The following is a 72,089-nucleotide window of genomic DNA, read 5'->3' as shown; positions in this document are numbered from 1 at the left end:
CCATTGATGACAATGAGAATCAAGATGCCCAAACACATCTTGCTAGGTACGAATAGTTTTGCCGATGTCAAGTCACCTAGAAGATCTGATGAACAAGGGACATTAATGTATTCCCATTGTTTGTTAACATGAGGACTTGCCATTAAGGCATGCAAGCCTCAAGGTGTTTTTACAAAGAACTTAGACTCAAAGGACTATGGACTCAATAATTTGCATTAAAGTAGGGCTTATTTGCGAAATGAAAATGACAGGAAATGAAAGATGAAAATGGAAGATGGCAATGGAGAGAAAAAATGGAAATGGGCAATAAGCATGTGAATGAGCCTCTTGCTTTTATTTGTGGTTTATGAATGGAGAAAAAGTAATGGAAAGTGGATGTGAATGTAAATGGAAAATATGGAGGAAAATGAGGTGAATGGTTTATTATGAGGTATGGACGTGATGGAGACAATAGTATCTGAAAGTTTTTAAATGTTTGGATCTAATTTTGCATCAACATATTTCCTCTTTATTTTTTATCATCCTCTTATGGAACAAATTGGTCTCTTAGAGAGACACCATTCACTTGCAGTCATTTGTCCTTCCTCCTGGAACCTGCAAAAAAAATAATACTTCTTTTGCAATGGAATGTGAGATTATCAAAGAAGAGAGATGGCAAATCTCTCTACTTATGATATTTACACACAAAACTAAGAATTTGTATTAATGAAACAAGTTCTAAAAGGAAAAATCAAAAGAATTTATACTTGTTTTGGAATTAGCGCCTCAAGTTGATGTTGCTTCTTTTTAGCAATTTATTTCATTATTTATTGTTTCAAACTCTAATGATGGATTTCTCATTGTGTAGATCTTGTCAAGATCTTTCCAATGACACTTGAATCATCAAAATCTGATTTTGTATGAGAAAGTTAGGCTGATTTGAACAATAAGGTTTTTCAGCTGCAAATTGATGTTTAGCTACAGAATTGGACTTTAGCTGTGGAATGTGCACAGTTTCTATAACTAAAAATATTGAATAAAATGTTAGCCATTCATCTTTCATCATCAGTCCAAAATTAATCAATACCTTCAGAAAAGTGAGCAAATAACTTATTCATTTCATTGATTCAAAATTGTTCTTTTTCTTCTTGACATGCAGCGACTTAGTGTGGTGACTTAGTGATAACACACACCTTGAAATCCCTTTGATCGGGGCCTTTTTCATTGATTTGGATCAAATGGATAGGACACCATCCATGTACTGACATTTTCCCAGCTACCCATGTGGTTCGTTTCGTCTCTTGACACCTATAACCTATAAAAGCATGAAAGTGGTTGAGGAATTGCAAGTTAGCTGTGGAATCAGGTTACATTCCATAGCTAAAAGACAACCAACCATCAGTTTTTGATTTAAGTTATTGGAAAAGAGATTTTATGTAGCTAAGTACCAGGGAGAGAGAGCCTAAGATCATAGTTGGTGCACAAGACCAATTATTCATGGTCTACTATATTTTTTTAATTTTCTTCACTATCTACCTAAAAAATAAAAAATTTGTAAATGGTATATGAAGAAAAATAGTTTTAGTGATGAAAATATATCAGAGTAATGGAAACGTATGATCTTTTCAACAGCTTTGATGACTCCTACAGCAACTTTCTGATGTATATCCCTAACTGCAAAAAGACCCAATGGAGGATACTCAACAAAGGATTTGAAAATCAACAAACTTGAGAGCAATGTGGAAAGTGTGGAAATGTTTTTGAACCACCTTTCTCCATGCTTTGGTAGTTCTGTTATTGCTGCAATAGACGTCTCAATCACTGAAAACTTTACATCCCATTGTTTACTTCACTCAACCCACAAACCACATGAAATAGAATTCAAAGAAGTGCATATGGGTGGATCTGGAGATTATTTCTAACCTAACAAAAAAATGTTTGAGATCAGCATTAACAATTACCCAGGAAGCTGCTCGTCTACACAACTCTGCACAAAACTCATTTCTGGAACTAATTGAGAGTGATCTAGGCATGTCTATGATGTTCTCTTCCTTCAACTAATTGATACACAGGTACCCTTTATCAGTCCAAATAACTAGTCCATGTAGGTGAAAGTCGATGAGAAATTCCCAAGTTTCAATCAATGATGATAATCATGGAAATCAGCTCCTCCATACTATGGGAATAGTTTTGAAATTCTCTAAGGAAATCAGCTCCTCCACAGTTTCCAATACTCGCAAACTCATCCATATACAGAGATTACAGTCATAATATATAGAGCTGCAAGAGATTCAACCAAATAGACCACGACATCCACGAAGTATGAGTTAAAAATGGAAGGCATTAAGTCGGGAGCAATAACAACACAGCCGGACCTGATCCAACCTCTGCAATGTGTAAATAATTCAAGAGTCATGTGATTTTTGGATATGTAATGTAATCAACCGTAAACTGAAATACCGTCACGGAGGTTGTTGCATGAGATTGTTAGTAATTAAAGATGTGTAAAATAACATTGAATTCCAACACATACTAGGTTCCAAAATTGGAATTCCCTACCCCAGATAGCGGAATTAAATCAAACTATCAGTTCATTAATTGAAATTCCATTTTTTCCTCTCGCAGCCTGCAAAAATTGGCTTCAAATAACTGACGAGATATCGCAAACCACTTTGAATTCCTTAAAGTGATTTATGTGTTATCTAACTAACCCTATTATAAAAAAAACCCATGTTTTATTTTTCCCAAATTCGTCTCCATTTGGCTGGTTTGTGCAGTTGAAGTTTGATGTTTTTTTTGTTTTGCGTTTTCCTGAATTATTGTTTTTACTGTTTTGCATTTTATGAATTGCTGCATTCATTTTTTTTTGTTTGATTTGCAATTTGAACACAGCGAAATAACAAATGAATAGTGTTGAAATTTTCAATGACACCCGAATAAGTATTTTGCATATGTTCTCGCTTTCTGGCTCCAGTATTTTTTTTCAGGTTTGCAATATTTACAATAACCAATGGCAACAATTTTCTTCAAGTTTGAAATATCTACAGTAACCAATGGTAGCAAGTAAACATCAATGGATGAACCCCATGGGACACAATCCCCTCTGCTCAACACAATAAACTACTTCGACCTGGTTATCGACCTAGTTATCTGTTACCTATTCCAGCTGTTTGCTAGCGGTCAGACTCTTATTATATCATGCGAATTAGGTGTTTCTTTCACCTATTCTCTTATAGGTCGCATAGAGAAGTAAACTAGTCTATCATGGTTTGTCATTACAGTAGTTCAAGTGCTAGACACAATGAGATCTTCATTTTGAAGCTCAGCAGGAGAAGGGGTTAGCTGAACCTTGATTCATCTACAGTTGTTGGCTTCAGTTGCTGATTTTTGTGCATGTTTGACAAAAGTTGTGAAAGTGATGATCTACTTTTTGATTTCTTTTGCTCTTCACAACTCAGAATAATCCCACAACTTTCAAATTTGAGGTTAAAGCCATAGAACAGAGGATATTTCAAGCTACAATAAAAATGGGAGAATTGTTTACATTGCAGGTTTATTTTTATAATTTTTTTTTATGATTTTGCAGGTTTGTTTTAAGGCCAAAGCTTGAACAATAATGTAGATTTTCTACTGAGGCCACAGTGAAATCTAGGATTGAAGATAGCCATAGGTTGTTTTCTTTCTTTTTCTTCTCTGAAATTCTGAAATTTTATAAGAATGATTAATGATTTTCAATTTCAGGTAGCAAAGACTTCAAGGTAAATATGCTATAAACAAGACTTTGACTGAGGTCTTAAGCCAATTTTTTTATGAATCTGGGCTGGGTGACTAGGATAGGATCCATGTCGGGATGATTCTTGAGATTCCCATGTGGTCAGTTTCTTCATTGGATGCCTGTAACTTACTAAACCTTGGAATTAGCTATGAAATTCATAGTTAGCTGCGGAATCAGGCTACATGCCACAACTAATTTGCATAATCTTATTAAAAGAGGACATAGTGTTTTGAGGACCACTACAAACCATAACTAGTCAATCTTGGATAGTTGAACCTATCAAAGAAGTTGGGTTTCATTTTCTTTCTATTTATTTATTTTTGTTTTTTTTGTTTTTTATTGAATCAAATGAAATTATGAAGTTTATTTTGTCCCCTTTTTCTCTCTTTCTTTTTATTTTTATTTTTTAACATAACAATTCTTTTTCTGATTCTCTAGATCACACAAAGTGCAGGAGGAGAGCATACTCAAGAAATTATTATTATTTTTTTTAGATGTAAGAAATAAGGTCTCCTAATTACACTTTCCCGACAATGGTGCCAAAATGTCTAGTCAATTTAACGTCTTAAATTGCTCTACATAAACTATCAATCTGAGTATCATAAACTGATGAAGTGTGGTGCACCATATGTGCTTAGTTAACCTTTTTTCTTACTTCGTTTTTTTATAGTTTATGTTGTTTTGGGGTTTTTTTTCTTGTTGGTATCCTAAAGTGTTTAATGCAAATGAAAATACTATTCTAAGGTTTTAAGAATACTTTTAAAAATCAAGTATGGATATAGAATTGAAGACAAGGTTTATGCCTCTTATGGCAACTTCCAAAACTTAGCACTTCAAAAGATCTCAAAACATGCTATTGATAAAATCAGTACTTGAACAAAAGTGTAAATATGTAGCTACTTAAATTAAGCAAAAGATGAAGTGCTAATCATAAAGTTATTCTCTGCTATCCAGCTAATTACAGAAATAAAATCTAAACTACTGCACTCAAAACCAAAAATTGTAGACTAATGAAAAAAAAATCAAACTACTTCACTTATAATCCAATAGCTCGCCAATTAAATTTTCGAGTTAAGCCATGGCACCAGAGATAACATCAAATAACATGAATAATTGATGTCTAAATTACCTACTTGTAGATTAACGAAAGCAAAATCAAATTACTTCACTTATAATCCGATAGCTTGCCAATTAACTTCTCGGGTTAAGCCATGGCATCAGAGATAACATCAAATAACATGAAGAATTGATATCTAAATTACCTACTTGCAGATTAGTGAAAGAAAAATCAAATTACTTCACTTATAATCTGATAACTCGCTAATTAACTTTTCGGCTTAAGCCATGGCACCGGAGATAACGTCAAATAAGATGAAGAACTTGATATCTAAACTAGCAAATAGTAGAAAACAAATCTCACTAGAATCAAAGCATAACAACTGAAATTTAAAAGCTAAAAAGTTCAGCAGAGAAGCAAATCTCAGATCACTACTTGATGCAAAAACTACATTAAAAAGCTTGAGTAAAAACTAATAAGAGAATAAAAGAACAGGTAAAGAAAAACTAATCTACAATCAACTGGTTGAACACACTTGCATGAATGGAAAATCTAAACTATCAAACTTGAAAGCAATAAAATGACATACTTGTATGAAATCAAAGCAAAACTACAAAGAAAAATCTACTCTACCTTACATTGTAATATGCTCCATGACATCTACTTCACATCTCCTTCCATGTTGATAACATCAAAGCTTTATTCAAATTCTTCAAAATTACAAAGTACAACAAGGCTCTCCAAAGCTTTCCAAAGCCATCAAGGAAGAACTACAAACTCCAAGCTAAAGAACTAAAAATCCAAGCTAACAAATGAAGAAGAGAGATCTCCTATTTATACAAAAAGATGAGAAGTCATCTCATTAATGAGAGTCCATGAATCTCCTCTACCTCTGGAGTCTTAATCAAAATAGGAATTGATAAGACACATGTCTTCTTAGAGTTTCAATACAATTAGGAAATGTGACACATATCCCCATGATCCCATGATTCTCTCCACTCAAATTCGAATTTTGCCTTAGGGTGCCACATAAAGGTCTTCTAGAAGCCTCCTTTTAACCTACACATGTCAACAATCTCAACCCACTTGTTAGGCATAAGCATGTGCACATTATTTTCTAATTTTAACCACAAATTTACTTAAAAAGGATAAGAAATAATAAAGTTTGGAAAAACATAAATGTGGCCCAATGATAATGAAAGTGGGATGAATGTAGTGATATAGTAGTGAAATGGAGGTGAAATGGAGGTGATATAATGGACATAATAGTGAAAGTTTAATGGAAATGAATGACATTTTCAAGACCCAACAAAACAAAGGGTGTACGAAGTAGAAAGAAGGTAGAGGGAAGAATGAGAGGGTAAGAGATTGGAGGAAGAAAGGTAGAAGCAGGAATAAGAAGAAAGAAAAAAATTAATAACAAAAGAAACAACGCGAAGACACGCTGCAAAAGAAGAAAAAAATCAGAAGCTAGAGGAGGAGAGGAAACAAATGCAGGAAAAGGATTTCTTTTGAGAGATAGAGGAGTTGATTGAAATCCAAGAAATGGATGAGGGACCGGAGCCACATAATGAAGATGTTGATCTGATGCGAAGTACATAAAAGGTCACCATTGAATCTCCCCATCCTACGACAGAGTAATCTCTAAGCGAGGAAAAGGAAATCATTCCTTTTGATGATTTTACTGTTATGGAAACATATAATCAAACTTATGACAAGATTTATAAAAATATTGTACAATCAAAGAAGAAACATTTTCTGGACAACCATGCATCTCCTGCATTCATCAAAGAACGGGTGATCATGATAGACACCAGAAGAAATCTAGGTGCCATTGCTAAAACCAAATTGGCCTTCATATGTGATTCATAATCAAATATGGGTTGTTTCACAATTGGACTAGCTCACAATTGGAAAATAACTTGCAGTCTCCTAGGTGAGAGGTTGAACAACTCTAAGGTGAGTGAAAAAATGCAACTCTATTAATTAAGGTTGTCATTGATCTCAATATGGCATTATTTGGATGGAAAATATTCTTGTGATGCATAATATGATGATGTCCTTTCTCATGATGACAAGTCTCTCTTGTTTGATAAGGATTTCATTAATGAATATCTCAAGATGTTAATGTTTCCATTATTATGTTAAGCCACTAAGAAGATGTCTTATCCTAGATGCTTGAACTAACCATGAAGACACCATAACCTCATGTATCCTTGATCTTAATGAATAAGACCTTGCCCTAGTGTCCATGAAAAGCCTTAGAGAATTGATGACGAAGCCTTAAATGAATATGCCCATGATACCTTTAAATAACCCTTAATTCTAATCAGCTTGATGACCTAATTCTATAAAGAAGGAGCCCTAAACATTGGATGCTGAAAACTAAAATCCTAATGGCGGCCATAAATAAAATAATAATGAAAATCTCACAAAATTAGTTTTATTGGTGATAAAATGACCCTATCTAAGGATTGTATTGGCGTAGGAGTGTACAGGATTTTCCCTCTTTCTAAAGAGCTATTACACACCCCCCAAATTTGTTACTATTGAAGAGAAATCAATTTTTGAAATCAGCATATGTTAAAAATTGTCAAACTGTCCAAGGCGACTTGAGTAGGCTCATAACCCTTGGAAAAGAGATGTGTCCCTTCAGAATATGGAAAAACCACTATAAATATAAACCTAAATTCATCCATTCAAGCTCGGATTTCTTGGTTGAGACAAGGAAAGAGGTAGGGAAGGAGTCACAACCTAGAAAATAAAGGAAGACAAGTTTGTGGAATTAATCTTGGGTTAAATAATCTCCCTTCGAGCTAGGAGCAGAGAAGTTGTCATAGTTGTCATGGTCAAAGTTTCCACAGTTTCTATCATCGAAGCTTTCGTACTTTCTGTGGTCAAAATTGACGTAGTTTTCATGGTCGAAGCTGTCATACTTGCCATGCTTGTAGCTATCGTAGTTGTCGTGGTTGAAGCTACCCTAGTTGAAGTTGCCACACTTTCAATGTTAGAAGTTGTCGAAACTTCCATAGTTGAAGTTGCCATATTTTTCATGGTTGAAGTTGTCACAGCTGCAGTAGTAGAAGTTGTCGTAGTTGTCATGGTCGAAGTTTTCGCATCTGTCATAGTTACCATGGTTGAAGTTACCGTGGTCGAATTTGTTGTAGTTTCTATGGTTGGAGTTGTTGTGGTCAATGTTTTCATAGTTGTTGTGTTCAGAGTGTTGATTTATTGGGATCGAACAAATATAGGTTGTTGAAGCATTCTCTTGAGAACATAATAGGGAAGAGTAGGAGAATTTTTTTGAAGAAGCATATTGAAGATTTGTGGAGATCATTGAATACCATGATGCATTGAAGCCATCATGAGGTAACCTTGGAATTTTGTCTGGGTTACATGAAGAGTAGTGGTGGTACCTTATAAGAAGACAAGGTTGTCATTGATGACATGACATGGAGACTAAGGGAAGCCATAGCTGAAGATTGACAAGGCTTGTTGAACAAGACATTAGGAGTCATTAAGTACAACCAAATAATTCTTGACGAAGTAAAGTAAGGGTTAGAGCCCAAGAGGTTGGAGCCTCGAAAAGACAAGGTTGGTTCCTTGGAGGATAGGGTTGGAGCCCAGGAGGTTGGAGCCTCAAAAAGACAAGGTTGGTTCCTTGGAGGATAGGGTTGGAGCCATAGTGGATCGAAGTCCTCAAGAAACTAGGTTGGAGCCTGAACCAGATATAAGGTTGGTGCCTCAAAATTGACAATGTTGGAGCCTTGGAAATCCAAGTCGATGCTTGGAAAATAGAGTTTGGAGCCTAGGATATTGAAGATTGGTGTCTTCATATAGGGTTGGAGACCTACATATATTATACTTAATTTATTGTAAATAAGAAATTAATAAAAACATTGGCTATTATTGGTCATTTTGTGTTCTAAATATAAGTGATCTAACTGGTAAAAGTAACAATTAAAAATAAATATTGATTCAACCCCCCCTTAGTATTTCCAACACTCCAGAGGTTTATCTGGAAGAATTGAAGGTAGTGATACTCAGTGAAGTATTGACACTGGGAGAGAGCATGTAGAGTATTTATGAGGATCTTGTTACCATGCATAAGGTAGTTATCCACTTGCATGGGTTGTAGCAGAAGCGTAAATATTATGTCAAAACTTTCAAGGTTTTGCAATCAACTATTGTTGTTGTGGCCTGAATGGTCAATTCCATACAAAGGGGCATCGCTTGAATTGGTAAAGAAGAGAAGGAAAGAGCAAATTTGGAGAAGGAAAAGGTGTAGATGCTCATTTAGAATAAAAAACAACTTGCCTCATTCATTGCCAACACTCAGGCATCATATGCATTTTTGTACGACCTCGACTTCTTAGCAAAATCACACAGGATCCCATAAGTCGGATCACTCATTGAGATCAAGGGCAGGAATCAGGTCAAGTAGGAGATTGAAGAATACTTGCAACATTTGTAACAGGTAGCCGTCAAGGAAGATAGTGAAGTAATTAGACAAAATATGCACAAGTACATCAGTTGCCTTGTTCAAATCAACATGATGTTGCTCATACTCATGAAGAAAACACAAACTAGTTCCAAGTTAGTGTACTCGGATTCCATGGAGGCTAGAGTCTCTTCTAGCCTAACACCATCACACAGTTTAGTGATGTCATCATGCAGTACAAATATTGGCACCAATATGTAATCGAGAAACATCAAGTGGAGCTTACTGAGATGGAGTTTCCCCAAACTCAAACTTAATTGTTTTATCTTATTAAGTTGTCTAGCTAGTTCTACCCAATTTTGTCTTATATGGGTACGAGTGTATTATAATATTCTATTGTAATTAATTTGTAAGTGGAATTCCAAATATCAATATTGGAATGTCAAGAGTCATGATGTAGTGAATTTAATGAGTCATTTTGTAAATAAGTTGAAGAGTCATGAGATATGTCCAATAATCACAAGGGGAAGTGAATAGTCACCATTTTTTTTATAAATAGACCCTCATAACTCATGTAAAGGACCTTTAGGAGCCAAGCTTTTAGCTAGGCTTAGGCTAAGAATTAGGAGTTTGGGATTTTGTGAGAGCCTTGGATGCTCCGTAGCATAGAGGGAGTATATTTCTTTGGAGGAACAAGTGTTGACTTCATGTTTGACTATTGGGGCTAGTTCTCTATCAATGGTAAATGTATGATTGGAACTTTCACTTAATAAAATCTCAGTGCAGATACTTTTTCATGCATATGTTGTGAATCTAGTAGGACTATTCTTGTTATGTTTGCAATGTATGTTATTTAAATTACACTTATGCTTATGAAATATTTCATTTGCAATGGTACAAATCTTGTTGAACGCATGTTATTGTATTCTTCTATCACTATTAACTTGTGAACTATTTCACAGATTAGGTTGTGATGTCTTTATGCTCATGTGTTCGTTTCAAGTTGCGTACTATTATAGGCTTCTAAGGGACTCATTCATTTCCCCTTCATGTGTTAAAACCTTCATGCATTTCACTTCAATTTACAAAGAGTCACACACTTATTCCCACCAAATTCACCATACACCACTCTATGTGTTATTGCAGCCAAGGCACATCATTCAAACCCAATACATCTGCAACCGGGATGTATTCTAGATGGGACTCCTACACCAAACATTGTGAAGTATAATTGGGACTTTATATTTGGGAGATCCCATAAATGTTGGTGGGTCCAACACCATCAACATTTCTAGAACTAGAAGGATGGCCAGATGAGAAAATGAGACCATGAGTCTATTTGAACTTTCTGCATCTCTAATGTCTTATTCTGAAATCTTAACCCGAACATATTTTTCTAGAACCGAAAAATTTGAATGTGCTTTCAGGGATAATCAATGACTTGTCACATCTAAACTTTATTGTGTTGGTGAAACAATCATTCTCGAGTGTACCACTCACTTTATTGAATTCTACACTAAACACAATATTCAATGTGAGGATGATGCTAGCAGGTTGTTGATTGGCACATTCTAAGCACGCGTCAAATAATGGTGTTACAGATTTCCAACCACTTCCATTCACTCTTTCGAACATCTTGTGAAGGATATTTACTTGCCTTTGGCATGTATGACTATAAATCTATTTTCAAGAGAATCGGATGATTTCAAAAAGCACCTAATTAATCTCTTGATGATTTTCACAATAAATTCTTTTTTTGTTTTGAAATTTCTAAAGATCATATTGATTGGAATTTGATGAAAGAGAAATTATTTAAATTTCTTGTTCATATTTTGATGAATCCAAAAGAATATGAGTCTTTCAAAAGCCTCCTCACATACCTTAGTTGTAGACATTCTAAATCTGTGACAAATGAAGTTGTTTTTCCAAGTGACTCTTCGTCTTCCCGTCATATAACAACTCCATTTCTATTAGTTGAGGTATGAGAACTTGAGATTTCATCTGTTGATTTATGTCCATCTTCTTTGACCCCACATACTCAAAATTTTAGTGTATGTTTTGATTGTGAATCTGATCTTTGTGATGATGTGTTATCTACTCATCCTCCATTTGTTGATTCATTTGGTCCTCCTGATTGGGAGTTGTTTGGTTGATCTATTTCAACTATTTTTTTTGGTGTTCATGAGGATCAATTTAAGGATGGAATTAGTGTTGAGTAGCAAATGTGATATATCATTTATGATGAATATGTTTGGGTGTCTATCTATAGACAAGACTCTGCGATAAAGGTTTGTTTTCTCCTTCCACACCTCTCCCTTATTATCCTGACATATTCCATGATTCTGTCATTCCTATCAAATCTTTCAAAGAATCAGTTTCTGATCATTTTTTTTTATCACACTCATAACTCATGGGATCTCAGTTTTACATCCGAATGTGAAGAGGAAAAACCTTCTATTCTTGACCTCTCCAATCCGTCATCTGATCATTGTGAAAAATTAGAGGGTGAAGTTTCTTGTTTTCAATCTTCCCCACTTAATGATTAATCAGATCACGATGATGTCTTTGTTTTTTATCTTGAACTTTCTAATCAAGGATGTCATGATATCTTCATTCATTCATCTCATCATGACTCTGATATTTCAATGGTTGATCTTTCTAAGCCACCAATTTTTAATGATCTATCTTCTGATGTTTTGGAACTTCTGCAAGTTGTCGAGGCACTTTAGCCTGAGCTGATGGTTGTGTGAGGTTCTCGCAATATTGAGGCCAATTCCAATTGTGATTGTAACAATGATTTATCTTTCAAGGCTCCTCATTACTCCCCAAAAATTGAGAATCAGTCTGTATCTCAAAATTTTCATCCTCCAGTTGTTTTTCATGATCCCATCACTCAATCATTGGAGGAGTCATACCTAGCAAACTATATTTTGAAATGAAAGTTTTCTACCTTCTTTGTGTTCACCCGAGATTTAGAAGTTCGAAAAATTATGTTAGTGTGTCATATTTTCGTGGTGTGTTCAAACACCATAATTCTTCGTCAGAGTGTCTTCCTTGCGCTTTTGTTTTGTATTTCTCTATGTGTATTTTCAAATTTCAAATGTTTCGATATGCATCACTTTATCTTTCTTGTTTGTTATTTTTGAATATATTTCTTGATCTACATTCCCTCACCCATATAATTCACTTGATGTGTTAGTGGTCATACTAGAATTGTCATTTTATGTAGGTATTGCCTATTCTTGGTTAGTGTAGGAGTAGGGGTAGTTTATTATTTTCTTTTGTTCTTTTTTTTGTTTTTTTGTTTTTCTTGTTCTTTTTTTTTTTTATTTACTTTCTACCTTGCTATTTTTCTTCTTTTCAATTGTAGGATAGCTTCCACATGAGACCATGTTTGGTTTCCGAGGCAAGCATGGTGAAGTATAAGAGGAATTTCTACTACTATCAATGCTTGGTTATCAGGTTATTCCCTCTCTTTGATTGAATCTTGCATTATTTTAGTCAATGATATCCTAAAGGAAAATATGTTCTTTCTTGGAGAAAACTATAATGGAATCATGATGCTTTAAATCTATACATAGTAGCACCTACTCTAATCGGTCTTTTATAATTTTTGTTTCCTTGTTCTCTGAGTCGAGTAGAGTAAGAATGAGAGGAAAATTTAACAAGTATGTTAGAGGTATATAAATATCCTTGTCTGAAGGGACAACCTCTTCTACTCTCAATAAGTCAAGATTGCTCTTTCACCTCATGAAATTAATAAGTTCCTATGAACATTTCATTGAAAAAATGAAAAAATGAAGAAAATTAAATAAAATGTGAAAGAAAATGAATGATTCCTGCACAGAGAAATGAAGAAAGAAACTCCATTAGGGTACTATTCAGACTCACTGGCAGCAGAGAAATGTTCGTGTACTTGAAGTGACTCTGTCGAGGTACTGTCTAGGCCTGCTGGTAGCAGAGAAATATCAAAATGAAAACTAAGACTCTGACAACTATTTTCACTTGTGTATATTTAGATTCCTCATCCCAATTAAAAAAACCAAGTTTGAATTAGCTTGATTAAGTGCGCTACTGATGAAGAGAATGGTAGGGACTATATCTTGAACGTAAGCTAAGTGAAGAAGCTACAACGATAAACAAACTGAAGAATACTTCCTCAAGAGTTAGACCTATTTTTCAAGAGCTAAGATCCATATAGAGAGTTGAGGTTCTAGTAGCGTGTCACCAGGTGTTATAGCTTCTATAAACAACCTCCAAAATTTTTCTCATATTTTGATTTTGGAGACTTCCTTCTATCCATGGGAGTTTATCATTTACTTTTGTCAAGTATTCATGTTATGATAAAGACTTATGTTATCATGCTTTTCTTGTGATGTATTGATCTCAGTTTCATATCTATCAAGCACAAGCTAACTCTTGACTTGACCTTGTAGCATTGCTGGGCTTGCCTCTAGAAACTGCACAATCTTGGAAGGAATACCACCTTTGCTCTAGAAACTATGAAATTCTTCTTTGTAGACCAGCCTTGAGCATAAAAACTGCCATGGTGATGGAAATTGCACAAAGCATCCCTTGAGCTCCGAAAATACGTAATTCACTGAGTCAAGAAGTTGCCTAATCCTCGGGAATTGTGCAGTACTTCTTGGCAGTTTGCAAGAAACTTTCCTGAAAAAAGTAAAAAGAAAATGGAAAAAAAGAAAAAATCATCCCTAGAAAATAATGATTCACTAATTAGTTTCCCGAAGGTGGCACACTTACTATTTTGGATTTGTCTCCCAAGCGTCGCCTTTTCCTTGATTTTAGGCATGTGTGTCAAAAACAATAATTGATCTAGATAATTATAATGTATTCCCCTAGAGATCATTTGTATATTGAATCTTGAAGCTTTATCATTCCCAAGGAGATCAAGGAGCCTTCGGTGGAGTTTGCAGTGCTTTTTCTATCGTTTTTTGTCATTTGGATTCTATGAGTTCTATTTTTTTTATTTCCTTTCATGGTTGGTGGTGTTTTAATGTATATTAGCTTGTACAAGTGTTGGTTTCATTTTTCGTTCACCTTTCACAGGTGTCACAATAGTTTTCCTGATTTTTCCCATTAGTGGTCGTTGTTGCGACTGCTCTCCATGCATGTTTGTTTTTCCTTTTGCATGTTGATCTTCCTCACTTTTTTTGCACCGATATATCCATACTTAGTTAGATATTCACTTTAACATGCACTATCACTCAAATATGCTTGTTTCCCACACTCAATTTGTGTAGATCTACCCTTCCATTGGCCATGCATCAACTTGTCTAGCTGGGCATTGCGCAAGTATGAGGCTAAAACACTTAGCTTGGACTTTTAGACTACATAATGCACAGCACTAGGCTGACCCAAATATGTATTGTGCATTTCCAAGGCTCAATCCATCACCCTTGGCCACTGAGATTGTGCAATGCATCATGTATACCTCAGTCTGCCGAGGAAGAACTATGCATTACGTAGTATCTAGCCTCAGGCAACGTCTTTGGCTATTGAGACTACATAATTTGTAGTTCCCTTATGCAGTCTCTCTCCCTCACCTCAGAAGTTGTACAATTTTTACCAGTCAGTCCATGTGGTTATTTCTTAATCTTTCTTTGTAAGTTGATTTACTAAAGCTAATTTATTACAGCTATGAGTGCATGTTCCTACCACAAGTATTAAATGTGTTGACCACTTCTCTTCATCAGTCATTGTTATCATGGCACCTAAAAGAACTGCTTCAGAGGATACCACAATGAGTAGCACCAGGGAGCTAATTGAGAGTACACCATTTACTATCCATTCTACACAAATACTCAACTGTTTCTAAAAAATGAATCAGATATCACATGGTAGAAGGTGAACAAAATTTTCTCAGCAAGAACACTCAAACCAGACTTGGAAGACTGATAGGTGTATGACAATGTCCAAGAGTTTAGGTTACACAAGATTACATGCAGATATTCGGCTTTTCCATGCACAAACATTGTCAACTGGATACTATTCCATATAGATCCAAAGACTATGACACTCAATAGAGCTAGGGGATAGAGGCTTGCTCCATTTTTGGCAACTGACTACCATCTCATGTACCATTTTCCTGAGCTTGAATCACTCGTGGATTCATACTTCTATGTGAAAACTAACTACTTGAGCACCAATGAGATTGTTAAAGGCTAGGTGAAAGAGCCAACAATGTTTTTTCAGACATCCACCAACACATATAATGTTGGGTTGTGTTATATTCTTTGGGGGCCTCGGGAAAAAACTATTTTGGACCCTATATTAGGTTGGGTGGACCTACCTATGGTTTTGTGCATGGTTTTCGCACATGGTTTTGGACACAATGGTTTTTGGTCCATGCTTTTGGACGTGATGGTTTTCGGTCCATGGTTTTGGATGCCTCGACATGTATAAATATGTATTGTAACATTGAAAGGAACATAATGAAAAATCAAGCTAGTAGTCCTGGTTTTGGATCTAGTGGAAAATCTCTGTGTATATGTGTTACGCTCTCGCATTGTTTTTTTTCTTTGTTTTAGAATTTGTATGCAGGTAACTTTTGTATAGGATTAAAACCTACGTTTAGTATAAGAGCTATTTTGGCTTCAAGGGGACGCCTTTGTCATTGAGGGGTTTCACTCGAGCCTGTGGTAGACCCTGTTCAGTGGGAGATCTCCAGGATCGATTCTGGCGGTGAAAAAAGATAGCAAGCAGTGGAAAGATAGAGATCGATAATTTTAATGGTCAGAGTTTTGAGTTGTGGAAACTCAATATGGTGGATATGTTGGTGGATAAAGATCAGTGGATCACGATAGATTCGGGTACTAAACCAACAACAGTGTCTGATGAAGAATGGAAGAAGTTGGATCGAAAGGAAAAGAGCACAATATGATTATGTGTCTCAAATTCAGTATTGTTGAATGTATGAGGGGAAGCTACGACTAAGGCTTTGTGGGACAAGTTAGGGACTTTGTACCAATCTAAGTCTCTGGTAAATAAATTGTTCCTACGAAAAAAGTTGTATAACCGGAGGATGAAAGATGGAGACTTGGTGACAGAGCATCTAAACACATTTAATACTATGATAAGTCAATTATTATTTATTGATATTAAAATTTCAGGTGAAGATAAGTGCATCATTTTGTTATGTTCGGTACCAAATTCGTAGCATAGTTTGGTTATTGCAATAGGTAGTAATGCAACTTCCTTGCAGTTTGATGAAATAGTCACATCCTTGCTGATGGAGGAGATGAGACAGAAAAATATGGAGAGCCAGAATGGTGATGCCTTGTCTGTATGAGGATGGTCCCAGGGCAGAAACAAAAATAATCCATCGAGTGGGAGATCTAATTCTAGAGGGAGATCTAAATCTCTAGGAAAACCTGTAAAGGTGGTTTGCTGGAAATGTGGAAAGGAAGGGCACTACAAAAGGGACTGTAAATCTAAAGCTCTTAACAAAGGAAAGGGATCTGATGATGCTCCTTCTCTAGAGGAGAAAACCACCTCTGATGAAGGTGGGGATGTGTACTTGGCTTTTTCAAGTACACATGTAGATCACGAGGCATGGTTGATTGACTTAGGTGCATCCTTTCACTTCACTCCCCATAGAGAGTGGTTTTGTGAGTATGATAAATACGATGGTGGTGATTTCTTCTTAGGGGATAATAGGAAGGCTAGAATCGTTGGTCATGGAAAAGTAAAGTTAAAGTTGCAAGGTGGAAGGGTTATAACACTTCCAGGTGTTCTGCATATTCCTATATCGGCCAGAAATATAATTTCTGTAAGCAAGCTAGATGATGCATGTGTATAAACAATGTTTGAGAAGGATACCTGCAAGATGGTTTAGGGAGCACTGGTATTGATGCAGGGAGTTCGTATTGTAACTCTGTACAAGCTGCAAGGTAGCATTATTGTTGATGGGTGCAATAATTTTGTGGTTCCTGAAAGTGGAGCAAAAAATCTAGTGGTCTCCAGAGAGAAGACCATGTTTTGGCATCAAAGGCTTGGACATATTGGAGGGAAGGGCCTTTGAATACTTCATGGTAAAGGTATGGTAGAAGTTTTGAGTAATAGCTCTCTGGATTTTGATTTTTGTGAAAATTTTGTATATGGGAAGTAGAATCAGGTATATTAGAACTTATGCCTAGTGATGTGTTTGGACCTGTGAAGGTTCCATCAATGGGTAAGTTTGTGTACTATGTATCATTTATAAATGAATTCTCAAGGAATACATGGATATATTTCCTTAAGAATAAATCAAAATTCTTTGATAGGTTTAAAGAATTTAAGGCTCTCGTGGAAAACCAGACAGAGAAGAAGATAAATGTGGAGAGTTTTGCGTCAATCAATTTGAAGAATTTTGTAAGAAGTGTGGTACAACACAGCAGAAGACTTCTCCATACACACCTAAGAAAAATGGAGCTACAAAAGGAATGAAAAAGACATTGATGGAAAGGGAAAGAAGCATGCTCATTGGTGCCTAGTTAGGATAGGAATTCTAGGCAGAGGCGGTGGAGATAACATTTTACCTGGTCAACAGATCACCTTCATCAGCATTAGAGGATAAGAATCCACAAGAGGTATGGACTGGTAAGAAGCCCTCTCTTTCACATTTGAGGGTATTTGGATGTGATACATATGTACATGTTCCAAAGGAGAAAAGAACCAAGTTGGATAGTAAATCTGAAAAGGGCATCTTTATTGGATATAAGGATGGTTTAAAGGGTTATAAGCTTTGGAACCCAGTAACAAGGAACATTATGTATATCCAACATGTGGTTTTCAGAGAGGTGAAAGATGTTATTAAACATGAAGTCCAACCAAAGGAACCTGAGAAGATAGAGTTTGATCTTAAGAAGGAAGAATTAGACCCTACAACAGAGGAGGAATCAAAAGATGAAGAGCTACAAACTCCGAGTGTGAGAATATCAGTTCAAGAAGGAAGGCAGCCAAAAAGGTATAGTCCATCTACTTTCTGTTCAAAATTTTCTTTATCTATTACTGATGATGATCCTAGAACTGTGAAGGAAGCAATAGATTCAGAGGATGGAAAAGTCTGGAAAGAGGCCATGGTTTATGAAATGGCATCTATGCACAAAAATGAAGCTTGGGATCTAGTGGAGTTGCCAGCTGGAAGGAAACCCATTGGCAGCAAATGGGTGTTCAAGAAGAAGATAAATTTAGAAGGAAAGGCAGAGAAATACAAAGATCGGTTGGTACCAAAAGGTTATTCCCAGGTGTCAAGAATTGATTTTGGTGATATTTTTTCTCCCTTTTCCAAGGTAGCTTCTATTAGATTTCTTTTATCTGTTGTTGTTGATTTTGATTTTGAGGTAGAACAGATGGATGTGAAGACAACATTTCTTCACGGGGATCTAAAAGAGGAGATCTACATGAAGAAACATGAAGGCTTTGTGGTGAAGGGTAAGAAATAACTGGCATGCAAGTTAAAGAAGTCTATATATGGGTTAAAACAGTCACCAAGGATGTGGTATCAGAAATTTTATACATTTATATGGGGACTTGGCTTCACCAGAAGCAAAGCAGATCATTGTGTGTATTTTAAATTAATCGGTGACCATGTTATTTATCTGGTCTTGTATGTGGATGATATGTTGCTTGTTCGAAATGACAAAGACATTTTCAAGGATTTGAAGACCCAATTGTCCTCCAAATTCGACATGAAATATCTTGGTGCTGCAAACTATATTTTTGGCATGGAAATTAAAAAAGATCGAGCAAATAGGAAGCTCTAGTTAAACCAGAGGAAGTATGTCAAGACAATATTGCCTAGGTTTAATATGCAGGATAGTAAATCGGTGAAGGTTCCTATTCCTGTAGGTGTAAAGTTATCTGCTGAACAGTGTCCCAAGACACAAGAAGAGGAAGAGGACGTGTCCCGTGTTGTATATGCAATTGTAGTCGGTAGCCTGATGTATGCAATGGTCTGTACTAGATGAGACATTGCACATGCAATGGGAGTATTGAGCAGGTTTATGTCAAAACCAGCAATAGAGCACTAGACAACAGTGAAGCGGGTTTTCAAGTATTTTTGTGGCACTAGTGATTATGGCTTGTGCTACCAAGGAAGACCAAGACTGGACAGAGTGTTAGATATTCATGGCTTTGTTGATGCAGACTAGGCTGGAGATCTGGATGAGAGAAGATCTACAAGTGGGTATGTGTTTAACCTATTTGGAGGTGCATTCAATTGAAAGAGTAAGAAACAATCTGTAGTGGATCAACTATAGAGGCAGAATACATGGTAGCCACTCATGCAAGCAAGGAAGCAGTTTGGTTTTAGAGATTGTGTTCAAGTATGGGGTTAGTACAGGGAGCTATAAGGATAGACTATGACAGCCAAAGTGCAATTTTCTTGGCAAAGAACCCTGCTTATCATTCAAAGACAAAGCACATTGATGTTCAGTATCACTTTGTGAGGGATATGATAGAAGGCAAAAAGGTGTTGCTGGTAAAGGTGGACATTTTGAAGAATATTGCAGATGCATTGACAAAATTTGTGAGCTCTAAGAAGTTCTCTTGGTGTAGAGAAACAATGGCCATTGTAGGTCTAGATGAATGGCTAAGCTCTCCTATGGCCCCTTGTGGAAGGAAAACAACAAGTGGGAGAATGTTGGGTTGTGTTATATTCATTGGGATCCCTACGAAAAAAAACATTGTACCTTATATTAGGTTGGGTGGACCTAGATATGGTTTTGTGCATGGTTTTCGCACATGGTTTTGGATGTGATGGTTTTCGATCCATTGTTTTGGATGAGATGGTTTTCAGTCCATGGTACTGGATGCTTTAACATGTACAAATATGTATTGTAACACTGAAAGGAACATAATGAAAAATCTAGATGGTAGTCCTCGTTTTCGGATCCATGGGAAAATCTTTATGTATATGTGTTTTATGTGTTATGCTCTCGCATTTTTTATTTTTTGTGTTTTAGAATTCATATGCAGGTAATTTCCATACGGAGTTAAAACATACATACAAGAAAAAATCTCTCAAGAGTTCCTATCAGTTCTTGATAGTTTTATCTTGCAAAATCTACAACTAGCTGAGCACCAAGATCTTTCTTAAAGGGTGGGATTTCTTACTGGGCCAGGATGTGAATGAATGTAAACTATTAGATTGGTAAGATTTGTTGGCTCAACAACTGTAGATCCATTTATCAAATGCCCTTACTCCCCCCAAGTGTGGGAATCCAAATTTTATATGTCTTCCTATCTACTGGATGCAATCCACACACACAAAGTATTATGTCGCATGAATTGGAATTGGACACCATGCTAGCCTACCGTGTATGTTTACTACAAGATGCTTTCGGAGTGCCTCCACAGAGTAATGGAGAAGCTAATTAACAACTTCCTCATTCTGTTGTACAAGTTGATCTTTGAGTTAGAGCCACCTTACATGTCACATGGGGAAATGGAAGCGGTGTCGAAGATATAAGATTGGTTTGCCTCACTAGATGGCACTTTCCTTAGGGTTTTTTGCAGACAAAAGTCTATACATATTTTGTCATTGTATGCCACTGATAATTTAGTCATGCAATAATTTTCATATCATCTCTCCAAAGAATTATCAACAACTTTTCACAGGAAGAAGAAAGCACCTTGGCCAACTCTTCCTATGCAAATTAGAATGTATGAGATTAAGAATCTGAAGGTTGTAGATACTAAAGGAAAGGTGATAGAAAAGCTTGCATTTAGTACATGGGAATTCAATATGTATGATCCCTAGAATGTTTTCCATGCCACTATGGGAGGATCCATTCCAATCGCTAAGCGTGAACTTTCACTGGCCGAAGGAGGAACCATGAAAGAATTGTTACAATGCGTCCAAGTCCCGCGAGTTGGTAATTTTTGCATGAACTTCATAGGTTTCTCCACAGCAGGAAGTCACTCTTGAGGTAACACCAACAAATGAGTGTAACCCATTGCGCGAGAAGGGAAAGAGGAAGGTTGTGATTAGTCTAGGGGAGAGCGAAGCTAGAAGATGGAAGCAGATCCAATCATTATGAGACTGGTAATAGAAGTGAAGAATAAGAGGAAAAAAATGGTGCAGGAAGTTGAATGGAAGTAGAGGGAAGAATGAGAGAATAAGATATTGGAGGAAGAAAGGCAGAAGTAGGAAGAAGAAGAAAGGAAAAAATTAATAGTAGAAGAAACAATGCAAAGACAAGATGAAGAAGAAGAACATCATCAAAAACTAGCGGAGGAGAGAAAATAGATGTAGTACAAGGAGCTCTCGAGAGAGATAAGAATTTTATTGAAATCCAAGAAAGGGAGGAGGGACTAGAGCCACAAAATCAAGATGTTAAATTGATGCTAAGTACACAGTAGGCCACCATTCAATCTCCATCCACCGGTAGAGTGAGATCTAAGCGAGGAAGAGGAAATTATTCCTCTTGATGAGAGTTTGGTTATGGACACGTACAATCTAACTTATGACGAGCATAAGAAAAATTTTGTACAAGAAAGGAAGAAAAATCTTCCTGGCAACCTCATGTCTCCTGCATTAATCAGAGAAAGGGCGATCATGACAGACACCAAAAAAATTTAGTTTCCATTATTGTAGCCAACTTAGCCTTCGCAGGTGCTTCAAGGTCAAATAGAGACTATTTGATTTCTAAGAATAAGTAATTGGAAAATAAATTGAACATTTCTAGGCAAGAGGTTAAACAACTTCACTAAGAGTTATAGAACGTAACTCCCATAGAGGTCTATCTGGAAGAACTAATGGCAATGATACCCGGTGAAGTATCGACACTGGGAGAGACTATGCAGAGTCTTTATGAGGAGCTTGTTGTCATGCATAAGGTATTTTTCCACTTTCATGGGTCATAGCAGAAGTCTAAATATTATCTTAAAACTCTCAAGGATGTGCAATCAATTATTTCTTTAGTGCGTAAATGGTCAATGCAATACAGAGGGGCACCACTTGAATTAAGAGAAGACAAGGAAAGATGCAGAGTTGCAGAAGGAAAAAGTGTGGATGCTCATCCAGAATAACAAATAGCTCACCTCGTTCATTGGAAACACTCAAGCCTCATATACACATTTGTACAACAACCTGGAAGTATTGTTGAAATCACACGAGATCCCATCAATCGACTCATTCACAAAGATCAAGCACAAGGATCAGGTTAGATAGGAGATTGAAGAATACTTGGAAAAATTAAGATAGGTAGCCATCAAGGAAGATCTTGAAGTAAACAAATAGAATATGCACTAGTACATTGATGGCCCTATCCAAATAAATACGAAGTTTCTCCTGCTCAAGAAGGAAACATAAACAGCTTCCAAGTCAGTGTACCTAGATGCCATGGAGGCTAGAGTTCCCTTCTAGCTTGACCCCATTACAAAATTTGGAGACGTCATCGTGTAGTACAAAGCATGGCACTACTACATAACTAAGAAACATCAAGTGGAAGTTGTTAAGCTAGAGATTCTGCAAACTCAAGCTTAACTATTTTATCTTATTAGGTTGTCTAGATGGCTCTATCTAACTTCATATTATATGGGTACAAATGTATTATGATATTATTTTGTAATTAATTTGTAAGTGAAATTCCAAGTGTCAATATTAGAATGTGACTATTCATGATGCAATGAATGTAATGAGTCAATTTGTAAAGAAGTTGAAGAGTGATGAGGGAATTCCAAGAGTCATAAGGGGAAGTTAATAGTTACCCTCTTTGTTATAAATACACCCTCATAACTCATGTAAATGGCTTTTTGGAGCCAAGATTTTGGCTATGCTTAGGCTTAGAATCAGGGGTTTGGGAGTTTATGAGACCATTGGCTTCATTTTAGCATAGAGGGAGTATCTTTCTTTGGAGGAGCAGGTGATGACTTCATGTTCCACTATTGTGGCTAGTGTTCCATCAGTGGTCTATGTATGATTGGAACTTTCACTTAATAAAATCTCAAAGTCGACATATTTTCATGCATACATTATGAATATATAAGGACTATTCATGTTATGTTTTTAATGTATGTTATTTTACTTATGCTTATGCTTATGAACTATTTTGTTTGCATTGGTACAAATATTCTTGAATGCGTGCTTTTGTATTCCTCCATCATTTTTAACTTGTAAACTATTTCACAGATTAGCTTGTGATGTCTTTATGCTCATGTGTTCCTTTCAAGCTGTGTAATATCACAAACTTCTAAGGGACTCACTCATTTACCCTTCATGTGTTAGAAACTTCATGCATTACGCTCGACATTCTACAGAGTCACACACTTGTTCCCACCATGGTCACCATACACCACTCTATGCGTTATTGTAGCCAAGGCACATCATTCAAACCCATTGCATCGACAACTGAGTTGTGTTCCTGATGGGACTCCTACAAGAAACGATGTCAGATCTAATTGGGAATTTATATCAGGGAGATCCCCTGAATGTTCACAGGTCTAGCACCATCAACAGGTACATATTTATTTAACAAGGAAATATGAAATACATTGTGCACCTTAATGTGAGAAGGTAATGATTATTGATATGTTACTAGGCCAACTCTAGCGAAGATCTCAAATGGCCTACAATATTGAAGAGATAAATTTGAAAAAATCCCTAATTTTAAAGAGCTTCACTTAGGTTGAACCTTTACACACATCTGTTCCCCTACCTAGAATTCTTTGGGGATTCTTTTCTTATTAGTATAATGATTTTGTGAGTCTACAGCCAGTTTTAAATTCTATCTTAATTTTTTTACAATTTGTTCCTTTTCTTGAAGTACATCAGGCCCCAACACTAGTCTATATTCAATTAAACTCCAAATCAAAGGTATTTGACACCTTCTTCCATACAATGCTTCAAAAGGGCTCATTTTTAATGATGTCAGGTAGCTATTATTATACGCAAATTCCATTAAGTGGATGAAATTTTCCCACTTCTTGGGATGATTCATACAATACATGTACGTAACATTTCTTCTATAATTTGATTCTATTTCTATTCTCCCATCTTCCTAGTGTGATAGAATGTAATGAATTTTAACAGAGTTCCTAAACTAGTGAAAAATGACCTACAAAAGTTGGAGCTAAACTTTGGGTCTCTATTTGAGATAACCACTTTAGGTACCCCATGTAGCTTAAAATTTCCCCCCATAAATACATTTGCTACATGTGGATCCTCGAAAGTGGACTATATTGGTCTGAAATATGTAAATTTAATCAATTTGTTGACTACCACCTTTATGGTGTCATGCTACTTCCAAGTTCGTGCCAATCTGATGATAAATTCCAAAGTAATCACCTCCAATTTCCATTCAAGTATGGGTAAGAGGTTTAGAAACCCCACAGGATGATTATGTTAAACCTTAACCAATTATAATTCGTGACACTTGGTCAAATACTTTTCCACCTCATTGTTCATTATTGGCCAGAAGAATTCCTTCCTCAAGGATGTGATCATTTTTTGGTAACCAGGGTGAACTACATAAGGTTTCTGATGATGCTCATCCATAATCGTTCTAATTTCCTCTTGATTGGGTATATAAAATATCCCTTTAAAATTTAACAATTGTTTATCATTAATAGCATATCTTTCCCACTTTTCCAGATCAATCCCTTCTTCCAGATTTTCATATATCATCCTATATTTCAGATCTCCCACAGTGGTGTCTTTAGCTAAATTTTAGAGATCCGTTTCCCTTCGACTTACTGTCATTTCATTATCTTTCTTTAAACTTCAACTTAAGGTATTTAGTACCTTATTTTCCTTACCCTTACTATGCTTAATCTCAAAATTCTATTCACTAAGGAAAGTGATCCATCTTGCTTGTCTGGCATTTAAATATGATTGGGTAACGAAGTACTTGAGATTCAAATGGTCTGTAACTAGGGTAAATTTCCTTCAAATCAAATCATACCGCCACATTTTGAGGGCATGAACCATTATTGCTACATCCAAGTCATAAACTAAATAATTCCTTTTGTGCTCTTTTAACTTTCATGACTTATATTCCACAACATGACCCTCTTGCATTAATACCCCACCTAAACCTTCTAAGCATGAATTTGTACGAATTGAAAAATCCTTTTCTAAATATGATATTCTTAGTACCATTGCCATAGTAAGAAAATGTTTCATCTTTTCAAAGATTTCTTAGCATTGTGGGGTCCATTCAAATCTTACGTCCTTTTTCTGTAGGGAATTTGTAGGGTAAGCCAACCTATAATCCTTCTATATTCCAGTAATAATAAACAAATATTCTCATAAAATACCTAATATCAACTACTTACTTTGGAACTGGTCATTCAAGTATGGAATTTACCTTCTCCAAGTCCACTGCAATCCCTTCCTGAGAAATTATGTGACCCAAATATTGCATTTTATTCTAATAAAATTCACATTTGGAAAATTTCACATAAAACTGATTTTCCATTATATTTTTTAGAAATATATCCAAATTTTGTTTATGCTCCTCATGTTTCTTAGAATATATCAGTATGTCATCAATGAAAATTAATATAAAGTTTTCTAGGAATTTGCTGAATATGCCACTCATTAAACACATAAACATAGCTAGTGCATTGATTAGACCAAAAGGAGTTATTGTGAAGCCATGATGAGCATAATGAGTTATAAACACTATCTTTGGTGTATCTCCTTATCCAATTCTTAATTGATGGCACCTTGATCTGAGATTGATCTTGGAAAACACAATACCACCTTTAATTGATCAAAGAGGTCATCAAGTATGGGAAAAGGGTACTTTTTTTTACTCCCAATTTATTTAACTATCTATAGTCAATGCATAACCTAAAAGTTCCATGTTTATTTTAGACAAAAATAATTGGTGCACCCCATGGGGACACACTAGGTCTAATATTACCTTTCAGCCAACAACTCCTGCAACTAAATTTTTAATTCCATTAATTCAGTTACTATCATTCTATATGGAGCCTTGGAAACTGGGGCAACTCTGGTCACCAATTCTATACATAAATCTATATCCTTTTAGGTGGTAATCCTCTAATTTCCTTCGAAATCACATTAGGAAAATTCTTAACCACCACTATTTCTTCCAACCTTTCTACCTAATTTTTTGTTTGTTCCTCTATATTAATAGAAAAAATCTAAAAACCCATTGTCACTGCCTTCTTTAGCTGTGTTGTAGTGGCTATAACACCCTCCAAAATTTTGGCCTACATTCAATTTCAAAGCCTTCCTTGGGTTTCTCCTTGAGGTTTCCAAGCACTCGGCCTCATCCCATGATCTCGTTTTGAGTCTTTGCACCCTCATCGCTTGACCGTTCAATGGAAAACTTTTTGCATGTTCGTCAAAATGTCACGATTGAAACCATGTTCTCACCATGCAAAAGGTCCCACTTCATGTGTACAAGTTGTATTTGCTATGTAAACATGCATCGCACTCACACACGAAGTTGTATTCAATGTTATGCAAGCATCGTCGCGGTCATTCAATGATCTATCATAAGTGTTGAGCTTGTCACTCACACCATCACTCAGTCACACCGATCATATGTTTTGTTGATTTTGAGGCATCTTGTTGTCATGTCATGTTGAGTGTGTTTTCGCAAGGTCGTGTATCCACAATTTCACTCACTCACACACTTAGCTATTTTTCAGAAGTTCTAATGATCGGATTAGCGTCCAACAGTCAGACCCTTGATGAGACGAATTGCGCAGATTTAGCCCTCAATGAACATGTATTGCTGACAAGAATTGCACAGAGCTTGAGAATTGACTATTACCTAGAACAACACAGAAGTTTCTCAGTAAGTAATCTCAATCTGCGCTGCCACAAGCAAATCAACTAGCCCTCCAGTTGGTCAATTGTTGAGTTTGACTGGGAAGTGACCTCGAGATTCACTCCCCCAAAAAGCTATGCAAAAGCTGCAAAACGTTCCTGCTCCATTGACTGAAGAAATTGTGCAGAAATGTCGAACAGACACATAGTGTCTATCATTCTCCCTCAACAAATTGCGCAGTTTTTCTAGCTAGTCACCTAGTCAGCTGGCATGCTGCTCACCCAAAAAACTACGCAAATTTCATGATCAGTCCTCAAGCTGCCCAACATCCCACTCAGCTCAAAAACTATGCATGGATGTTCAACAAGCCGACCTCCTAGTAACTGTGAAGTTTTTTCCAATAGCACTCCAACAACCCGCTGCCATCTCCCTAAAAAAATGTGCATTTTTTCCCAGCAAGCCTCCTGCAGTTTGCTGCCAGCTCTGGAGGAATTATGTAGTTTTTACTACCAAGCTCATCTACTTCCTGCACTACTTTTCTCAAAAAATTGCACAGATATACTTGCTATCCAAGCCAAATCTTGTGGATAGTCACTGTTGCTCTAGATTGTCCATCTCAATCTCCCAATGATTTCTATGCAATTTTCACTGGCAATGCTTGAAGCTCGCATCCCAATTTGAAATCTTCCAGGTGTGGTTTCATAACCTTGTCCTCTCTCCAAGTTACCTACATCTGAAAGTGAACGATAATGTATCATAGTAATCTAGGAAATTCATGGATTTGATGTAATCCCCTCATGATTGATTACAGATACTGGTACATGGATGAGACATGACGTGATGACGAATGTGAAGAACAAGGAAAGCACATGTGAGGAGTTTTTTTCATGAACAAATGAATGAAGAATGCATGTGAGGATATTTTTTTGTGAATGGACAATGCATGCAAGAATATTTTTTCATGAATAGACAATGCATGTGAGGATATTTTTTTGCAAAAGGACAATGCATGCGAGGATATTTTTTCACAAATGACCAATGTATGTGAGGATAGTTTCTCACAAATGAACAATGAATTTTAGGATAATTTTTCGTGAACGGATGAACACGTGAAGCATGCCAAAGTACAAGCAAAGGAGCAATGTGCACATGAAACTTAAATAAAACACCAAGACCATTGAAGACTCCTCACACCTTGCCATGTAGGGGTGAAGCTATGATACACCAAGAGCACAGGGGTGAAGCTATGATACACCAAGAGCGCAGGGGTGAAGCTATGATACACCAAAAGAACATACATCACTTAGCAACACTGTAGCTCAACATGAACAACACTAGCAACATGAACATGCTAGCACTGTCGTATCGAGTCGTATCATGAGTCATGTCGGCCACATCACTATTGTGGGCCATACTTTTGTAAATCAATGTAATGTAACGCGGAAGTCCAGGAGACCCACATGTGATATGAAGAGCCATGTAAAGTTGAAAAGTCATGAAATTCAAACAGTCATGAGGGAATTCAAAGGTCACAAGGGACAATTTTACCCTTGGCTATAAATACACCTCATTTGTACATGTAAAGGGATTTTTCACCTTGGCTCATCCTACATAGTCTTAAGAGTTTGTAATCTTTTCTTTGAGGAGTGAGCAGTGGCTCCAATGCTCCGCTTACTGGGTTAGTGATGTATGGTGTACTAATGTGTCTTAGAAATTTTTCTTAATTTAGAAGCCTAATAATAGGCTAGCACATTTTCAAACATGTATTGTAATTTTCCGTGAGACTAATATTGGAGCACTTGTAATGCATGTTGCTTTAGCTTGTGTTAAAACAATTGAACTATTTCAGTTTCTCTAATACATATGTTTATGAAAATGTGATGTATAAGTTGTTAACATTGTCTTTCCTGCATGGGCTACCTCACAGGATATCATACAAAACCTTTCCCACAAAATTTCTATAACGATCATCGCACTCACGTAGACTACTCCATTGAGTGTTGTATGTGCTATCCCTTCTTTTGTGTGGTGATTGCCACATTTGTGTGGACAACTCCTCTAGAAGTTGCGCATGTCCTATCATTTTGTGTGTCTCTGACAGAGTTTGGACTCTTCCCTTTTGACTAGAGACTCACTTCCACCCTCTTCATTTGCGGTGAAATAACCTTGACCCAAGTAACACTAGCACTCACCAGGCACGTGAACCTCATTGTTTGAAGACAAAGCAAACCACTCTCACGTGTTGATAAGCAAGATCTAAGGAATATATTTAAGATAATGGCAACTAGGCCATCATACCAGATGGGACACCTACATAAAATGGTGTGAGGTCTAGTTGGGACTTCAGGCCGGGGAGATCCCCTGAATGTTGGTGGGTCCAACACCATCAACATTCTGGCACTATAAGGAGGACTAGATGACAAGTTGATCCTGTTACATCTTGTTTGAATCTCTTACCAAATGGATCATACACAATTCATGCTCTTGAAATGTTTCGCTCATTTCTCCCTTGATTAACTATCAATCCTAGATGAGCTTCTCGATCACTTGTCCTTGTTAATGTTCGACGGTGAGGACAGAACGTCCGTAACTAAGCACATTTATGATTTTCTTTATTTATGCAAATCTCATGAAATCGATAGTGATGATATTTTTTAAGTACTTTTCTTCCTCACCCTTGAAGGTCATGCTAATTGGTGGTGTCATACCTTGCAACCTACTTCTCTCTATTCCCTTCTCACTCTCCTCAAGGAGTTCCATTAAGCCTTCGATAAGTGTAACCACCAAGATGAATAAGAAGGAATATCTCATTTAAGAATGAAGCCTAGAGAATCAGTTGAGGAATTTTCTACCTTCTTTCTTCCCCTCTGTCATGAAATTCTTGAACGTTTGTGGACCTTGACTTCATGAGCCAAGAGCTGAAATGCTTGGTTCATGTCTTCCGAATCTGTGAATCTCCTAATTTCCCTTCTTCCTCGAATTTTTTTGATCACGAGACCCATCATGTCTCGAATAGGGTGCCCCCTCACAGTGAACAAAAAACTAAGAAATATGTGCAATGGGTACCCACTCACAGTGATTGCAAAGCAGAGAAATTTGTACAACATTTTCCCAACCCATCTTTTCAATTGTCTCTCGCTCCAAGGGAGGAAATTCCAAAATCACTTAGAAAGCCTATCGTGAAGACTCATTCATCCATTCTACAAGAGGACATCACAATTTGTAACCCAAGTCTCAATTCTAATCTACATCTCTTCCATCCTCCATTATTTACAATCCATGACTCCTTGTACCATGAGTTGCTTGAACCATCTGCTTCACAAGCTAGCTACGTGCACCCTCTTGATTCTCAAGCTGCTGGCTCAAATTGTGGTCATGTGGAAGGTAGTCTCATTATACAGGCGGAGGATCAGGAAGGTGAATAAACAATCAATTACTCTTCTATGTTTAAAAATGGTTTGCATCAAAACATTGAGCTTCCATTCTTGATCGATTCTCAGTCTGCGAATCTTAGTCAAACAGCATGCACAATTAATTCTTTCGATCAACCTCCAATATTGGGTTGTCATCACTCCCATGCTTTTGTATGTTGTGATGGACACCCAAGCACATCATGTGATCTGTTGTTCTCTCATGTACACTCTAACTCAGATATGGAATATGCACCAGTCAAAGGAGGCATCCATATCGAAACTTACTTTGCACCTCACTTGCCCTTGTGTCCTACCATTCATAGCGCATTTGCATGCAACAAAGATTGCCCCTATTCTCTTGCTTCTTGATCTTATGAGTTATCACCTCGATCGACACAAGTCAGTGAGGTTATCCATGATGAAAATAGTCTCAACACATAGGACTTTTCCCACTCGTCATCATCTTGTATGTTGTATCAAGACAACTCATGAAGTCATCTTGCTAAAAAATTTGATGAAGCTTATGATAGAGATGGATTTTATCCTAAGAACAATTTTGAAATAAAAAAAACACCCATCCTAAAGCCATGCATGATCCGGTTCACATCTCAAAATGCAATTTTTCAATCTCAGAAAGTTTCGGGACATGCTAGGGAGTCGAGCCACTTTAATGCCCGTTGATGGTTATGTGAGGACCTCACGACTCTAGTAAGATCCTCAAACCAAATCAGATATTTTTTCTCATGAAAACCCATCTATCTTCATGGTTTCACTCGACATGAAGACATGTGTAAAAAATATTTACCATTCCGGGTATCATATTTCGAAATTTCAAATTTTCACTAATGATCGAATCCATGAGTCTGTTATAATATGCCCTTCTTCATGAACGTCTCTTACATCTAACTTGAGTTGGAAGAGTTCGTCCCTCATGTAATCATGTAACAATGAAGTTGATCATATCCAAGACTATATTTGTCCAGAATTATACTTATTAGGTGTTCTCTCTCATAATCAACTCCTTGGTCTTCTTGCTTGTTAATCACATAAAATGTGCTAGCTCATCACACCAGAAATCTCCATGTGTAATCGCATGTGCACAACCTATGACACGAATTAAGTTACTCTCATTTCACCATACCCCAACTGGTTCCACACATTTAGATTGCTATCATCCTTTCTACATTTTTGTGATGACCATGATGCATGCACAATTTTTCACCAGTTACATGTGAGTGTTTTGTCATATATAGAACACAACGAACTTGGTTCCCTCATTTAGAGCATTCGCAAGGTTGTTCAATATTCTTTTGTTCATGTCAAACTGGGAATTTGGCATTTTGATGAACTAGTCTGATTTTTGTTCTATCTTGGGTGGTTTTCATGCAGTTTATCATTTTCCCAATAGTACATCTAATGATAGTCCCTTTTCAGACTATGATCATCACTGTGTAACATCTTTCTCCTCATAATTCTGTCAAGTAGGTGAGGCACTTCATCCTGCACTAATGGCTATGGAAGGCCCTCAATGTGTTGACCTGATCGACGAGAATGATCGGATCTATTTATCTGTAACAGATTCCCATCATGATCCCCTCTCTCAAATAAGGAATCTAGCTTCTCAAATATCATGATCCTTTTGAAACAACCATGATTAATTTTATGATCCAATTACTGAATGGTTGGAACAATCTTACTTGGTGAGTCATGTTGCAGGTAACAAGGTTCAGTCCTTCCTCGCACTCACTAAGAAACTTGGTGCAAAAGGACACACACTCACTAGAGGCCTTTGAGGTTTGTTGAAAAATTGTAGTCACTGAAGAGGTAAGCATTTGTGTTGGGTGTTTGTGACACATCTTTCTTCCTAGAGATGAGACCTTCTCTCTCATGTGCAAGTTTGTCAAGCTTTTGTATTTTCTGTTGCACATTGTTTTTTATCTGTTTTAATCACTTGTATCTTTGTGGTTGTAGGTCGGATATGTGTATGGTGGCTTCATTCAAAGTTTCATTTCATGTAACCCCGACTGATTAGCATAGAAGTAGGAGTAGTGTTTCTTTCTTGTTTGTCTTTACTTTCTGGTTTGCATGTTTGTTTGCTTGCTAACTTGGTTTGGTTTTTTTTCTTGCTCACTTTTCTTCCTTGTTGTCTTCTCATTTTGCTTTTATGTTTCTATTTTGTTTGTTTTGTTTAATTAGAATCTTGATATGTTTTGTATTCTAAATAAGTGCTACCCTCTACCAAGTTATGGATTTTGAATGAGTATGTGGCTGAGATCTAAAGAGTCTTGTGACACTGCAACACTTGGCCAGTCCTATGTTCATCTTGTCTATGCTTGGTTATAACCTTTAGCCAATGAAGTCTTGATGGAAAATACGAGCCATCTGTAAGGGAAGCTTGTGTCCAACTATGAACCTGTGTCCACACTGGGAAACCGCATGTCTGTACTCAAACTTCTACTCTGTGTGTTTAAGCTCATCCAACTAGTAGAAATGGAGAAGGGGAAAATCTAAATGAGAAAACCTATGTCAGAAGTCTTACATGCTTCTCTGAAAGAACAACCTCTTCTTCTATCAATAAGTCAGGATCCCTCTTCCACCCCAAAAATAAATAGGTGCCTATGCATAGTCCTCTTTTAATAAAAAATACAAAGGTGAAAGAATAGAAAGGCTTCCTGCGCAGAGAGGTGATGCATGCAACTCCATTGGGGTACTAACTAGGCTCGCTGGCAGTGGATAAATGCATGTGTTCCTGCGTGACTCCACTAGGGTACTGCCTAGGCCTATTGGCAACATAGCAACAACAGAGATGAAAACTTATACTCTGAAATTTTTTAACTTGCAAGCCAAAATACCCTTCCCAATTTTGAAACACTGTGATCAAGCTGAAACTTCTTGTTTTGTTTGATTGAGTTGGAGAAAGGTGAACCATGTCTATCCATTATGTAAGTGGGGAAGTTGAAGTAACCTACATAGTGATTCAATACTCCCTTTATGACCAAGGCCCTATGCCGTGAATGAACCAAAACAGAGGAATTGGAATTCAACCAGTGTGTTGCCAAGTGTTCTAGCAGCTGCAACACCCTCCAAAATTTTGGCCTGCATTCAATTTCAGAGCCTTCCTTAGGTTTCTCCTTGAGTTTTCAAGCACTAGGGCTCAACCCATGAGCTTGTTTTTATTCTTTACACCCTCCTCGCTTGACCATTCAACAATTAACTTTTTGCATGTTGGTCACAACGTCACGCTTCTAGCCACATTTTGGCCATGCACAAGGTCTCACTTTGTGTGTACAAGTTGTATTCGCTACGTAAACATCCATTTCACTCACACATGAATTTTTATGCATTGTCATGCAAGCATTGTCGTGGTCGTTCAATGATCTATCATAAGTGTTGCGCTTGTCGCTCACACTTTTAGTCAGTAACACTGAGAATATGTTTTCTTGATGGTTTGAGCCATCTTGTCATTGAGTCATGCTGAGTTTGTGTTCGTAAGGTCATGTATGAACAATGTCACTTGCTCACACACATAGCCATTTTGTTGAAGTCTTGACGATCGGATCACCCTCCAACAACCAGACCCTCGCTGAGTTGCATTGCGCAATTCTAGCCCTCAGTGAACATGTATTGCTGCCTAAAATTGCAAAATGCTTGAGGTTGTCTCCCAGATGTTAGTGTCAGTCTTTGCAGCCTTCCACCAGTGATCAAATTTTCTCTTATAAAGTGGTCTTGGGGTGTCAAATTCAATATTTTGTCATTTCAATGAGTCTTCAAGTAAAATCTGGTCACTAGGTATTTAGTCAAGGATTGTTTTCACTCTTTCCAAAGTTTTCCAAGTTGGTCCATGTCAACATTTGGCTGAGTGTACCATCATTCAAGGAGTTTTCATCATTATTTTAAGTTCCAATGGGTCATTTTACACCTTGTTTGTGCTTCAGTTGTGCTTAGGTAAGGCTCATTTCCCTCTCCTACGGTTTTGAACGTAAATTTCCTTGGATGGTCAAATCATCAACAAAACTTGTATCTTTATGCTAATACACCTTCCCCTACCCTTAAAATTCCTTCTTAAACACTTCCCATTACTGATATCCCTCAAATTCATCATTTTCTCACAAACCCTAGCCTTTTGCTACAATTTGACAGTTTTCTAGGTCAGGCCTATGTTTTGCCCTTTTGGACCCCTTCCACTCACTCAATCCTTGAAATGATACTTTCCCCTGCTTCCTAACATCCCTCCCTACTTCCCAAAATTTTATCAAGAAACTGTAAGCCCCTCATCCCCTTCATTTCCCTTCATTTCTACAAAATCCCTGTTCCACACATCGGGATAGGTTTTATTCAAATGATGTTTCTGAGCAAGAAAAGATGAATTTTACAAAATTGAGAGAGGTTTTTGTCCACCATAGACTTAAGAAGAAAAACAACCTTTAGTTTTTACACATCTCTTATGGTTTGGGAGAAATGTCCAAACAATAGTTTGCGAGAGGAATGTTGCTACACTTCCGGAGTGACCTTGGGAAAATTAAGATTTCTCCTAGTTGGAATGTCCAAAATACTTTCTTGATGCTTAAAATGATAACTAGTCACTAAGATATTTATAATGAGCTATCATGTGCTCCATTTGGAGTTGAGGAAGACCTTAAACAGTTGACTGCAACATCACTCTGCATTTTGGCAACCTCATTCTACACATTTTGACCAGTCTTGGGATATTGGGCTTTTGATAGGGCAAATAAGCTCCAAATTAAAAAATTAAAGATGTTTTGGAAAATAGACTCGACAAGATTTCCACCGAGGTATCCCAAGCCCAATTTGGACATCGGGAAGGTAGTCAAAAGTGGACTTTAAGTGGCACTGTGCTTTTGCCAGGGAGGTGTTGCGCATTTGGCAGGGTGGCACTACGCTTTTGGCAGGAGATCTTAAAAACCCCTAAACCCTCAAGGAAACTACAAATTAATCTCTCCTTCCATCATTACAAGTAAGTTGACATCCCTCACTTTAGTTTTGGTTTGCAATCCAATGTTTAAGCATCATTTTCCATGTTTAATATGAAACCCTAAAATCTCCCTAATGATGGTTAAACCCTAAATCCTCATTATTCATCCTAGTACCTAGCCCTACAATTCTAAATTCCCCTATCCCTATTTCCCTATCACCTCATCCCTTTTTCCCTTTACCACTATTCCATATCATTCATATTCCCCTTTCTCCCTCTTCCCCAAGAGAAAATCTCAAGCAAACAAACCCTCCCTTTCATTTCCTACTCCTCCATTCATTTCCTAGCCATAAGATCATCTCCCATCCCCTCATTCCTAAAAACACTTTCACTCATTTCCATACACCTCAACCTTGCAAACATGGACCTGGAAGACCGAGACTATGAGGAGGAGAACACAGGCAGTGACACCTCAGCAGATAGAGCTAGGCGACAGAGAAAACCATACAAGGGAGGACGATAGGCTTAGGATGCTAGCTAAAGATTCCTTGCCTCATCAGAGCACTTGATGATGGTGCTTCTCACTAATTTTGGGAAAATCTCGAGCAAATTTTGTCATTTGCAAATTTTGGATTTGAATACACAGGAAAATTTCCTAAAAGTGGCGTTGCGCTTCTCATAAGGGAACCCATTGAAGAAATGGCTTGCATTTTTGGATTTAGAGTGATGCGGACATGCACCCTATAAAGTTTCAAAAGTTTTGGGGTAGAACTGGTCCACTAAAAGGTCAAAAACACCCTAAAATGAACTTTCTGCCACCTTTTAGACACATAGAAGCAACCTTGGGAGAACCAAGTTTTGAGGGGTCAATGAGTTCAAAATGGAGAAATTCTAGGTGTTTTGGAAAGTATACCTGAATACCTTTCCAATGAGATATCATGGGCTCAATTTGGATGCTGGGAAGGTCTCCAAAAGGGACCTAAAAGTGGCACTGCGCTTTTGCCCAGTGGCACTGCGCTTTTCATAGTTTTTGCTCAGGGTTGTTATTTTTCCAGTTTTTTATTGTAACCATGGATTCTCTCTTATGGTGGATTATTTACCTATGTAAATGATTTCATGGATTCTAAATATGATGGATAAATAGTAATAGAAGGTAGCTTCATTGCTTAGGAGTTAGTTTGAGCCCAAATGAATAAGTTTTTCACTTTTAGAGGCAGGTTGTTGAGATGCCTATATTCCTGTTTTCTTGTTCAGTGTTGGTTAAATTATCTCCTCATCTTAGGGATTTTACCCCTGAGGATGGGAGGAGGTTGAAACAATGCCTATATCTTCTTCTTCTTCCTCATAGTAAAGGGTTGGACTCAGTTGGATGCTCAGAGCTTGATTGTACATCATTGTAAGCAATTTTGCAAGGAGATTAATAAGATTTGTAGTTACTTTTATGGGATCCATATGGTATGGAGTTTTACTACAGTTTCTTCTTTTGTGATCATTTGTTTACATGTTTTATATATGCCATCATTCATTTCATTACTTCTAGTAGAATGTTTTCAAGTTTGATAAGTAGAATCCACTATATTAGTGTTGTGCCTTGGGAAATCATTCAACATTTCATGTCTCCTATTGTTTGAGAAGGATCCATGATTGTCACATGCCCTTATTATCTCCTCATCAATCTTAAACACCTCACATCATGAAGCCTAAAGTGCTAAATCCTATGCCTACGTTTCCCCATAGAACACCCCGCATTTTTGATCTAATTTCCAAGACTTAAACTACCCAGCTCCTTGTGATCCGTTAAAACACCAACACAATTCAATCAAAACCTTCGAGCTACTATACCTAGCCTAAAATCCTTTACCTGATCCAGTCATCTTGACTGAGATCCTTACGGAGAGAGCCCTCTCCCAGCCTAGTAGGGCTAGCTACTTGGCTAAGCTTGGTTTGTGGTTACCTTGTCATTGCCTCCCTTCAGCCTGAGGTTAATCTAGGTGATAACACTAGGCATCCTGCACTATGCAATCCTGGGATCGACCAGACTGTTTATAACCCAGAATAACATAGAATTTTTTCAGCAAGCCATCTCAATCTGCAAGACCCAAAAGCAAATCAGCTAGCCATCTAGTTGGTCAACCAGATATTTTGATGAGGTAGTGCCCACGGGACACACTCCCCCAAAAAATTATGCAAATTATAAAAAGCATGCCTGCTCCACTGACTGAAGAAATTGCGTAGACATGCCGGACACACACACAATGTTTGCTCCTATCTCCCTAAAAAAAATTGCGTAGTTTTTCCAGCCAGTCACCCAGTCAGCCGACTTGTTGCTCACTTGAAAACTGTACAAATTTCATGAGTAGTCCCCTAGCTGCCTAACATCCCACTCAGCTCAGAAACTACATAAGAATTTTTAGAAGGCAAGCCTCATAGTAATTGTGTATTTTTTTCCAGAAGCACTCTTGCAGCCCATTGCCAACTCCCTAAAAAATTGCGCATTTTTTCCCGGTAAGCCTCCTACAACACGCAACTATCTCCCGAAGGAATTTTCTTAGTTTTTGCTACCAAGCTCCTCTACTACCTGCATTGCGTCCCAGAAAAAATTACACAGATCTTACTGCCATTAGACCCAGATCTCACAAACAGTCACTACTGATCCAGATTGTCCATCTTAGTTTATCAGTGATTTCTACGCAATTTTCACCAGCAGATTCTAGAGCCCACATCCTACCTTGAAATATGCCCTACGTTGTTTCATAACCTTGTCCTCTCTCCCGATCACATGCATCCAAAAGTCAACGACAATACATCATGCTAAACTAATAGATTTATGGATTTGATGTCATCTCGTCATGAGTGATTCCACATATAGGTAGATGGATGAGACATGACGTGGCGATGAACGAGATGAACAAGGAGAGGACATGCAGGGAGAATTTTTTGTGAACGGATGAATGAAGAATGCATGCAAGGAGATTTGTTTGTGAATGGATGAATGAAGAATGCATGCGAGGAAAATTTTCGCTAGTGGAAAATGCATGTGAGGATGTTTTTTCGCAAATGGACAATGCATATGAGGAGATTTTTTCATGAATAGACAATGAATGCGAGGAGATTTTTTCATGAACGAAAAATGCATGCGAGGAGATCTTTTCATGAACGGAAAATGCATGCGAGGAGATTTTTTCACAAATTGACAATGTATGCGAGGAGATTTTTTCGCGAATGGACACATGAAACATGCCAAAATATAAGTGAAGGAGCGACGTGCACATGCAATATCAAGCAAAAAACAAGACCATTGAAGACTCCACACACTTTTCCATGCGGAGGTGAGCTTATGATACACAAAGAGCACATCCATCACTCAGCATCACTGCAGCTCGACATGGACACCACTAGAAGCATGAACATACCAACATTTTCATGTCGATTCATGTCATGAGTCGTGTTGGCCACATCAATAGTGTGAGCCATACTGTTGTAAATAGTTGTAAAGTAACATGGAAGTCCAAGAGACCCACATGTAATCTTAAGAGTCATGTAAAGTTGAAAATTCATTAAATTCAAATAGCCATGGGGGAAGTTGAACAGTCACAAGGGCCAGTTTTACCCTTGGCTATAAATAGCCCTTGTTTGTACATGAAAAGGCATTTTCACCTTGGCTTCTCCCACATAGCCTTGAAAGTTTGTAATACCTTTTTTAGGAGCGAGCAGTGGATCCAACACCCCACTTATGGAGTTAGTGATGTATGGTGTACCAATGTGTCTTGAAATTTTCACTTAATTTAGAAGCCTGATAATGGGCCACCATGTTTTCATACATGTATTGATATGAAAATGGGGCTCTTAGGCTTCTTGTCTAGCTTGCAAGAACCTCTCCCACTTCCAAAAGTTGAATTTTCCCAAGCCTTTTATGATTAACCAATGCGGAATTAAGGAATGCTTGAAAATGTAGTTGTATGCTTGTAGTTATTTCCACTGGTTATTTTCTTTAAAATTTGTTGCTTGTGCTGATATGTAAATGTGCTTAAATCGATATATAAATGCATGTAACAGTAAATAAAGCAACAACAAAAATAGACACATAAGACAACAAATTAATTTGGAGTTCACCCACAACTCTTGGGCTACATCTCCGTGAGCTCTGGTTAATTCAACTAGGCTCTCTGGGATTATGGTATAAGTCTTTTCGCAAGCTCCTTGGCTAAACTCCTACTATTGTACACATAAAAAGTGGGTCCAAATACCATTTTATCCCTTCTGTCTCTTGAAGCTATAGCTTTTGGCACTTGGCTCTTGGCTCTGGCTCTTTGGCTCTTGGTTCTGGCTCTTGGATCTGACTTTGGCTCTTTGGCTCTGGCTCTAATGCTTGGCTCTTTGGCTCGGGCTCTAATGCTTGGCTCTTTGGCTCGGGCTCTTGGCTCTTTGGCTCTCCTGTTCTAGCTCCTTTCTACCTTCTGCAACCTTCATGCTCTCTGACTTTTCACTTGAACTTCAAGTGACCCCAAAGGCTCCCTCAGCGACTCCTTTTTCTTTTGCACTGCCTCCTTAGGATTTTGCGCTGCTCCTTTTGTCTTGGCTTGCTACCTTGGCTTGGCTTTCAGCAATAGATAGTCTTCAACAATAGCTCAGCCACCAACATTAACTCAGTAGCAAACATAATTTTGCCACTGTTCTACAACCTAGCAACCCTTATTTTCTATTGTTCTCTGGCTTTTAAGCCAAATCACGCTACCTGTTTATCTCCCCTCTCAGGCTCTCTGTCTTCAAGCCACTATCCCTTCATTTTCCTCCTCTGAGTGTTAGCAATCATTGCTAAATGCTTCTTGGGATGGATGCCACCTATTTGGTAATGGACAAGGCAATCGACACTTAAAATTACTCTGAGCAGTCATTTTCTGTTTACACAGAGAAACATTGCCAAACACAGGAAAATCCACAGAACATTGTTCATCCCAGACTTGAAATTTTCATAAATGTGCTTTATTTCCCTATCAGGTCCACTTGGGGATCACTTATCGCAATCGCAATTGGCCTACCCCTTTGTTTTTCATTTAATAAATGAAACATGCGAAATACATTAAAAATCCCATGAAAAAGGCTTTAGGAAGATTTCAAATATTATGCATTTGCATTTCGAAACCCTATCGGGTCCAGCCATATTACATTGCTAGTTGCAATGGCCCTTTAGCTTCCCCTTTGGTATCGCCGAAGCCGATTCACTAATATCGGCAATTGCAGTCGGACTATCGCACGCACACACACACATATATAACATTCTCGCTCCATTGTGTTCGTCGATGGCGATTTGCTGATTTCGGTGATCGCTCCATCGCATCGCCTTGGTCCATCGTGCCATGCCTCTACTCTGACCCACCGATCATAGCTGATGAGATATGCCAATCGGATCGGGACTGTTGATCAACTAGATCCAATGGCCCTTGTGCATTCATTGTTAAAGCCTTCTATTGCCTTGTTTTTCGCCATTTTCTCATGCTTTCAGCCTTCTGATAGTGTAAGCGATAAGTCTAAAACTTCACCTTTTTTCTAGTCTTTCCCTTTTGGGATAGTTGGAAGACTTAGAGGGTTTTTAGACCCATTTAGCAAGGGATTTTGCCTCTTTTTCCTTCGAAAAATGGTAGCTTCATTTTATGATAGCTTGCCCATCTGAAGTCTGTTTGTGCCCATTTAAGTTGCATTGGATTCAGAATAGAGGGATCCCTACAATGAGACTATTTCTGAGAGAAGAATTTGACTTTAATTTTCCTCTTATTTACGAAGGATGTGTGCCATTTGGCTCCTTTTGCCTCTTACATGAAGTCTTTTAGACTTAGAGGTTTATCTAGGATCCAATTTTGGATCATGTATTGTAATTGTTCGTAAGACTAATATTGGAACACTTGTAATGCATGTTTCTTTAACCTGTCTTAAAACAATTGAACCATTTCAGTTGCTCTAATACATATGTTTATGAAAATGTGTTCTATAATCTGTTAAGGTTGTCTTTCCCACGTGGGCTGCCCCACTGTAGAGCTGTAACAAGGGTCTCTTTCACCTCTAGTTATCCCACATTAACAAGTCAATCCGGGAACGCTTTGTTATTGCAAAGAGTAACTCAATCCGAGGCTATTTGTCAGAGTAATGCTTAGTAGTACAGTGTTCAGAAAATACAAGAGTAAACGGATGCTAAACTATGACTAAACTACTTCAAAAGGATAAAATCACACAAGACAGCTTATCAGTCAAGGGTGCGGAAGCGATAGCCCATCCCTCTAGAAACTGATGGAAAGGAAATTAGAGCATGGACCATAGGTCTGGGAGCTAGGCAGCGACTGCTGAGGCTCACTACAGCCTTAGACCTTCTCTCACACCAAAGCAACAAATGCAAGTAAATGGAATGACAGTAAGTAAAATGGAACAGCAAATAGGAAATGAAACAACAAGTCTAAAATGGAACAGCAGTAAATGGAACAGCAATCAAATAAACTAAATCTCGCGAGTCAGAACCAAACTTGCTCTATTGAACCAAACTCACACTCTGCGATAAAATAACAATCTTCTCTCTTAAAGCAAATTGAATAAAATGTACTTTATGGAACAACACTCATTGATGAATTATGAAACAACAGGAATCATTCATACATATACGCAATACGCTAATATAGTAATCTGACGATTAAGGAGAATATGACTCTATTTCCAAAATAGAACAACATTACTTTCGGATTCCAATAATCGGGATTTCAAATGAATCCAATAACAGTAATATTCAGTACAAACGCTCTGTAACAGAAATAGCTGGTTTAGACTAATAACATGCAATCAACTCTGAAAAGATTCAATCATGCAATGCAGAGTCTCTACATGGATTTCCTGAAAGAACCGTTAATAAATTAATCGTAGCAGAGCATGGAATAACACATGAAAAGCATATCAGATTACCGAGCAATAAAGATAAGCAAACCACGCAGAAATCAAGTTATAATGATACAAAATCAAGTGTCCTTCGGAGCCGGGCCCTTAGCTTCCAATGGTACACCGCCTTAGATTACTCCAGATGCAAAGATGAAATAAACACCAAGTCTTTTATATTAACGCATCAACAAATGTACAGTAAACCAAGTCTCAGTGAGAGTCGATGATCAAAGTTTAATCTGAAACTGAAAATTACATCCAAAAAAGTCCCTTTGCTTAACGATGATGTTCCTTTTTATCTAGATATCTAGGTAACAAAATAAGTAAAACAACGATCCCTCAGGATCAAAAATCCTGAGGGATTCGCCAAGCTGTTAATCCTTTACTTTTCTTTCCCTTTTCTGCCGAATTGGTATCCCTTCTTCCTTTCCTGGGTCGTTCTACTTCGATCTGCTCGATCTCGTTTGCATTCGGTTCCCTTCTAGAGGGACAGCAGTTATTCCTCCTTTGTCTTTCCTTTTTGAACAGCAACTCTTCGTTTCCACCTTTTCCTGCATAGAAAAAATGACAATTATTAGCGATTAAGCTTCCCATGTTAGTTCTCACTCATTTTATTAGAATTCTTTGTTTCTTTGAGTTCATGATGCAGAAAAGGTTACAAATGTTACTGAAAAGTCACTAAATTGTTTGTCAAAAACATACCTTTCAAGTGCTCCACACACCCCCCTGCTTACCCTGTTTCATGCCCTCATGAAAACATTATAGTTGACATGCAAGGCGGTAAGAGAATAGGCCGGAGAGGGAACCTCGTGTGGAGGCCTACAACCGTGATGAGCAACTAGATCATCAAAGAACTGATTTGTTTGACCTTCAGGCATTTCATACAAGGCCTGATATCTAGGTGCAGGGTGCCAAATAATTGGACTACGAAATCGATACCCTAACCAGGATGGCCCTGCTTGCAAAATACGCTCACCATAAAGGTTCAATCGGCTGGCAGCCAGCTCAAAATTTTCGTATTTGAATGGTTCCCTGAGTTGGATGTTTGGGTTAGAAATCTGGTATCAGAATTTTGCAGCATCGATGGCGAGGTCTTTAATAGTCAGAAAATATTGCAGACTGTGTCGGATTAGGTCCTCGTGCATGGGTCCTAATGTCTCCATGACACCCGGGGTTCTCATAAGGTTCCTATGTGTTCTCCATAACAACACTGGGTCTCTAGGATCGGCTCTCACCCACAAGTCTAGGCTATTCTCCTGTCTTTGAAAAGTGGTATAAGCTCTGAGCCATTTCAGCTTATTAGCCCCGAATGAAACAAAGGCTTGCAATTGTATGTCCCCAATAAAAGGGCCAGGATTTAAATCAGTTTCCTGGTCTAGCACGAGGTTGTGCAAGTAAAATTCACACAATAATCTTTGAACCTTAATTCCATAATGCTTGCAACAATCTATGAAATCATTAACAGTATTGATTTGTATAGGGGCACCCGCCCTAACAGCTTTTATCTTTAATCGTAAATATCATTCAAGCAAAAATAAAGCATAGTTTTTAGCAGGGGCCCTACAGGTCAGAACGTCATTATACAAAGAACACACAGTGTCCATCTGCCTAATAACAATATCTAATCGATGAGTTACCTTGGCAACCTTTTCTTGCTCCTTTTGCCATCCTTTGAAGGCCTGGCTCTCGGACTGACTAATATCCCGAAGTTGCTGTTGTAACTCTTCATATTTCTCCCCGGGGACTGTTTGTTCTCTCAGTTGTTCAACTTCTTGTTGGGCTTGCTTCATCATCTTGTGCAAGGTTCTTGTTTTCAGATCCTTTTTCCATAGAGCCGTAGAGGCCGGGAGTTTTACCTGAACCTTTTTGTTATACTGTTTGGAGTTCAGAACCCGAATTACCCCTGAGGGTGGTGCCTCTGTTTGGATCTCCTTACTCTCCTTTTCTTTCTTAACACGAATGAAAGGTTGCTGTGGTCCCCCTGTTAATGGAACCTCATCCTGTTCCTCTGCCTCAATTGGAACGGCAGTCCGTTCTTCAGTGTCAATTGGAACAGCAGTCTGTTCTTCAACGTCAATTGGAACAGCAGTCTGTTCTTCAACGTCATTTGGAACAACAGTCTGTTCTTCAATGTCATTTGGAACAACAGTCTGTTCTTCAGTGTCATTTGGAATGGCAGTAGGTCTTCCAGCAAGGTTTTGACCAACAGGGCGGCTATGAGTCCTTCGTCTTCTTGTCCTACGGGATTTTACTGCAGTGGCCCTTTTTCTTTTCCTTGTGGTCCTTCGTATCCTCAAGTTGGCTTTCAGAATCTGAATTTGCTGTCGGAGCTGGGCTATAGTGTTCAGCAACCTCTGCTGTTTCCTCCTTAATTTCTTGATTTCTATTGCCTCAGCAGAGGGCTCATGACTGGCACTTAAATCTGCTCCTACTCCATCTAGAATTTCTTCTAGTGTCTTGGGAACAGATTGTTCCTGATTGGTGTCTCCTATTTCCTCATCATGATCAGGCAGGTTTTCTTCTTCTGCCTTTTCTGCATGTGATTTCTCAGGTGTGTCTTCCTTTGGAGGTCCGTCAGGGAGGCCTGCTGCGCTGGAGGGTTGGCCATACTCCCCCATATTGGCCAGGATTGCGGCCAATTCGTCTTCACCCACAGGGTCCCGCAGCGGGCTGCCCTCCGACTGTACTAGTTCTTCCTCTTGATTGTCCTGCTCAGTGACTGCCTTGGAGTGTTCAGCTTCTGTTTCTGCTTCGGAGTGCTCGTTTCCGTCCTCGGCTCCTTCTCCGGGTTGCTCAGCCTCACCCCCAGATTGTTCAGCATTTTCTTCGAAAGGTCCTCCTTCTAGTTTTGGAGGTTCGTCCGTAATCTCGATTGGCTGGCTGGTGCTCTCCTGGATCTTTTCCAGCCTCCCTCATATCCGGGCTAGCCGGGCTGATTTTCTTGGTCTCTCAGGTTGTTCGGGTGTACTAGCAACAGGTTTTTCTGCTACCAATTCTCTGCGTTTTTCTGATCGTTCCGGTGTACTTGAAGAATGTTTTCGTTTTGGAGCAACATGTTTTTCTGTTGCCAATTCTCTACATTTTTCTGATCGTTCCGGTGTGCTAGAGGAACGCTTAGGTTTTGGGGATGATGCAGCCAATCCCCCCTCGATCATTGCAACAAGCTCCTCCCAACTGCTCTGTTGTTGAGTGAGACTATGGCTCACTATCAATCGAATCAATCCATAGTGGCTAACAACTGTTTCTACGTGCTGTGCCTTTTTCGGGCTTCGGGCAGCATCATGCAATAATGAATTTAAAAGTGCAGGCAGATTTACAGAACATTTCCCTTTCAAAACAACTAAGAGTTTAAGATGACATGGTCTTACCACGTCTTTCCTTCCTTCACAAGTGATGTAGCTCTGCACTATCTTTGCTAATTCGGTCCAGGGTTCTCCTAACGTTGCTGGCAGAACTCCCTGCCCCTTAACTGTTAAGCTTTGGCCTTCATCCTGGAAAATATCCATAATCTTTTGTAATCTTTCTTTCTTCAACGTCCATACAGGTCTGGCGGCTGGTAGTCCCGAGACTTCTGCAATTATATCATCAGTGACCACTATCCACCTCTCTCTTACTATGGAGTAGTTCTCCTGCAGGTTTTGCAGAAACTCCAACGCCACTGTTTCGTTTGATTCTTGTAGGCGACTGAAATAATTCAGCCATCCTGCCTTTTCCAAGATCTCTCGGGCAGCAGCGGAGACTGTCAACTCCTGAGGTTCGCTTTGGATTGCCTTTCCCCCCATGGTTCCACTAAGAATTTCCAATGGAACAGCAACTGCCTGTGGTGTTTGAGACGCAGAGAGAGTGATCGTCGCAAGAGAAAAACAGAGTATGCAACAAAAATGGATTGTGGATGGAAACTTTCGTAAAAATAGAATTATCATACCGTTAAACCATGCCATACCTTCGTACACTATCTTCCCCGAATGGTGTGCTGACACGTAATTCGTGGAGTAATGAGGTTACCTACCCCCCCGCGATATGATAGGCTGTCCCAGCCGTCAAATAAAGGAGCAGCAGCCATTCTGTAACTCAGTCATAAAGGAACAACATATGAAATTATGCCATGTTTTAGATGGACAACGAAATACCGAAATCGAGGCAAAAAGGTGGATCGCGTTTTATATAAGAGCCTGCATGATCTGATGCGAGGCCGGGGGATGGGACGTCTGTCAATCGTACGAAATCTCCAGAGGTCATTGTCAGTTCTTTTGCCATGATTGGTGGTAATGAGTGTTCATGCGATATATACATCGGGACATAAAATATGACTTATTCATAGGATATAAGAGACAAAGAAGTATTGATATCATACCTATTGGTGTAACCATTACGACTTCGATACCATTAACAGAGCTCTGCTGCCGACAGGTGTTCATAACCTTGGCAGAGTTGTTTATTTCACCCCCGGAACCATGATCCTTTGTGTGTATTGTGAAGAGTATTTTGTTAAAATGTAGGCCATTATGCTGGCTTGGTAACCATGTAGCCATAATGCCATTCACAGGGAAGGTGTGAAACGTGGGCAGGCCAGCTCATGGAGACCCCCTGTTCCAAGGTATGTTTATTTAGTGTACCTTTTGGACCATATCCCTGGTGTGGTGGCCATAATGGGAATGCCACTTCGCTTCCATCCTTATGATCATGGTAGGCTGGCTCTTGATGAGACCCCCTATCCTGCATTTGACAATTGATAATCCATATTTACTTTTTTTTTCTTTTTGTAAAGCACTTCTCTTATTTATTTACACATAAGGGAGGTTCTGCACTCCTTAAGAGTGGGAATGGTGGAAGAAGTCTTATCATCCCAACAGGAAGATATAAATCCTCTGCTCTTATCCCTAAGTAATAATCAAAGAAATTTTTTAGGGAAATCGTCATGATAAAGATAACCAACCAGAGCAACGGTAATAAGACAATGATAACGAAGATGAGAAGTAAGTGTGTCCCTCCTCTTGTCCTCTTATCAATACTAGGCCTTATAAAGATGGCGATCTATGATCTGCTGACTTCGGTATTTCATGATTTATGTTCATTGCATAAGTGCATAGCTGTATCTTAAAGACTGGAAAGAACATGGGCGAAAAGCAGCCTCAATATAAATCATCACAGAGAGCAAAAACATGGTGATGGTGTTCCTTTTAAAAAAAGGAACAGCAGAGAAGAATCCATGCAAACAAATACTTGAGATGCCGTTTCTTTTAAAAGGAACAGCAAAAATAATTAACAGAAAGAATGTTGTTCCTTTGGAAAAGGAACAATAGAAGAGCAAAAATGTTGTTCCTTTTGAAAGGGAACAGCAGAAAATCACGTGTTGTTCCTTTTGGAAAGGAACAACAGAAAATCACGATTGCTGTTCCTTTTAAAAAGGAACAGCAGAAAAGCACAAATGTTGTTCCTTTTGGAAAGGAACAACAGAAAATCACAAATGCTGTTCCTTTTGAAAAGGAACAACAGAAAATCACAAATGTTGTTCCTTTTGAAAAGGAACAGCAAAAAATCACAAATGTTGTTCCTTTTGAAAAGGAACAGCAGAAAATCACAAATGTTGTTCCTTTTGAAAAGGAACAACAGAAAATCGCAAATGCTGTTCCTTTTGAAAAGGAACAGCAGAAAATCGCAAATGCTATTCCTTTTGAAAAGGAACAGCAGAAAATCGCAAATGCTGTTCCTTTTGAAAAGGAACAGCAGAAAATTGCAAATGTTGTTCCTTTTGAAAAGGAACAGCAGAAAATCACAAATGTTGTTCCTTTTGAAAAGGAACAGCAGAAAATCGCAAATGCTGTTCCTTTTGAAAAGGACCAGTAGAAACATAGAAACACGCAAATGTTGTTCCTTTTGGAAAAGGAACAGCAAAGACACGCAGAATGCAAAAATCAAAGTTTTGAAAAAAAGAGAAAGATCAACTAAAATGTTAAGAAAACATATATACAAAGAACTTATGTACAAGTTATAGAAGAAAATGAATTCCTTACTAAATTATAGGTGAGGAAGATTTTTCTTCCTCTCCTAAAATTTCCATATCAGTGTCTTGACGTAGCTGCTGACAGAAGGATTCCCGAGTGAGTGGCTTGCGATAGAGATGAACTCGGTGGCCATTTACCTTGAATGCATATCCAGAACCGTCGATTGTGATCAGAGTGAGGGTCCCATTATCATGTACTTTCCGGATTTCGTATGGTCCCAACCAATGAGTCTGAAGTTTCCCCGGGAAGTCCTGAAACTGAGAGTCATATAACAAAGCCCAGTCTCCTTCGTGGAAGACTTTGTTCTTGATAAGTGCATCATGCCATTTAGCTCGCTGTTGTTGAATAAGTGTTGTATTCTGTAATGCAGAGAGACTGATTTCGTCCAATTCATTCATCTGTTGTAATCGATTAATTTGTGCCTCACTTAGATCTAGGCCAACTTCCTGTGCAGTTCGTAGTGTTTGGATTTCGAATTCTATGGGGAAAATAGGTTGTTTTCCAAACACTAATTGATAGGGTGAATAACCGGTGGTACTTCTCCATGTGGTTCTATAAGCCCACAGTGCTTCAGGTAATCGGGTGGCCCAATCATGCCTATGTGAAGCAATGGTTTTTGTTAAAATTGATTCTATTACCTTATTGCTACTTTCTACTTTCCCATTCGCTTGCGGGTGATATGGGGTAGTAATTTTATGCTGGACGTGATAATTGTTAAGTGTTGCAGCTAATTTGTTTCCAGCAAATTGTGGTCCTCCATCTATAATTATTTCTCATGGAAGGCCATAACGTACAAACAAATGGAACAGGAAGTGTATTACAGAATTTTCTGTAGCTCTAGGCAATGCTTCGGCCTCAACCCATTTGGTGACATATTCTGTTGCCACCAAGATATATGTTCTCTGATTTGATGATGGGTTGATAGGTCCAACGAAATCAAGAGCCCATCGTTCAAATGGTTCAATGACTAATTGTGGCCTCAGAGGCATTTCGTCGGCTTGACCAGGTCGTCCAGCTCGCTGGCAGCTGTCACAGGCTTGGACAAATTTCTTCACATCCTTGAAAATTGTAGGCCAGTAGTATCATGTGTGCAATACTTTATGTGCTGTTCTTTTTTCAGCAAAGTGTCCCCCACATGGTCCGTCATGACAGGCTTTTAAGATGTCGAAAATTTCATCTTCTTGAATACATCTCCTAATTTGCATGTCTGCCCCTGTGTGGAACAAATAGCCCCCAATCCACGAAAATCGAGTACTCTTCTGAAAAATCTGCTTACGTTCATTAGGGGTTAAGTGTTTTCGTAGCTTACCTACTGCAAGGTAATTGGCAACATCAGCATACCAGGGTGTTTGAACAGCAACAGCAAAATAGGTGCTCATCCGGAAATTGATCTTCCACTGCTGCTGCTTCAATTGATTTTGGTATTCGTGAGAGAAAATCAGCTACATGGTTTTCCTTGCCAGGTCGATCCTTGATTGTGATATCGAACTCCTGCAATAAAATCAACCATCTAGTTATTCTAGCATTTGTGACAGGCTTATTTGCTAAATATTTGATAGCAGAATGATCTGTATATAAATAACGGGATAGCCTGTGATATAATGTCTAAACTTATTGATAGCATGTATTACAGCCAGGAATTCTTTTTCAGTGACAGTGTAATTTAATTCAGCAGGGGATAAATTTTTGCTGATATAATAGATAGCGTATGGTTTTTTATCCTCTTCCTGCCCAAGGACTACACCGATTGCTGTATCTGAGGCATCAGATGAGATTTGGAATGGTAAACTCCAGTTTGGTCCTCGAAGGACTGGAGCTGTTGATACAAGCTTCTTTAATTCCTTGAAAGCACGGTTGCATTTTTCTGTCCACAAGAAATCAACATTACCAGTTAGTGCATATAGAGGTGCGACAATGTGTGAATAATGTTCTATAAATCATCTATAATACCCAGAAAATCCAAGAAAGTTGCGTACCTCTGTTTGAGTAGTGGGGGTGGGGATAAGCAAAAGTATTTGAATTTTGGCCGGGTCTACCTGAATGCCAACTACTGAAACATAGTGTCCTAGAATGAGCCCTTCAGTCATCATCATAAAACATTTTTCGTGGCTTAAGCAAAGTCTGGTAGCAATGCAACGTTGTAGGACTTTTTCTAGAGTGTCTAAAGCTGGATCAAAATCATCTCCATATGGTGTAAAATCATCCATGTACACTTCAAGTCCATCATTTATTAAATCTGCAAAGATGCTAAGGACAGCCCTTTGGAATGTAGCAGGAGCATTACATAGGCCAAAGGGTAGAACTCGATAGGCAAACGTTCCCCAAGGACAAGTAAAAGTAGTTTTATCCTGGTCTTCAGGGGCAATCTGGATCTGATTGTATCCACTGAAGCCATCCAGGAAAGAAAAGAATTTCTTTCCTGCTAAAGTGTCCAATACTTGGTCTATGAATGGGAGAGGGAAGTGATCTTTTTGTGTGGCTTTGTTTAACTCCCTGTAATCCACACAAATCCTCCATTTCCCGTTCTTCTTGGGTACCACCACAAGCGGAGAGACCCATTTACTATTAGAAATAGGATAGATAAAATTAACATCTAAAAGTTTCTGAAGTTCAGCTTCTACAACATCTTTTAGATGAGGGTTGAATCTTCTTTTCGGTTGACGAACGGGTCTTGCATCTTTTTCTATATAAATATGGTGAGTGCACAATTGGGGATCAATCCCTTTCATGTCAGGGTAATCCCACGCAAATGCTTCTTGATACTTTCGTAACAGATGGATGAGCTTTATTTCTTGGTCTGATGTAAGGTGGACATTGATATTTAGAGTCTTTCCCGGTTCAATTTCCACTACTTTGCTATTAGCAACAGAAGTCACAGGTATTGTTTGGTCATGCGCATCTTGCAAAGGATCTTCTTCTAGTTCACTATCGAATGCTGCTTCTATCGTGAAAAATTGTGTGTGAGATCTAGATTCAGTTTGACTAATGAAATTATTGATGGCATCGTCTTCTGTTTGGTCTTTAAAGTCTAGAGCCTTCTGTACAGTCAATGGGGATATGATATTGTCAGTAAGGTATGACACAGAGCGCTGGTTAGTTTTTATCATTGTAAGACTTGGTTGTGCTGGAGGGTATAGAACTAGATTTTTAATATCTGGTCCTCTGGTTATAGTCATATTTCCCTACCGGCAACCAATGTAAGCATCGGTGGTAGCAAGCCAAGGTCTACCTAAAATTAGCGGGTGTGCATCCAGTCGGGTTTTTGGATTAATTATCAGGAAATCGGTTGGGTATTCCCAGGAATCTACAGAGACCATGACATCGTATAGAGTACCTTCTGGTCGAACTACAGATCGGTCAGCCAATTCTAACAAAGTAGAAGTAGGTTCTACCGATGTAATGCCGAGCTTTTGGCAAGTAGAAGTTGTCAAAATATTAATTGCATCTCCTAGATCAACTAAAGCATTAGTCAGGGTCTGACCATAGATTTGAACAGTTACGATTGGATTTCCCGGATCTTCATATTTAATGGGTGTTCCTGATAACAGGTCAGATAAAGTACCGACTACTTGGACTCTTGGGTTAGTGGTTGCATTCCTCCTTGATTTCTTTATGCACAATTCTTTTATAGTTTTTGCGTATATAGGGATGTCTTGAATGGCTTGGAGGAATGGAATTCTTATGTACAGGTTTTGTAACTCTCCCAAGATGTCAAAGTCTGGATATTGTATAGGTCGTGGTATGACTAATCGTTCTGGGAAGGGAGGAGAGGATGTACTTACTTGATGATGAGTCTGCTCCTTATTTACACCCTCTTGTTGTAATGGCTATTCTGTTGGTAACTGATCTTCAATGTGAACTGTTTTATCTCCCTCTGTTTCTATTATACATCCAGATCTTAACTGAAGATCATTGCACTCCCTCAGGTCAGGTCCGATTTCTGATGATTCCATGATTTGGAGGGATTGGACCGGTCTATTATTTGGATTGGGATTGGGTTCGGCTGGGAGTTGCGGCCTCGGATTAGACTGGGGGTTTTGTTGTAAAGCTGACAGAGTCAGTTCAGGGAGCGGAATAGTTCCTGCTGGCTGATATGTCGATTTTGGCCAGTTTGTCTGCCAGGGTGAACCTTGTGAAGTAGGGGGAGTCCATTGTGGAGGATATGGGTTATTCTGCCAATAAGGTGGAGCGTAAGGAAAATTTGGCCAACCAAATTGGCTTGTCTAATTCATCCATGGATTTGGAGAAGGAAACGACTGTGGTGACCAGTTCAAAAATGGGGGTTGAGATTGGTTTTGCCACATACTATATTGCTGAGCATTATACTGCGGAGGCTGGAAAGAAGAAGTTGGGTCTGTAAACATACCAGATTGCCTTGGTTGCCATTGGCAACGCTGGTTAATGAAGTATGCTGATTCTGGCTCTTCTTCCGCTTCCTTATATACTGCCTTCAATCCAGGAAGTGAGGGGCAGCTCTCAGTAAGGTGATCCTTTGTACAGATGGCACATGTTTGAACTGCATCCAGTGGACATTCCTTGTGGCTATGTTTTCTTCTACATCGGGGGCAGAAGATCGCCAAATTCTGTTCTGGCTCCATCTGCTTCTGTTTAGCCTGCACAATATCAAGTTGTGTAGTTAATGTCCCCAGAATATCAGTTTTAAAAATTTCTAATAAATTTCCGAGTTCTACACGTGTTACTCCTTCTGTTAATATTTTGTTATCTTTGACAAACCGATCATATTCTGCTGGTTTTATCCTTGTGCTGCCTCTCGAACTCCTGATACATAAGTCAATGATGTCAGCAAAATTCTCTTGATAAATATCCCCTTTGCCCATGATATTTAATGTTTCAATCCACTGTTCCTTCATGCCTCTGACCAATGCAGTTTTTAACACATTATTAGGCAGAGGTAGTGATGCATAGGGAGATCTTTGTAAATTATACTGAAAACATTCTACGTATTCCTCTAATGTTTCATCTGGTCTAGCTGTCATTTGGAAGATTTCATCTTTTAATTCTCTAGACCTACAATAATCCTGATATTTCTTTAGGAAAGATTCTTTCATTTGTTCCCAGTTATTTATAACTCCACCACCTAAACCCATAAACCATCTTAAAGCCGCCCCTTTCAAAGTGGAGGGGAACAATTTTAATTTCTGGGGGTCAGTGGTATAATCATATCCCCTGCATAGCACATCAAATTCAAATAAGAATGCGTCGGGGTCCTCTGATGTAAGCCCGTGAAATGTAGGAATGTGTTGAAGGGGAATTGCTTTCATAGGAGCATTTGCTGCGGAATCCACTAGGGGGTATTGTAATGTAGAAGTTTGGGTGTTTGGCGGATTTTGAGCCATTAGGTCAAAGATATGCCAATAACCTTCCAGAAGATCTAAGAGGGTATTCCTAGGTTGAGGAGGAATATTTTTAACAGGAACAGTTTTAATAGCACTTCCCCTATCTTGAATTTATGTCTGAGGAAATAGGGTGTCTTCAATAATAATTTTGATCGCGCTCCCCTTATCTGGGCTATTTAATGGCTGAATTATCCTAGGAGGGGATCTTGGCTCCCCAACTTCCCCTGTTTCCCCTTCTCCTTCACAAATATTGCTTAGATTCCCTTCCTGCAGTCGTTCTGGAATAGAATTTTCAATTTCTTGAAAGTCCCGTTCATCAGTCTGACTATGCACCTTAGCGAAGGCTACAGATGGTGATCCTGTGGCCTGAAGGGAACTAGTAGGCTATTTAGGATTGGTTTTCCTGGGGCCTACTGATGGCTGAGATTCAGTTTTCTTATAGATTTCGTCTATGAAGGTTGTTCGGCCAAGGGTCACCGGCCCTTTGGATTTTTCGGGTTTGAATGGAGGTTTGATATTCTTTTCTGGCTTTTTCTGCTTAGTCATGCACTCTAATAAACTACTAAAACCAACAATTCTGCTAGGAAAGCAGACGGTGGAGCAGGGCTTTTACATGCTCCGTACGCAGGTTCTTACCTTTCGTTTTTAAAATCCAACTCTCCCCTAGCAGATTCGTACACTACTCTGTAAAAGACAAATGGCTATACTCTTTCTCCGACAATGGCGCCAAAATGTAGAGCTGTAACAAGGGTCTCTTTCACCTTTATTTATCCCACATTAACAAGTCAATCCGGGAACGCTTTGTTATTGCAAAGAGTAACTCAATCCGAGGCTATTTGTCAGAGTAATGCTTAGTAGTACAGTGTTCAGAAAATACAAGAGTAAACAGATGCTAAACTATGACTAAACTACTTCAAAAGGATAAAATCACGCAAGACAGCTTATCAGTCAAGGGTGCGGAAGCGATAACCCATCCCTCTAGAAACTGATGGAAAGGAAATTAGAGCATGGACCATAGGTCTGGGAGCTAGGCAGCGACTGTTGAGGCTCACTACAGCCTTAGACCTTCTCTCACACCAAAGCAACAAATGCAAGTAAATGGAACGGCAGCATGTAAAATGGAACAGCAAATAGGAAATGAAACAACAAGTCTAAAATGGAACAGCAGTAAATGGAACAACAATCAAATAAACTAAATCTCACGAGTCAGAACCAAACTCACACTCTGCGATAAAACAACAATCTTCTCTCTTAAAGAAAATTGAATAAAATGTACTTTATGGAACAGCACTCATTGATGAATTATGAAACAGCAGGAATCATTCATACATATACGCAATACGCTAATATAGTAATCTGACGATTAAGGAGAATATGACTCTGTTTCCAAAATAGAACAACATTACTTTCGGATTCCAATAATCGGGATTTCAAATGAATCCAATAACAGTAATATTCAGTACAAACGCTCTGTAACAGAAATCGCTGGTTTAGACTAATAACATGCAATCAACTCTGAAAAGATTCAATCATGCAATGCAGAGTCTCTACATGGATTTCCTGAAAGAACCGTTAATAAATTAATCGTAGCAGAGCATGGAATAACACATGAAAAGCATATCAGATTACCGAGCAATAAAGATAAGCAAACCACGCAGAAATCAAGTTATAATGATACAAAAGCAAGTGTCCTTCGGAGCCGGGCCCTTAGCTTCCAATGGTACATTGCCTTAGATTACTCCAGACGCAAAGATGAAATAAACACCAACTTTTTTATATTAACGCATCAACAAATGTACAGTAAACCAAGTCTCAGTGAGAGTCGATGATCAAAGTTTAATCTGAAACTGAAAATTACATCCAAAAAAGTCCCTTTGCTTAACGATGCTGTTCCTTTTTATAAAAGTAACGGCGGAGATATCTAGGTAACAAAATAAGTAAAACAACGATCCCTCAGGATCAAAGATCCTGAGGGATTCGCCAAGCTGTTAATCCTTTACTTTTCTTTCCCTTTTCTGCCGAATTGGTATCCCTTCTTCCTTTCCTGGCTCGTTCTACTTCGATCTGCTCGATCTCGTTTGCATTCGGTTCCCTTCTAGAGGGACAACAATTATTCCTCCTTTGTCTTTCCTTTTTGAACAACAACTCTTCGTTTCCACCTTTTCCTGCATAGAAAAATGACAATTATTAGCGATTAAGCTTCCCATGTTAGTTCACACTCGTTTTATTAGAATTCTTTGTTTCTTTGAGTTCATGATGCAGAAAAGGTTACAAATGTTACTGAAAAGTCACTAAATTGTTTGTCAAAAACATAACTTTCAAGTGCTCGACACCCACCAGACGTCAGACAACACCTTTCCGATAAAGTTAATATAACAATTGTCGCACTCGTGCAGACTACTCCATTAAGTGTTGTATGTGCTATCCCTTCTTATGTGTTCTAACTGCCACATCCATGTGGACTACTCCATTGGAAGCTATGCATGTCATGTCTAGTTGTGTGTCTCTAACAGAGTTGGGACTCTTCCCTTTCGACTAGAGACTCACTTCCACCCTCTTTCTTTGCGGTGAAAGAACATGACCCAAGTAACACTAGCAATCACCAGGCACACTAACCTCGTTGATCAAAGACAAAGTAGACCACTCTCACGTTCTGACAAGCAAGAGCTATAGCATATATTTAAGATAATTTTAGTAGGGAAATCGTACTGGATGGGACTCCTACACCAAATGATGTGAGGTCTAGTTGGGACTTCATAGCGGGGAGATCCTCTGAATGTTGGTAGGTCTAACACCATTAACATTCTGGTGCTAGAAGGAGGGCCAGATGACGAGCTGAACCCATTACATCTAGTTTGAATCTCTTACCAAATGGATCATACACAATTCATGCTCTTGGGGTGTTTCTCTCATTTCAACCTTGATCAACTATCAATCCCTGATGAGCTGCTTGATCACTTGTCCTTGTTAATGTTTGACGGTGAGGACAGAGAGTCTGTAACCAAGCACATTTTTCATTTCCTTCATTTCATAGAATCTCATGAAATTGATAGTGATGAGATTGTTTGCATACTTTGCTTCCTCTCCCTTAAAGGTCGTGCTAATCAGTGGTGTCATACCTTGCCACCTTCTTCCAACCACTACTTTCTCACTCTCGTTAAGGAGATCCATCGAGCCTCCGATAAGTGTAACCACCAAGATGTATATGAAGGAATATCTCATTTAAGAATGAAGCCTAGAGAATTAGTTGAGGACTTTGCTACTCACTTCCTTCACCTCTGTCATGAAATTCTTGAATGGTTTGTGGACCTTGACCTCGTGAGGCAAGAGCTGAAATTCTTGGTTCATGTCTCCAAAAATGGTCAACCTCCTAATTTCCCTAATACGAGACCCCTCATGTATCGAAGAGGGTTCCCCCTCACATTCACCACAAAGCTTAAAAATCTATGCAGAAGGTACCTGCTCACAATGATCACAAAGTTGAGAAGTTTTCATAGTATGTTCCCAACCCATCTTCTCAACCATCTCCCGCTCCAATGGAGGAAATTCCATAATGGCTCAAAAAGCCTACGGAGAAGACTCATTTCTCCATTCAACAAGAGGACATCATTGTTCATAACCCAAGTCTTGAGTCTAATCTGCATGTCTTGCATCCTCCATCATTTACAAGCCATGACTCGCTTGAACCATCTGCTTCACAAGCTAGCCGTAGGCACCCTCTTGATTGTCAAGTTGTTGGCTCAAACAGTGGTCATGTGCAAGAAAGTCTCATTATACAGGCAGAGGAGAAGGAAGGTGAAGACACAATCAATTCCTCTTCTATGTTTCAAACTGGTTCACATCAAAACATTGAGCTTCCATTCTTTATCAATTCTCAATCCATGAATCTTGGTGAAACATCATGCACAATTAATTCTTTCGATCAACATCTAGTCTTGGGATGTCATCACTCCCATGCTTCCATATGTTGTGATGAACACCCAAGCACATCATGCGATCTATTGTTCTCTCATGCACACTCTAACTCAGACCTGGAATATGCATCGGTGAAAGAAGATGTCCATATCGAAACTTCCTTTGCACCTCACTTTCCCGTGTGTCCTACCATTCATAGTGCATATACATGCAACAAAGATTCTCCCTATTCTATTTCTACTTCATCTTATGAGTTATGTCCTTGATTGACATAAGGGAGTGAGGTTTTCCATGATGAAAGCAGTGTCAACGCACAAGACCCTTCCCACTCACCATCATCTTTTGTGTTGCATGAAGACAAATCATCAAGTGAGCTCACTGAAGAATTTGATCAAGAATGTGATAGAGATGGTTGTTATCCTAAGAGCAGTTTTGAAATCAACAAAGAATCAATCCTCAAGCCATGCATGATCTCGTTCACATCTCAAAATGAAAATTTTCAACCATGGAAAGTTACGGGATGTGCCAGGGAGTCGAGGACCTTGCGACTATAGTAAACCCCTTGAACCAAATCAAATCTCGTTTCTCACGCACAACCCATCTATTTGCATGGTTGCACTCGATGTGGATCCCCGTGTAAAAAATATTTACTATTCCGGGTGTGATATTTCAAAATTTCAAATTTTAACTAATGACTGAATCCATGAGTCTTTTACCACATATTTGTCTTCATGCACCTCTCTTACATCCAATTCGAGCTGGGAGTGTCCATCCCCCATGCAATCATGGAACAACTAAGTTGATCATCTCAAAGACTATCTTTGTCCAGAATTATAGTTATCAGGTGTTCTCTCTCATAATCAACTCCTTGGTCTTCTTGCAAATTTTGCACACCAAATATTCTAGCTCATCACATTAGCAATCTCCCAGAATGATGACAAGCACACAACCTATCACACCAATCAAGTTAATCTTATGTCACCACACCATAACTAGTTCCACACATTCACAGTGCTAGAATCCTTTCTACATTTATGCGATGACCATGATGCCTACGTAATTTTCACCAATTACCGGTGGGTGTTCTGTCATATCTAGTGCACAACGAACTTGGTTCCCTCGCTCAAAGCATTCGCAAGATTGTTAAAAAATTTTCTTTTTTCCTGTCAAACTGGGAATCTAGCATCTCAACCAACTGGTCTGATTTTTCTTCTGCCTTGGGTGGCTGTCATGCAGTTTTTCATTTTGCCAATAGTACATGTAATGAAAGTCACTTCGCACACTATGATCCTCACCGTGTGACATATTTCTCCTCAGACTTATGTGAAGTAGGTGAGGAACTTCAACCTATGCTGATGGCTATGGGAGGCCCTTACTATCTTAACATGACCTACGAGAATGACTAGATATATGTATCTGTACCAGATTCACTTCGAGATCCCCTCTCTCAAATCAGGAATCCATTTTCTCAAATATCACAAGTCCTTCAAATTAGCCATCGTGAATTTTATGATCCAATCGCTGAATGGTTGCAACAATCTTACTTAGTGAGTCATGTTGTAGGTAACAAGCTTTAATCCTTCCTAACACTCACTAAGAAACTTGGTTTAGAAGGACACACACTCATAAGAGGCCTCCGAGGTTTGTTGAAAAACGGTAGTCACCGAATAGGTAAGCATGTGTGTTGGGTGGTTGTGACACATCTTTTCTACCCAAATCCAATACCTTCTCTCTCATGTGCAGGTTTGTTATGTTTTTGTATTTTCTATTCCACACTATTTTTTATCTATTTTAATCACTTGTATCTTTGTGTTTGTAGGTCGGGTGCACCTACAGTGAATTCAATGTAAGTTTCATTTCATGTAACCCCAACCAATTAGCGTAGGAGTATGATTAGTGTTTTCTTTCTTTCTTGTCTTTTCTTTCTGGTTTGCATGTTTGTTTGCTTGTTGACTTGGTTTGGTTTGTTTTCTTTCTCACTTTGGTTACTTCTTGTATTTTCATTTTACATTTCTATTTTTGTTTTGTTTCTTTTGTTTTCTTATCCTGCTATGTTTGGTTTGTAAATAAGTGTTGCCCTCCACCGAGTTCTGTCTTTTGAATGAGTATGTTGTTGAGATCTAAAGAGTCTTGTGACACTGTAACACTTGACCCAAACTTGGTCAGTCCTGTGTCCATATTCTCTATGCTTGATTATAACCTTTGAAAGATGAATTCTTGATGAAAAATACAAGAAGCCTACAAGGGAATCTTGGGTCCAACCATGAACCTGTGTCCACACTAGGAAACCCCATGCTCGTACTCAGCCTTCTTCTCTATGTTTTTAAGCTCATTCAACTAGTAGAAACGAAGAAGGGGAAAATTTAAATGATCAAACCTATGTGAAAGGCCTTACATGTTTCTCTAAAGGAACAACCCCTTCTACTCTTAATAAGTTGGGAAGCCTCTTCTGCCCCAAAAATAAATAAGTGCCTATGCACAATCCTCTTTAAAAAAAATAAGAAATACAAAGGTGAAAGAAGAGAAAGGCTTCTTATGCAGAGAGGTGAAGCATGAAACTCCACCTGGGTAAGACCAAGCTCACTGATAGTGGAGAAATGCATTTGTTCTTTCGTGACTTCAAGCCTATTGGCAACGTAGCAAGACCAGAGATGAAAACTTATACTCTAAATTTTTTTAACTCACGAGCCAAACTACCCTTCATGATTTCGAAACACTGTGATCATGCTAAAACTTATTGTTTTCCTTGATTGACTTGGAAAAAGGTGAACCATGTCTGTCCATGGGGTAAGTGGGAAAGTCAAAGTAACCCACACAACAATTCAATACTCCCTTAAAGACCAAGGCCTTGTTCTGTTAATGAACAAAAAAATAAATAAAGAAGCTGGAATTCAACCCATGTGTCAACAATTGTTGTAGCGGCTACACCACCCTCCAAAATTTTGTCCTACATTCAATTTTGGAGCCTTCCTTGGGTTTCTCCATGAGGTTTGCAAGAACTCGGGCTCATCCCATGAACTTGTGTTGAGTATTTCACCCTCCTCGCTTGACTGTTTAACAAACAACGTTTTTCATGTTGGTCACTGTTGGTACCATCCCATGACCTCCTTTTTGCTCCTAAAAACACATCATTTGCCTACCTCTTTCCATCATACATCTCTTAGATCCCTTGAAATTGATTGGTTAATACTACTATAGTTATTAAAATGCATTAAAATTGATTTAGGAGTTTTATGTTAAAGAATTAGGAATTTATGGTTAAATGACTACAGGAATTTACAACATCCTGTAATTGGTTTATTGTTTGACATGTGGCATGACAGCTAGGCTAGAGAGAAGGGTAGGGATGACAAGTAGAATGTCCAAGCATGGACGAATACCTATCCTACAGCAGAACCGACCCTCCTACATGCGCGGTCAACGATGGTCAAAGTATAGCATGTTGGCGACAAAGACAACAACAACATAGCATTCTAAACTGATTTAGTTTTGTTCCTTTTTGAAATCAGTTCAGAATAGAAACATTTTAAAAGTCACGACATGATAAAAGCGGCAACAGCCACATCATGAATGTACATTCGTTTTCGAAATGTAAAGGTTGTAAAGAAACATATGTAAACACAGTTCTGTGTAGTTAGTGGTTGGTTATCATTGTATCATTTTGAAAACAGAGTTTTGAACTTAATACCAAGAACACGGTTGCAGTCACGATTTTCCTTGTTGTGTTGATTCTATAATCGGTTGATCACAGTCCAGTATACCTCTGAAATGCGGATGGGCCCTGCGTTAAACTGGTATACTGTCATTTCTTTTTATTTGCAACTTAGGGTATTAAATGATATGCACAGCAATTAGAATTGGTTTTTGATTTCAATAGAATGCGTATGGGTGATGTTTATGATAGTGCTTGAACAGTTCATCACTGAGGTCATGAATCGTATCCTGTAAGGGATTCGATCATTTGTTGTCTTTTAAAGCAATGTCATGAACTCTGTTATCATTTTACAGTATGCTTATATGTCTTTATCTTTCATGAATATTAGTTGAATGCTGAGTATTTGCTGAACAGGGGTTTTATGCATAGTGTCTCCGTAAGGAGATTGAAATCTTGGTTTAAAGTGATACACAGTGTTTTAATTTGGTAAATGAATTGAATGACAGTGTTGTAATTAGGTAAGATTAACTGAGTGACTTAAGTGTTTGGGTGATAGGTAACACACCTCAATCTTTCGTAAAGAAGTCCTATAACCTACCATCATAACCACTTAGCTAATAATCCTTTATGTCTATATACTGTAGACGCATGCCTCTAAGTCTACGCATCCTGGTCGATAATAAATATAGCCTAGTCTAGCACCCTAGATAGGACACTACATTTTGGCGCCGTTGCCGGGGAGGCGTACTTAAAGGATTTTTAAAAAGAAAAAAAAAATTATAAACAAAAACGAGAAAAGACATAGATTTAGAAATCATGTTCATTTATGCCTAGATTTAGAGACAGTCAAGGTAGATTCATAAAAACCCCCCACCATCCAAAAACTAACCCATCATCATCAGGAGCAGACTCTTTAGGGAATACAACACCAGCTGAGGAAGTCACCATACAAGCATTAGAGGCTAAACAAAAGTCAGGACAAAGACTTACTCTCATCGAAAGGCAAACTTTATTAGCACATAAATCGCAGAAGAAGCACTTTCCTAGATCCTCCACACAAGGAGAAAGTAGCACAGTGACCGAACAATCTTTCTTTAATCTCCTCTTTAAAACAAGTGAAACTGACACAGAGAAACCCATTAGAATGGCTGAGGAAGGAGATGGATCAGTACCAAATCAAGGATAGAGAGACGAAGAAGAGTCAACTTTTAAGTTTCCTATACATGAACCACAAGAAGATGATGAGATCAAAATGAAAAACATACCTCCATCCGTGCTACCAAACTTCTATGGTATGGCTTTAGAAGATCCAGACTCATTCTTGTTCGAGTTTGACATTGTATGTCGAACATATGGCTATACAGATGATGCCCATAGGCTTAGACTCTTCCCAGCGACATTAAAGGCATCAGCCTTAAGATGGTTCATGAGGCTTGGTGAGCATGCTATAGTTGATTGGGATGGCATGAGAAGAATATTTCTAAGGAAATATCAACCTTACTGTAGATCCAAAGATTCCAAAGACGATATCTTTAGAATGAGCCAACAAGAGGATGAAACCTTAGAGGAATACTTAGAATGGTTTGTCTACAACTTACAAAAATCCAAACACCGAACTATGCCTCTTGATCTGATCCGCACAATATCCTTGAAAGGCATCCGAGAGGAATACATGGATGATCTTAACTTGATGGGCAAAGGTGACATTTCTGCCTTACCCTTTGAAGAAATCACTGAGTTATGTGAAAAGTATTCAAGGAGCAAAGCTAAAATGGGAAAAAGAACCCTGTCATCCAAAGTCACAAAATCTGCCTCAGCAAGTGTCACAAGGGCTGAAATAGGGAATCTGTTAGAAGAGTTTAAAACAGATCTGTTAAGCACCCTAGGGAACCAAATTGACACTCTAAAAGCCAAGAAGAAACAAGAAGATGAAGATCAGATAATGGCTATCTTCTGCCCAAAATGCTGGAAGAAACATGCCTTAAAAGACTACCCACTAGAAAACATCCAATTTTGTGCTTTCTGTACTGAACATCATGATATATTTAATTGTCCTAAAGTTAAGGTTTTGCAGAACTGTAATATGGAAGCTAATGCAGGGATGGAAAACGTGTATTACATGAGCACAAAGAGACCATGGCAGCCAAGGCCAGCACCTCAAGGTATGTTTCCAAATCAAAATTTGCAATTTCCTGTAAATGATCAAATGTATGCTCAGAATCCATGGAATGTACCCATGCCATGGCAGCACCAAAATCACCCACAGCAACAGTGGAGACCATCTCAACAATACTCTCAATCCTATCATACATATCCTCAATCATACCAACCATATTCACAACCATATCAACAATACCATTAGCCGTATTTATCACATTCTCAACCATATCAGCAGTATCCTCAGCAAGTTGTTTACCAACCTCAACCTACTCAACAAGCACTGTCTGCTCCTCCACCAATAAATCCACCACAACTGCAATTTCCATCTAACTCACAACCTCCCAGACCTGCTCAAATTCCTGCTCAAACTGTCCCAAATCCAAATAACATAGCAGAGAGGCCAGCCTACAATGTAGAAGAGGGAACCTCATATCCCACACTACCCTTGCAAAATATCAATTTGAGGTCTGGTAGGGTACTCCACAAAGATTCTCCAATAACAGATAAGCAAGAAGAAAACACAGAAAATGAAAATGAAATGACAAATCAAAGAAAACCAAAAGATGATACCAAAGATAAGCAGATGCAACCATTGCATCCACCTTTTCCAGACCGATTGGTCCAAATAAAACCTCCAATGTCTATACCACAGTTTGATGTCTTAGATGAACTCAAGAATGTCTACATAAAAATTCCACTGCTGCAAGCTATAAAAGACATTCCCATATATATTAAAGCCATCAAAGACATGTGCCTCAAGAAGCATGCTAGAAAAAGGATTGATCCTCAAACCATTCATGTTATAGGACATTTAGCTGGCCTTATGACCAATACCATCTCCATGGAAAAGTATGTTGATCCTAGCATTCCCAAAGTGACCACCATCATTAACAACATACAGATTCCAAACACTTTTGATAGATCTTGGGGCCGCAATAAATTTCATGACTCTTGAAACCATGAGAACACTCCAGCTCATAAATTTACAACATACAACGATTGTTCTAGAACTAGCTGATAGGTCTAAAGTGATTCCTGAAGGGATTTTGGAGGACATAATTGTCTCACTGGACTCTTGGGAGTATACAGTGGATTTCTTAGTTCTTCAACCCAAATCCAATTTAGGAGGGCACCCTATCATCCTTGGTAGACCATGGTTAGCGACTGCTGATGCATTCATAGGATGTCGATCGGGCAACATGATCATTTCAAGAGGGACCGAAAGAAAACAACTCATTCTTTATCCATCGACACAATCACCAGCAGTAACACACAATTTGTGGCTTGACGATAAATACAATGATAAAGAAGAAGTACAATCTGTTTTTAGCATTGACCAAATCTATGATTTCCAGGAACAAAATAATAATGATTTGGTAGAATTGTTCCTTTCTCAACCTGATATTTCTGAAAATTTGAGAAACGACCAATATCATGCTGCAGATGTACTTTTAGCCCAAAACTTTTAAGAAACATGCACCATTCAATCTTTGCAAACCACATTTCACGATATTTTTCCAGTTCAATTCATCACCAACACACAGAGTCAGATAATAGAGATTAGTCCAGGGAAAACTCTGAACATAGGCAATCACCTAGACTCATCTCAGCAAGAGAAATTGATTCGACTATTGAGAAAATACCAGAAAGCATTTGCTTGGGACTACACCGATATGCATGGGATTCACCCTGACACATGCACTCACCATATTTATTCAGATAGTACTACCAAACCAGTGAGGCAACCACAGAGAAGAATGAACCCCATGCTCCAGGATATTGTGAGAGAAGAATTGCAAAAACTGTTGAGAGTTAATTTTATATATCCTATTTCTGACAGTCAGTGGGTATCCCCATTGGTTATAGTGCCTAAGAAAAATGGTAAGTGGCGCATTTGTGTTGATTACAGACAACTGAACAAAGCAACGCTCAAAGATTATTTCCCACTACCATTTATTGACCAAGTGTTAGACACCCTAGCTGGGAAATCATCATTTTCTTTTCTTGATGGTTTCAACGGCTACAACCAGATCAGGATAGCCTCAAAAGACCAGGACAAAACCACATTCACCTGTCCTTGGGGCACTTATGCTTACAATGTTCTGCCATTTGGACTTTGCAATGCTCCAGCTACATTTCAGAGAGCTGTATTAGCTATTTTCGTTGATTTAGTTCATGATTGTGTTGAAGTTTACATGGATGATTTTTCAGTGTACGGCAATTCATTTGAACATGCATTAGAAAACCTTGAAAGAGTTTTGAAAAGGTGTATTGAAGCTAATCTGTCCCTGAGCAATGAAAAGTGCTTTATGATGTTAAACGAAGGGATAGTATTAAGACACTATATTTCTTTTCAAGGCATCAAAGTTGACCCAGCAAAGATCCAAATTATTGTTGATTTGCCAATTCCAAAGAATCAAAGAGGGGTAAGAAGTTTCCTTGGGTATGCAAGCTATTACAGAAGGTTTATTAAACATTTTAGTAAAATAGCTTTACCTTTGTTTAAACTTCTAACAAAAGATGTACTTTTCAACTGGAACGAGAACTGCCAACAAGCATTCGAAGTACTCAAAAAGAAGTTATCAACCGCACCAGTCTTAAGAGGGCCTAATTGGAGCCTACCATTTCATATCTTTACAGATGCATCTGACACTGCAGTGGGTGCCTCATTAGGCCAAAAAGAGGAATCTTGTAATTATGCCATTTATTTCATTAGCAAAAATCTAACACCGACAGAGTCAAACTACACAGTCACAGAAAAGGAAACACTTGCCATCATATATGTTGTGAATAAATTCCGACATTATATAACTGGTTATGAAGTCTTTGTACATACTGATCATTCTGCCATTAGACATTTAGTGAATAAACCAATAACTAGTGGCAGAGTTACCAGATGGTTATTATTGTTATAGGAATTTAACATCACAGTGTTAGATAGACCAGGTAAAGAGAATCAGGTGGCAGATTTTCTTTCTAGACTGCAAAATCCAGGTGAGGTTGTTCCTGTTGAAGATTCTTTTCCAGATGAAAATTTATTTGCAATTTCCATAGTAAATCCTTGGTATGCTGATTTGGCCAATTATTTGTCTACAGGAAGGACACCTCCACACTTTACTGCAAAGGAAAAGAAGAGACTAGTCAAACAAAGTGCTAGATATTCATGGCTTAATGGCGATTTATTTTACACTGGTTATGATATGATTATTAGAATATGTGTAAGAAATGATGAGATAATTGATATTTTAAAATCTTGCCATGATGAACCGTGTGGTGGGCATTTTGCAGCTAAGCGAACAACATTCAAAGTTCTTACTCTTGGATACTACTGGCCATCCATTTTCAAGGATGCCAAGAAGTATGTGAAGAGTTGTGACAGCTGCCAAAGAATGGGCAGGCCAACAGCTACAAACGAGATGCCCCTTCAGCCCCAAGTTCACCTAGAGCCAATTGAAAAATGGGCTCTAGAATTTATAGGACCCATTAACCCAACCTCCAATGGTAAGAAGTACATCTTAGTATGTACTGATTACATCACAAAGTGGGCTGAAGCAAAAGCACTAGTTAGAGCCACCGAACAAACAGTGGTAAATTTCCTTTTTGAAGAGATTTTTGTAAGGTATGGAGTACCAAGGGAGATAGTGACTGATCAAGGTACTCAATTCACCTCAAAGTTAGTGAAGGACATCACAGACAAATACCAAATCAAACACAGAAGAAGTACACCTTACCATCCACAGGCCAATGGGCAGGTGGAATCCACAAACAAAACTTTGGAAGGGATCATTACTAAAACTGTGGCAATGAATAGGAAGAATTGGGAAGAGAAGCTCAAAGATGCACTCTGAGCTTACAGAATTACGTGGAAGGATACTACAGGATTTACACCATATCAGTTGGTGTATGGAAAAGAGGTAATGCTTCCTATTGAGTTTCAAATACATACTTTTAAACTGGCTGCAGATTTGCAAATTGACTTGGACCAAGCACAACAAGAAAGAATTCAGCAGTTAAACCAGCTGGATGAAATGAGGCAGCAAGCAGAGGAAACCACAATCCTCATGCAAAAACAAAGGAAGCAGTGGCATGATGCGCATATCAAGAAGAAGCAGTTCAAGGAAGGTGACTGGGCTTTACTTTTTGACTCTAAATTCAGAGATCATAAAGCCAAGTTTACCACCCATTGGATGGGCCCATACCAAATTATTCAGGCTTACGACAATGGTTCAGTCAAGCTCAAAACTATTGATGGAGAAATTCATTCCTTTACTGTCAATGGTCATCGCCTGAAACTATACACTAAGCCCATCAGCAAGCAAAATTTTCTCCAAACAGTATCTCAATAAAGAGAGGTTGAGATACTGCAGCCTTCAGCTGCAGTATCCCTGCCTTAGTTCATCTCCTTTCAATTTAGAAATTCAAAAAGAAATTTAAAAAAAAAAAAAAAACAAAATAAAAAAAAAATATAAAATAAAAAATATAATAACATTGGGCTAGATGTGAAAACCAGACTCTGGCACACTCTAACCCCGAATTCTTACTTGAAAACCAATTCATTGGCGGGTAAGAATTCCTTTTCTTTTGTTCACTGTTTGATTTATCAACTGAATAATGACTTGAGGACAAGTCAAAACTTTAGTGGGGGAGAGAAGCATCAGCATTTTGTTCTTTTATCTCTCCATTGTAAATTCTTAAAGATTTCTTATCTCATCTCCTCACTGTAAATTTCCAAAGCAGTTTGTTTCAGCATTCCAGATTTCAATAAAGAAGTTGTTTTGTCATTGTTTTATCTCAGAGGGACCTGGTTATAAACATTATGCAGGGGGACCTGTTCTGTCCAGAAGACCATGTTACCAACACCAACAGTAATGGGACCTGTTTAAGACACATAAAAGGGACCTGTTAAGAGACTGTTACTTCAGGATTACTTCAACAAAGCTTCATCAAGTTTCTACAAGGATCCACAGGTTGCTGGGCACCAAGACTCCATCAAATACCAAAGATCAAAGAACCTGTATACATATAATTCTTTCTCTGGATTTCAAAGGAGCTGCATGAACATCTTCAAGATCTCAGAGGGACCTGTTGCATTCAAATCTATCTCAGGGGACCTGTTATGAACAGCAAAGAATAGTCAAAAGAGACTAGTCCTACTCAGCATGCCAATGCAACAACAACCAACAAAAGTGTAATGTGTTCCTTATTCTTAACATTTAATTTCTTAGATTAATTTTTAATGTTGAATTTAATGACTGTGACTGTTATGATCAATTTCAAAGACACTACATTTTCCATCATCCCTTATCTTACTGTTAATTCTTATCATCTTTCATACTCCAACCTATTTCATACCTCTAAATTCGTTACCCCTTTTCATATCAACCTTGTTATGACAATCGTATCTTACAGCCATACCAACATCTTCCATTTGGCCGAGTACCAATAGAAGAAGGATACGTGGCGAATTGTTCTTTTAAAAAAAAAGAAGAAGAAAGAAACAAATGTTAAGCGCGCTTATTCATTGTATCCCACACGACCGAATTATGATTCCACCACCCGACGTAGCCAAATGATACAAAGGACTCCTTGAAATCATACCCCAGTATTGCATATACGCTTCCAGTGCTTCTATGATGGCATCCATACAAGCGGTACAACCATTCCTCTGTTCCAAAAGATGAATACGCTATGAGGTAAGTGTAGTTGGTTATTTCACCATCATTCTCAGTTATTTCACGCTGGCATTTGACTCCCGTGACTTCCACAGTAAGGATTGAAAGCAGTGAGCGCCACAAGAGGGAAATATAGCCATTCGGGTTCGACTTCCACCATAACCACAAGACAGCCAACCGAGCATCATATGGGATATTAAGGGAGCGACACCACCAGGTAACAAATTGAAACTTCTTTGTTGGAATTGCAAAACATAAACAGAGAAGAGTTAGAGCATGACCCTCTGCCAAAATGACCAATAGGGTCGAGCCGAGCATGTTCGACAGTTCTCAGTATCACGAAGATTGCATTTCAATTCTCAAAGAGATACAGTGGCTGCCCTTTTTAGAGAAATTTCGTGGAAGTAATGAAGAGGTTACCAAACAATTCGCTTTCACATTCAACGGAGAGAAAGCCCTAATAGGTAATTTCTCATTCAGGGATTCGGAAGACACCATAGCCCAGTCAATAGGGATCAGCCCAGAAGGGGAGAAGTACTTCAAGACAAAGCAATTTAAAGAGAAGTAATGGACTCAATTTATGTCTAGATCCAGAGTCTCATCAGTTAATTGGAAGAAAGGTGTCCCAAGGAGTTGGTTGATGCATCCCTGGGACGAGATGGTCTATATCCTCCAAAAATTCGTAACTTGTGAAGGCCGTTACAGTATTGTCTATCTATACCATATTAAACTACTGCTACACTTGAAAAGGCAGTGTGTTATCAGTATACCATATTTCCTATTGCAAAGCCTAACCAAGATGTCGAAGACCATCCAAAAGCATAAGGGAAATGAACACAAGAGCTTATATCACTTTGGGTTAATTAAAATTCTTATTGAGCATGAATTGTAGAGAAGAGGGAAAACGTGGAAGGAGTTCTTAGCTGCTAACCAAATTAAATATGAAGAAGACAAGGAAGAACTGCAGGAGAACTCAGGATTCATGAAGGATATCGATGAAGAGATCCCAGTATCCAAAGCAAGCAAGGTACCTCCACCTGTGAGCAGCATAAGGACTAGGAAAATGAGAAAAGAGGATGCTCAGAAAGCAGAGCAAGATAAAATTTTCACCACCTATTCAAGAAGAACGAGGAGAGCATCAAAATCCTAGTTACAAGAAGACCAGCTTGAATCCAATGCACCTATACCGATGGATATTGAGAGTAGTGCCCACTCACAACCAAGACCAGGAGCTGATATAGAGGTTGAAAGCAATAACAGGCAAGAAAAAGGTTCACCACCTCCCATTAAGAAACAGAAGAAACTGGAGAAACAAATTGAGAAATTAAAGGAAGAACTCATGGAGGCTAATATGCTGGAAAAAGTTATCAAGAAAGAAAATGAAATGCTCCGAGCGCAGAGTAAAGAGACTCAACAAAAGAATGAAAAGTTAAGGGAGCGAATCAATGAACTTGAGGCTGAGCAAACAGATATTTGTAAATGGGCCACTAAGTGGTACAACCAGAAGAATACCCTCAAAGAAAAATGCAAAAGATTAAAGCAGGAGCTCCATGGTCAGAAAGATGCCTAGGTGAAAAAGAATGTGGATACATTGCTGAGGGCAGCAGAGGTGCAGGCAGGGACAGAGTTCAAGGGAAGCACTTCAGGGTTAGCATGAGGTCATGCTAATTCATTAAGTCGGGGAGAGATGTTGGTACCATCCCATGACCTCCTTTTTCCTCCTAAAAACACATCATTTGCCTACCTCTTTCCATCATACATCTCTTAGATCCCTTGAAATTGATTGGTTAATAGTACTATAGTTATTAAAATGCATTAAAATTGATTTAGGAGTTTTATGTTAAAGAATTAGGAATTTTTGGTAAAATGACTACAGGAAGTTAGAACATCATGTAATTGGTTTATTGTTTGACATGTGGCATGACAGCTAGGCTAGAGTGAAGGGTAGGGATGAAAAGTAGAATTTCCAAGCATGGACGAATACCTATCCTACAGCAGAACCGACCCTCCTACATGCGTGGTCAACGATGGTCAAAGTATAGCATGTTGGCGACAAAGACAACAACAGCATAGCATTCTAAACTGATTTAGTTTTGTTCCTTTTTAAAATCAGTTCAGAATAGAAACATTTTAAAAGTCACGACATGATAAAAGCGGCAACAGCCGCATCATGAATGTACATTCGTTTTCGAAATGTAAAGGTTGTAAAGAAACATATGTAAACACAGTTCTGTGTAGTTAGTGGTTGGTTATCATTGTATCATTTTGAAAACAGAGTTTTGAACTTAATACCAAGAACATGGTTGCAGTCACGATTTTCCTTGTTGCGTTGATTCTATAATCGGTTGATCACAGTCCAGTATACCTCTGAAATGCGGACGGGCCCTGCGTTAAACTGGTATACTGTCATTTCTTTTTATTTACAACTTAGGGTATTAAATGATATGCACAGCAATTAGAATTGGTTTTTGATTTCAATAGAATGCGTATGGGTGATGTTTATGATAGTGCTTGAACAGTTCATCACTGAGGTCGTGAATCGTATCCTGTAAGGGATTCAATCCTTTGTTGTCTTTTAAAGCAATGTCATGAACTCTGTTATCATTTTAAAGTATGCTTATATGTCTTTATCTTTCATGAATATTAGTTGAATGCTGAGTATTTGCTGAACAGGGATTTTATGCATAGTGTCTCCGTAAGGAGATTGAAATCTTGGTTTAAAGTGACACACAGTGTTTTAATTTGGTAAATGAATTGAATGACAGTGTTGTAATTAGGTAGATTAACTGAGTGACCTAAGTGTTTGGGTGATAGGTAACACACCTCAATCTTCCGTAAAGAAGTCCTGTAACCTACCATCATAACCACTTAGCTAATAATCCTTTATGTCTATATACTATAGACGGATGCCTCTAAGTCTACGCATCCTGGTCGATAATAAATATAGCCTAGTCTAGCACCCTAGATAGGACACTACAGTCACAATGTGACGCTTTGCAACCATGTTCTAGCCATGCACAAGGTCTTGCTTCGTGTCTAGAAGTTGTATTCCATATGTAAAC

This window comes from Pinus tabuliformis, chromosome 8 (genome assembly GCF_031772625.1).
Source record: "Pinus tabuliformis cultivar Carrire ecotype Pingquan chromosome 8, CPIR1, whole genome shotgun sequence".
Taxonomy (NCBI): domain Eukaryota; kingdom Viridiplantae; phylum Streptophyta; class Pinopsida; order Pinales; family Pinaceae; genus Pinus; species Pinus tabuliformis.
Note: the sequence above shows the minus strand (reverse complement) of the source record.